The sequence below is a fragment of the Pan troglodytes genome, chromosome 14 (genome assembly GCF_028858775.2).
Source record: "Pan troglodytes isolate AG18354 chromosome 14, NHGRI_mPanTro3-v2.0_pri, whole genome shotgun sequence".
NCBI lineage: Eukaryota > Metazoa > Chordata > Mammalia > Primates > Hominidae > Pan > Pan troglodytes.
The window spans coordinates 91,788,609-91,860,697 of record NC_072412.2 but is presented as its reverse complement, the minus strand read 5'-3'; positions in this window follow the sequence as shown (position 1 = coordinate 91,860,697).

Genomic DNA, 72,089 nt, shown 5'->3' with positions numbered 1-72,089 from the left:
ATATAAAATACTTGCAAACCCACTAATTTTCATGATGTCTCCTAAAAATACTGGCAAATGTGGTGATGTTTATGAGAACTGCCTTTCCTGCTGATCAATCTTTACAAAAAACTTAAGAATTTTATTCATCTATATCTCTAATATAATGTATAATTTATCATCAGTGGTAAATAAAAAAGTTTTAAAACAGAAAAAAATATAATTCAATTAAAAAAATAAAATCTGAGATACAAAAAGAGAACTTCAGAAATTATGAACCTCCAAAATTTTTCAGAGTAATTTTGCATGATCAAACACAAAAGTCACTTCTGCAAAGGAAAAGTTAAAAAATGTATTACTAAACATTTTTTAAAAGATATTTTATACTTAAAAATTGCTGAAGAACAGAAATAATATAAATAAAAGATAAATTGATTTTTATACTTGATAAAAAATATAAAGTACAAAAATGTGAGAAACTGTATGTCCTACATTAATTTTATTGATTTCCAGAAAAACAAAAACATAAATTAAGAATGAGGTGAGAGTAGGAATAAACAAGAAAGAAAATGTTAAAATGATGAAATTGTCAAATAGAGATAATTTTCTATCTTTCTTTTCTATTTGAATTCCTTGTATTACTTTTTCTTGTCTGATTTTTCTTGCTGATACTTCTAGTACAATAGAAGTGGGAAGAGTGTGTGTCCTTGCCTTAAACCACATTTTAGAGGAAAAGTTTTCAGTTTCCTTCCATTGATTATGATGTAGTGATGCGTGAGTTTTTAATAAATGACTTTCATTATGATGAGATATTTTTCTTCTACATCTAAATTGTTGAGCGTTTTTATCAAAAAAGGATGAACTTTGTAGAATACTTTTCAGTGTCAATTTAGATGATCACATTATTTTTTTTTGTCCTTCAGTCTGTCAATGTATGCATCATATTGCTTAACTGACATATGTTAAAGCAGCCTTGAATTCCACAGATAAATTCCACTTGATCTTGATGTATAATCATTTTGTTGTGTTTTAAATTTTATTTACTAATATCTGGCTAACACGGTGAAACCCCATCTCTACTAAAAATACAAAAAAAAAATTAGCCGGGCGTGGTAGCGGGCGCCTGTAGTCCCAGCTACTTGGGAGGCTGAGGCAGGAGAATGGCGTGAACCCGGGAGGCGGAGCTTGCAGTGAGCCGAGATCGCGCCACTGCACTCCAGCCTGGGCGACAGAGCGAGACTCCGTCTCAAAAAAAAAAAAAAAAAAAAAAAAAAAAAAAAAAAAAAAATTTTTGTATCAAGTTTTACTAGAGATACTAGCCTGTAGTTTTCTTTTCTTGTGATATGTTTTTCTGGCTTAGGTAGAAAGCTGAGGCTAGCCTCATAAAATATGTCACAAGGTAATCCCTCCCCCTTTGTTTTTTGAAGAGTTTAAGAAGTATTGACATTTGTCTTTCAAAGTTTGCTAGAATTTAGCCATGAAGCCATCCGGTCTTGGACTTCTCTTTGTTGGAAAGTTTCTTTGTTCTTAGCTTGTTTGTTTTTCCTTTTTACTTTTTTGTGTGGGTGCATGGTAAGTGTATATATTTACATATGAGATATTTTGAAACAAACATACAATGTGTAATAATCACATCAAGGTAAATGGGGTATCTATGACCTCAATAATTTAACCTTTGTGTTATAAACAATTCAATTATACCTTTTTAGTTCTTTTGAGATGTACAATTAAATTATTATTGACTACAGTCACCCTGTTGTGTGATCAAATGCTAGATCTTATTCATCCTAGTTTTTGTACACATTAAACATTCCCATTTCCCCCAACCTCCACTACCTTTCCCAGCCTCTGATAACCATCCTTCTGCTCTCTATCTTCATGAGTTCAATTGTTTCCATCTTTGTCTCCCACAAATAAGTGAAACATGTGAAGTTTGCCTTTCTGTGACTGGTTTATTTTACTTAACATAATGACCTCCAGTTTCATTCATGTTGTTGCAAATGACAGAATTTCATTGTTTATACTGGCTGACTAGTACTCCATTAGGTATACATAACAAATGTTTTCTATCCATTTGTCTGTTGATGGACATTCAAATTATTTCCAAATTTTGGCTTTTGTGAATGTTGCTGCAAAAAACATGAGTGCAGATATCTCTTCAATATACTGATTTCCTTTATTTGGGATATATGCCTAGCAGTAGGATTGCTGGGTCATATGGTAGCTCTGTTCTTAGCTTTTTGGGGAATGGCCAAATTGTTCTCCATAGTGGTTTTGCTAATTTACATTCCCACCAACAGTGTACCAGGGTTTGCTTTTCTTCACATCCTTGTCAGCACTTGTTATTGCCTGTCTTTTGGATAAAAGCCATTTTAACTAGGCTGAGATAATACTGAATTGTAGTTTTGATTTGCATTTCTCTGATGAGCAATGATGTTGAGCACCTTTTCATACGCCTGTTTGCCATTTGTATGTCTTGTTTTGAGAAATGTCTGTTCAGCTGTTTGCCCATTTATAAATAAGATTAGTAGATTCTTTCCTATATAGTTGTTTGAGCTCTTTAAATATTCTGGTTATTGATCTCTGGTTAGATAGGCAGTTTGCAAATATTTCTCCCATTCTGTGGGTTGTCTCTTCACTTTGTTAATTGTTGCCTTTGCTGTGCAGAAGCTTTTCACCTTGATATGATTCCATTTGTTTATTTTTGCTTTGGTTGCTTGTTCTTGTAGGGTATCACTCAAGGGAGAGATAGAGGTAGAAAGTTTATTCAAAGGAATAATAACAAATAACTTTCTAAACTTACAGAAAAATATCAGTATTCAAGTACAAGGTTATAGAACACCAAGCAGATCTAACTCAAATGAGACTACCTCGAGACATTTAAAAATAATTAACATACAATAAAGCTCCAATATTTCTGGCCACAGGCTTTTCAGTGGAAATCGTACAGGGTAGGAGAGACTGGCATGACATATTTAAAGTGCTTAAATTATTTTTTTTACCCTGGAATAGTATGTCCGGTGAAAAGATCCTTCAAACATGAAAGAGAAATAAAAACCTTCCCAGACAAACAAAAGCTGAAGGAGTTCATCGGCGTCAGACCTCTCCTACAGAAAAGCTAAAGGGAGTTTTTCAAGCAGAAAGAAAAGGATGTTAATGAGTAATTGTAAATACACAGACAAACACAAAATATTATAATACTGTTAGTCACATGTAAACTACTGACTTTTATTTATTTATTTATTTTTAATATATGGATCCAGGCAGGAGTGCAGTGGCTCAGTCTCTGCTCACTACAGCTTCCGCCTCCCAGGTTCAAGCAATTCTCCTGCCTCAGCCTCCTGAGTAGCTGGGACTACAGGCAGCCACCACTATGCTCAGCTAATTTTTGTGTGTGTGTGTGTGTGTTTTAGTAGAGACTACCATGTTGCCCAGGCTGTTCTTGACCTCCTGAGCTCAGGCAATCTGCACGCCTCAGCATCTCAAAGTGCTAGGATTACAGGGATGAGCCACTGCACCCAGCCAACTACTCACATCTTAAGTAGAAAGACAAAAAGACGAACTGATAAAAAATAATAGCTACAAAACTTTTCAAAAAATAGTACAATAAGATACAATAGAAACAACAAAAAGTTAAAAAGCAGGCCAGGCGCGGTGGCTCATGCCTGTAATCCCAGCATTTTGGGAGACTGAGGCAGGCTGATCACCTGAGGTCAGGAGTTCATGACCAGCCTGCGCAATATAGAGAAATCCCATCTCTACTAAAAATACAAAAAATAGCTGTCATTTTGTTCTTTGTTTTGTTGTTGTTTCATGGTTTTGTCTTCTTCATTCCTTGCTGGGGGGCTCTGACCTGCCCCTAACCTCCGGCAGTGTCTAGGGGTGAGTGTTTACAGCTGAAGCCCCAGTGGGCGTGTATTACAGGGTGTTTTTTTAGTTTGCTGTCTATAGGTGGTTTGTGTTAACCAGCTCAATAGCTCAGTTAGACCCCTTTCCTTTTCAGAAGGAGAAATTTCTGTATCCTGGGGTTTCTTGTCTTGGTGTACCAGAAGAATTGGATCACACATGGGCTTGGAGAATGAGTGCAAGGTTTTATTGAGTGGAAGTAGCTCTCAGCCGATGGGGGAGCCAGAAGGGAGATGGTTTTCCTCTGGAGTTGGGCTGCTCAGCGGCCCAACACTTTTTCGACCACTCTAGACAAACTCCGCATCCTTCTGCAATTGATGGACTGCTAGACTGCCTGTGCCTTTCGACATGCTCTTCCAGCAGTGTGTTCTTGATGACCAGCTCCTTGTGTCTTCTTCCGCCGATGTGTTTCTCATGATGTCCAGTAGATAGTGTGTGTACCCGCTAGGGTCTCAGGTTTTTATAGGCCCAGGATGGGGACATGGCATGCCAGGGTGGTCTTGGAAAATGCAACATTTGGGCTCGGAAGCAGGAGTGTCTGTCCTCACCTAGGTCTGTGGGGGTGGGGCCCTAGCCAGGGACCATGCCCTCCATGCACTTCCCTTCCCCCTTTTCCATATCACTTAAAGGGACCATTGTCTTCCCTTCCCAGCACTCCCGTATCATTTCCCCCCTCTGAAGAGGTGCATCAAACTGACATTAGAATATGTAGAATGACAAGTCTTAGCTGCTTCCTGCTGACAAGGGCATTGTTTTGGGGAAAATAGCAGCCAGATTCCTTCCAGAGTCTGTCTAAGGGTTCCTAGCAAAGGAGAACCATTGTCCAACGGTCTGGTCGCCTGATCATTTGGAGTTCGACGGCTTCTAGGTGCGAGAGAAAAAAGCAAGTTTTATAAGGTTAAGTATGCATGGGTTAAACATATGTATTATACAAGGAAATAATTTAATGCCAAAGATTACATTGACATGAAGTACAATATACTAACAACAGCATTGTACCCTTAGCTGTTTCACCCTGGTGAAAGAAATTAAACTTTGTATGGGAGCGGTTAAACTTTAGAAGAGAGATAACTATTCTTGCCCTATCTTTTAGCAGTTAATAGGCGCACCATGGGAATTCCTGGGTTCGTGGGCTTGCCTGGTGGCCATTAAAACTTCCATCTCTTTCCTGTGTTTGCTCTCTTTCCTGGGTCTCTCTGTCTCTATTATAAAAGATTGACATAGCCACTTTCAGGAGGTCCTCTAATGTACTATTTGGTCCCAGGGCCCATCTTTGTAACTTCCTCCTGATATCAGGGGGTGCCTGAGTAATAAATGTATCCTCTAGGATTAGTTGTCCCTCGACTGGATCAGGAGATAGAGAGGTGCTTTAACAAGGCCCCTCTCAGCCTTTCCAGGAAGGCAGTGGGATTTTCATCAACTTCCTGGTCAATCATGGGCAGCTTAGTATAATTGAGATGCTTGGTCCTAGTTCTATGTAGGCCTTCCATTATGCATGCCTGAAAGTGACTCCTCTTCTAATCTTCCACCTCATCATTGGGATCCCATTTAGGGTCATTCACTGGTACTGCTTCTCTTCCAGTTGGATAATATTTGCACCCTTCCCTGACACTATATGTGATGCAACGGTCATCCCCAATTCTCTCTGCTGCTTGTGGAGCAGCCTGTTTCTCAGTGTCCATCAGGGTCTGACTCAAAAGTAACATAATGTCTCTCCAGGAGAGTTCAAATATTTGGGTCAAATTATTGAAAGCCTCTCTATATATATCAGGGTCATCTGAAAACTTTCGAAGATCTCCCTTAATTTGCTTTAAGTACTGTAGGGAGAAGGGGACCTGGACCTTACTGGGCCAAAATTCACTGGGCATCTGCTGGAGGGGCAGCAGTGAGACTGGGGCTTGTTTAGAGCAAGGATTTCTAGGAGGGGGCAAGTGAGAGGCTCAAGCTGGATAGGGAGGTCTGGGTGTACCTGGAGGAGCAGGGCTGGAGGGAGCTGGCTCCTCTCCTGGGGGTGCCTTTGGGACTCTTATCTTTACTTCCCTGTGCTTGCCCCTTGCAGCCTTCCCTGAGACAGCAACAGGAGGGCTGAATCAATCCTACATTGTCAGTAAAGGTCTGTATTGCCTTGCAAGGTATAGAAAGCCTGTACATACGCCGCCTCAGACCATCTGTCCTCAGGTCTACAGAAAACTTCCAACTGCCAGATTGTATCAAAATGGTTGATACAATCTGGTATCAGATTGGTTCCTTCCTGAGGCCAAGCTAGTACTTCCTGTAAATTATAATTTGGCCAAACCTTGGTGCAGTGGGCTATGAAGCACTTTTCTTCCAGATTCTGAGTGTCAAAGAAGTCCCAGTGGTTCAGGATACACTCCAGAGGAGTATAAGCTGGCAGTGGTGAGGAGAACTGGTTGCCCATTCTGAAAGACAGGGAATAAAGGCGTCCCTCATTCCCTTCCTTCATTCATTCAGCAAAAACTCACGGTGTGATGGAGAGAGAAAGTGAACGTCCTCATTTCACTCTCCACCCCTTATGACTGAGCCCTGGTGACCTTGGCAGGTGTCAGTCATAGGTACAAATATGGTATGTACCCATGAAGCAGGGAAAACCTGGAAGGTAGGAATTAACCGCCCTCACCTACACCTCCGTTTCTCCCTGCTGTTAGCAAACTTTGAGTTCCCTGGGCCTGTTTATGCCATGAGGCGTGGCCTCCTTCCGTGGGGTGGGGGGTTCAGTTAGCGAGAATTGGTCCAGCCCATTTACATTGTGCCTGTTGCCTGGCTTTGGATCCCTCAGACTTGTTTTTGTTGTGTTTTGTTTTGTTTTGTTTTTCTAGGGCCCCAGCCTGAAGCTTGGAATCAAGTTTGGGACTGAAAAGGTATTTTCAAGACTGTTTGTATCCGTAGAGAGTATCTCAAATGCACCCTGCTGAATTTGCAGTTCTCAGCCAACAGGGGCCATTCCTCTGTTAACTTCCCTATCAGAAACAGAGCAGCGGGGAGGCCTCTCACAGAGCAAAGGAAAAAGGAGAAAACACTTTAAGGGGCCCCCTAATCCTTACATCTTTCCCCAGTTCAGACCGGGTTGAATTCCTTGACCAGAGGAGGAAAGGTTCCACTGGACTGGCAGGCAAGAAGTGCTTATCTGTTGGCCCTGTGGGGTCGTGACTACCACCACAGCTTTCTCCCACCCCCTCCTCATGGCTGTTGGGCTCTGCCTTTGTCCTGAGGGCCCACCCAGGCACCCAAGCTAGGAGGGGAAGGGGTAGCAGGAGATGTCCTGAGCCCTGCATGCCTGCGGCTGTCAAGATGGAGGCATACATGGCACCTCTATGAACAATTGGTCTGATTTGCACCTTTGGTGGCTGAGCCTAATGCTCTCTTTGCTTAGTAACATTGCCTCAGCCTGTAGCAAAACTTAACATTATAAAGAAAGAGATAAGAGCCATTTTAAACCATGCGAGAGAGAAAAAGAGACAAAGTCTAGGGGTTTTGACTGGCAGGTTAGGGCGGTTGAAAACTCTGTGAAGGGAAACAGAGCCTCTTGCTCTCAGAAAAGAGAGAGAGATGGCAGGGTTTTGGAAGAGAGGCAGACCCAACAGTTTCAAATTCACTCACACTCATCTTCTGCAATCCCAGATGAGCCCCCAGTTGAAACAGGACAGGTTCCCTTGTCCCCCTCACAGGAGTGTGGCTGGCTTCTTCAGTGCTCTGCTGCTCACACCTCTAAGGGAGCACACAGATAGGCAGGCTGTGGGGCTCGGACCCCATGGCAGTGTCTAGGGGTGTTTCAGCTGAAGCCCCAGTGGGCATGTGTTACAGGGTCTATAGGCAGCTTGTGTCAACCAACTCAATTATACCTGCCTCCTTATCATAGGGATAGGATCCTAAATCAAAGGATGTACCCTGGAGTCTCTTGCCTTGGTGTACTGGGAGAATCGGATCACACGTGGGCTTGGAGAATCAGTGCAAGGTTTTCTTGAGTAGGAGTAGGTGTCAGCAGATGGGGGAGCCACAAGGGAGATGGTTTTCCCCTGGAGTTGAGCCTCTCAGTTAAACTCTGCATTGTTTTGCCAGTTGATGGCCTGCCAGCCTGCCGGTGCTTATCAGCCTTGCTCTTCCACTGGTGTGTTGATGACCAGCTCCTTGTGTCTTCTTCTGCCAATGTATTCCTCATGATGTCCAGCTGCTTCTGTATGTCTGCCTGCTAGAGTCTCGGGTTTTATAGGCCCAGGTTGGGAGCATGGCGAGCCAAGGTGGTCTTGGAAAATGCAACATTTCGGTGTGAAGGCAGGAGGGCCTGTCTTCACCCAGGGCTGTAGGGGTGGAGCCCTAGCAAGAGACCACGCCGTCCTCTCCCCAGCATTTCTCTTCTCCCCTTCTGTATCATTTAAAGGGACCAAACTCTTCCCTTTCCAGAACTCCCGTATCAGTGGTATGTTTTAGTCTCTTCTTTTTTATTTTTTGTGTGTGTTCATTGTATGTTTTTAGACTTGAGGTTACCATGAGGCATGCAAATATTTAATACTATCTTATAATTCATTATTTTAGACTGATGACAACTTCCCAATGATTGCATAAACAAACAAACTCAGAAACAAGTAAAAGAAAACTAATAAAAACTCATTTTAATGTCATGCCTCTGCCTTGTAACTTTTTGTTGTTTCTGACGTTGATGAACACCATCAGCTTTTGTTTGTCTGGAAAAGATTTCATTTATCTTTCATGTTTGAAGGATCTTTTCACTGAATATATTATTCTAAGTCTTTTTTTTTTCCTACAGCACTTTAAGTATGTTACGTCAGTCTCTCCTGGCTGTAAGGTTTCCACTGAAAATTTTTTAGCCAGACAGTGTAGCTTCATTGTATGTTATTTGTTTCTTTTCTCTTGCTGCTTGTAGAATCATTTATTTATCCTTGACTTTTGGAAGTTTATTAAATGTTTTGAGGTAGTCTTATTTGAGTTAAACTAAATTTTATAGACATGCTTTATTCTTACATATTTTGTCTTTGTGTCTATGTATTTTCAAATAATCTGTCTTCAAGCTCCCAAATCCTTTCTTCTGTTTGATCAGTTCTGCTATTAAGAGACTCTCAGGCACTCTCCAGCACGTCAATTGCACTTTCCATCTTTAGAATTTATTTTTAATTATTTAAATCTCTTTATTAAATTTATCTGATAGAACTCTGAATTCTCTCTCTTTGTTATCTTAAATTTCTTTGAGTTTCCTCAAGTCAGCTATTTTGAATTATCTGTCAGAAAGTTCGCATAACTCTGTCTCTCTGTGATTGGTCCTTGGTGCCTTTACTTCATTTGGTAAGGTCAAGTTTTCCTGGATGACCTTGATCCTTGTGGATGTTCTCAGTGTTTGGGCATTGAAGCACGAGGTATTTATTGGAATCTTCACAGTCTAGGCTTGTTTGTACCTATCTTCTTAGGAAGGCTTTCCAAGTATTCAAAGAGACTTGGGTGTTGTAATATAAATTTGTGGGCATTGCAGCTTTATCTGCATTAATGGACACCCCAAGTCCAATGATGCTGTGGTTCTTGGAGACTCATAGAGCTACCATTTTGATTGTCTTGGATAAACTCTGCAAGAATTCTATGGATTAACAGGCAGAAACTTGTCCTTTTCCCTTACTATCTCTCAAACATACAGTCTCTCTCTCTGTGCTGAGCTGCCTGCAGCTGGCTGTGATGTGGCAAAAGCACCCCTGTGGCCACCACCACCGAGATCGTGCTTGGTCAGATCCGAAGCCAATACAACACTGGGTCTCACCCTAGACCCGTTGTAAACCACTACTGTGCTACCACCTATGTTTACTCAAGGACCTTTGGCTCTATAATCAACCAGTGGCAAAACCAACCAGACTTGTGTCCTGCCTTTACTGTGACAAGTGCCCCTGGCCCCTGAGTGAGTCCAGAGATGCTGTCTGGGAGCCAGGGCCTAGAGTCAGAAAACTTAAAATCTATCTGGTGCTCTATTCTACTGCAGCTGAGCTGGCACCCAAACCATAAGACAAAGTCCTTCCCACTCTTCCCTCCTCTTACCCCAGGCAGACGAGTCTCTCCCCACTTCCACAGGCCCACAGATAATACTGTCAGGCTATAATTGATGTTCACCTAAGGCCTGAGGGCTCTTCAGTCAGATTCTGGTGAATGCTGCCAGGCCTGGGACTCACCCTGCAGGGCAGTGGACTCCCCTCTGGCTCCAGTAAGGTCCAGACATGTTGTCCAAGGGCCAAGACCTGGAAATGGGGACCCCAAGAGCCTTCTTGGTGCTCTACCCCACTGTGGCCAAGGTGGTAGCTAAGCTGTAATTCAAAGTCCCCTTCACTTCCTCTACTTTTTTCAAGCAGAAAGAGTCTCTCCTTATAGCCATCCATTGTGAATGTGCTAAGTCACACTTGAAGCCAGCATATCTCAGAGTCTCACTCAAGGCCCATGGCGTTTACTACCTGGTTACCACTGCTGATTATTGAGGGTCAAAAGGCCCTTTAGTCAGCAAGTGATGATCCCTACCAGGGGTGGGTCCTTTCCTTCTAGGCAGCAGGTTGCCTTCTGGCCTAGGATGTGTCAGAAGTATCATCCAGAAGCTAGAGCCTGGAATGGGGGCCTCGTAATTATCACTCATGCCCTGTCTTACTGAGTGTCTGAGCTGGTATCTAAGTTGCAAGACAAAGTCCTTTTTGCTCTTCCCTCTCTTCTTATTAAGCAGAAGGAAGGAGTCTCTTTTGGAGCTGCAAGCTGTGCTGCCTACGGTTAGAGGAGGGGTAGAACAAACACTCCCTTAGCTGCCCTGGCTGCTGTTTCACTCAATTGCATATTCCCAAAGTCCACTAGCTCTGAGCCCAGCATAGCATTAGGACTTGCCAAAAAGTTGCAGTTCTTGTGTCCTAGACTGTTTTTTAAGTTTATTTAGGACCCCAGAGCACTTTAGCTCACAGTACTGAGGCTTGCAGAAACTCAAATTCTGACCACTGGGATGGGCGATTCCCCTCTGGCTAGGGTCACATAAATGCTCATTTTGTGAGCCTTAGCTGAGTTCTGCCCAGTGTTTTCAGCACTAAGTTCAATGCAAAGTCTCACAATTGCTGTAGTCTTTCTCCCCCAATACACAGACTCTCCATGTCATTCGGAAGGTTCAAGGGAGAGAAGTGACATAGGCAATTGAAGTCTGTTTTTTTTCTACCCTATTCAGTGCCTTTTTCAGCAATATAAAGTTACAACCAGATACTGTTGTCATCTACCTGATTTTTGGTTTTTATAAAGTGCTTTTGATGTGTAAATAGTTGTTAAGTTTGGTGTTCCTGTGGGGAAGGATGGTCTGTGGAGGCTTCTATTTAGCCATCTTGCTCTGCCTTCTCCTGGAAGGTTTCCAATTATTACTTCAATATCTCTGTTAGGTTTTGGTCTGTTCAGACTTTTTATTTCTTTTTTATTCAACCTTGGTAGCTTGTAGTAGTCTAGGAATTTATCCATTCCCTCTAAGTTAATCCAATTATTGGCATATAATTGTTTATAATAGTCCATTACAATCCCCTGTTTTAATTACTGAAGCATCTGTTGTAATGTCTCCATTCTCATTTTTGATTTTATATATTTAGGTCTTCTCTCTTTTTTTCTTAGTCTAGCTGAGGGTTTGTAAGTTCTTTGTAATTTCTTTATTCTTTTAAAAAAACTACCTTAGTTCCATTGATTTTCTTTCTGTGTTTTCTATTCTCTATTTGATTTATTTCTGCTCTGGTTTTTATTCTTCTTTTCCTGCTAAATTTAGATTGAGTTTTTTTTTAACTCCTTGAAGTGTAATGTCAGGCTATTTGTTTGAGATCTTTCTTCTTTTTAAAGAAAAGGTACTGAAAGTTGCTTATGTTCAGATAAAGAAATACTATCAAAATGTCAAAAAATGCAAAATATTTATGGCACCTATAATAATCCATACTGGAGAAAACTCAAATTTTAAAAAGAAAAAAACAATATTCTAAAATGTTCACAGAAAACAAAACAAAACAAATACACAAACTAGGTAAATACTTTTAAAAAAAGTATATTGAACCTACAACTCTATATGCAACCAAACCATGGATTAATTCTAAGTAAATAACGAAATAAGTTTCAAAATGTGCAAGGACTCAGGACTTCCATGTAATACACATGGAAGTTATATTTGTATATTTTTTGAGTATCACCAACCTATCACAAGTAAAGAGGTCTCTGATTAAAAAAAAAAAGGCAATGATGAATGCTGTAAATAATAACAGCTCTATAACAAATCTAGAAACATTTGACCCTATTAACGTTACTGTGTCTAAGGTTAGTTCCATTTGTAAAGTTTTCACATGGTAATGTAGCATGAATTTGTGATACACAGAAATTTAAACTTGTACTGGCTACGAGAAGCATGTAAGTTAATTTGGATCTTCAGGAGGGAAGAGGAAAAAAAAAGCCTCCACAATGAAGACATTTTCCCAATATGAAAAAAGACAAAGGACACATTGCGTTTTGTACCACAAAAAATTATGGTATTTTATGGTATATGATTATATATAAAATATATAGGTATTCCCTAGAACTCCCTAGAATTTATATATATGTTTTAGGACATATAATATATGTATATGTATACACACACACACACACATATATACACACTCATATATACACACTCATATATTCTAGGGCACATAAGTATACATTTCCCTAGAATGTAGTGATATGGTAAACTTGCCTATTTATAAGAAGGAAAAAGGTAATTATACAGACACACACACACACACACACACACACACACATACACACATACACATACACACACACACAGAGCCCTGCACTGCTCAATGTTGGGAATACATTCTGAGAAATGCATCACTAAGCGATTTTGTTATTCAAATGTGTACTATTCTATATTTTTAGTTTTTAACTTTTTAAACCTTTTTCTGTGGTGGGGAGGGGGGAGGGGGGAGGGATAGCATTGGGAGATATACCTAATGCTAGATGACGAGTTAGTGGGTGCAGCGCACCAGCATGGCACATGTATACATATGTAACTAACCTGCACAATGTGCACATGTACCCTAAAACTTAAAGTATAATAAAAAATAAAAAAATAAATAAATAAATAAATAAATAAAAATGAAAAAAAATAAATAAAAAATAAAAACTTCAGACATGAGCACACATGTTAACTTAGTCCTACACGGTGTCAGGATCATCAATATCACTGTCTTCCCCCTCCACATCTTACCCTACTGGGAGATATTCAAGAGCCATAACACACATGAGGGTGACATCTCCTATGGTAACAATAGCTACTTCTGAAATACAGTTTGAAACACCTGCCCAGGGAAGTTTTACAGTAATTTTTTTACATATAAAGAGGAATACATTCTGAAATAACAATGAAATATATACCATAAAAAGTACATAGACCAGTAATATAGTCATTTATTAACATTACCAAGTATTATGTACTGTACATCATTGTAAGTGCTCTACTTTTATGTGACTGGCATTGCAGGATAACATATTGTGAAGATGTTACCATTCTTCAAAGTATATTCTTCAGTTTATAAATGCCTTTAGCTGCAAGATCCCTGGGTGACCACTGGTCTGATTTCTCTCACTTTAGTAGAAATTAACTTATCTTTATTTAGTTTCAATATTTAATAAGAATTGAATTTAAAACTATGCACTAGTGTTGCCAGTCTCTTTTTACTCAGTGCAATTATTTTGAAACTTATTTATGTTGTGAAATGTAACAACATTTTTTTCTTTTGGGTAATGAGTAGTACTCCATGGCAGTACAGAATCACCTATGGATGAATGCTTCAGTTGTTTCCGGTTTATGGCTATAAAAATATAGCTCCATGAACATTTATGTTTATGTCTTTGTGTAGCAATGTGTTTTGACTATTCTATTACACAACTAGTACTGCAGTGAATGGGTTACATGGCAGGTATATTTTTAACCTTTCAAGAAACTGCCAGATTTTATACAAAACGTTTGTGCCTATTTAAATTTCCAGCAGCAGTGCATAAGAGTCCTAGTTAACTCACTTCCTTACTGACACTAGGTACGTTCAATCTTTGAGTTACCCACAGTAATATTCTATTGTTAATTTTCATTTCTCTGATACTAACAATGAGCATATATCTCTTTGGTTGAGCTATTTAAATTATTTGCTTTAATTTTAATTGTGTAGTTTTTCTCCATATTTGTGTGCTGTAAGTGTTCTTTATATATTTTCCGTGCAATTTCTTGGCCAGGTAGCCACTTTAAAATTTTGTCTATGAACTCATGATGCCCCTTTTCATTTTCTTAGCAAAGAATATTGAATATCAAACATTTTTATATTTTATAAAGTCCAAGGCTTTTTTTCTTAAATTGTTTATGTCTATCATTCTTTTAGGATACCATTGCCTAACACAGGGTAGCCAAGATTTTGTCTTATAATCTTATTTCCTAGAAGTGTAATAGTTGCTTTTCCTTCATCTAGGTCAGAGGTTCTCAATCTCAGCACAATTGATATTTTGCTGGATAATTCTTTGTAATGGAAATCTTTCCTATTCATTGTATGTTTCATAGCTCTAACTTTAACCACTAAATGCTAGTAGCAACCAGTCTGATATAGTTTGGATGTGTGTCCCCATCTAAATATCATGTTGGAATGTAATCCTCAATGTTGGAGGTGGGGCCTGGTGGGAGGTGATTGGATTATGGGGGCAGATTTCTCATGAAGGGTTTAATACAATCTCTTTGGTGCTGTCCTTGCCTTAGTGAGTTGCCTTAGTGAGTTCTCCTGAGATCTGGTCCTTTAAAAGTATGTGGTACCTCTTGCTCCTGCTCTGGCCATGTGACGTGCCTGCTCCCATTTACCTTCACAGTGATTGTAAGTTTTTTGCGGCCTCCCCAGGAGCTGAGCAGGTGCCAGCATCATGCTTCCTGTGCAGCCTGTAGAACCATGAGCCAATTAAACCTCTTTATAAATTACTCAGTCTCAGGTATTTGTTTATGACAATGCAAAAATGGACTAATACACTCTCCCAATTTTGACAACGAAAATATGTTTCCAGACATGGTCAAATGTTCCCTGGGAATAGGGAGAGGAGTGGAAAAATCTACCTCAAGTGAGAATAGTAACTAGGGATGAAATCCTCTGATTCATTGTATGCTAATTTTAATGTGTGGAGTGAAGAGGCAAAGGTACCTGTTTTCGCACATGGTTATGCCATTGGCCCAATACCATTTCTTGAAAAGAGTATCCTTTTTCCATTGAATTACCTTGTAATCTTCATTTAATAATAGTTAATTATATATGGAGCCTATTTATGAAATCTATTTTGTGTTGGTGCTTACAGCAACTTTATAATAAGCCTTAATATCAGATAATAAAATCAATGGAATATTTTTTCTTTATTTTCAAGCTTGTGTTGGCTATTCTAGGTGATAGAAATTTCTATATTCATTTTGCAATCACCTTGAAAAGTTTTATAGAACTGCCTGCTGAAAATTTGATTCCAAGTGCTTTTCAATTAGGGGGAATTAATATTTTACCAATTTTTAGTCTTCCCACTAAATGCACATAATTTATATCTTATTTATTCAGGTCTTCTTTAATTTTTCTCACTGATATTTTTAGTCTTCAAAGTACAATTCTTGAGCATATTTCATTGTTTATTTCATATATTCTACTGTTACTTTCACTGTTTTCTAAATTTTAATTTATGATAGTTTTTGTGGCAAGAACAAAGAAATCCAGTGGCCCTCCATATCCACAGCTTCCACATATGCAGCTACAACCAACCACAGATAAAAAATACATTCAAAAAATCCAATAAAGGTAACAGCAGTGAAAATAATACAAATAAAATATTGTAAAACATATAGTAACTATTTCCATAGCATTTACATTTTTTAGGCGGTATAAGTAATCTAGAGATAATTTAGAGTATATAGGAAGAGAGGTGTAGGTTATATGCAAATATTACACCATTTTAGGTGAGGGACTTAAGCATTCATAAATTTTGGTGTCTGTGGGGGATCCTGAAAAAAATTCTTCACAGATACTGATGGAAGACGGTATGAGGATTTATTTACCTTTTATTCTCTAATCTTGCCAACCTTACATATTTGGCTGAATTTTTATTTATATTTACACCTATATTTTTCTATATAGATGATGATGCAATTTGCAAATAATGTATCTTTTACTTTTCTGGTTCTAACTTGAATCTTTTTATTTAACTTTTGTCATATCATATGGTTGTAGGACCTCAAGTACAGTATTGAAAAGCCATGTCTACAATGCTTGTTCTCTAAGCTAGGGAAAAACATTCAATTTTTCACAAGTAACTATATTATATAACTATATAAATAAGTTATTATGTGAAGGAACTTCATAGAATCTCTTTATTGGGGTGAGAAAGTTCTTTTCTGTTCTTTTCTTGCTTAGAATTTTTATCAGAAATGAATGTTGAAGTTTTGAAATGTTATCCCTACATTAGATATATGTCATTGTAACTGTTATTCTTAGTTTATATGATAAGATTCATTAAATTTCTTTCTTAAGCTAAAATTTATACAGCATAAAAATAATTGTTTTAAAGCTAATTCAGTGTTGGTTAATTTTGAATATTAAGCTAACTTTGCATTAGTGGGATAAAGCACACTTTTTAAAATATATTATTTGTTTAATATAATGTAAGACTTAATGTGCTAAAATGTTGCTTTGCAAGAATAGTAAAGAGAGGTATTTGTCTATATTTTTTCTTTTCTTTTTTAATTTGTTTTCCAACGACCTGCAGCCCATTGATATTTTATTTTCTTGTGTCATGTCATTGTTAAGTTTTACTCTCAGTAACATCTGTCCTCAGGAAATGCATTGAAAAGAATTTATTTTAATTCAATTTTCTGGGATAATATTTATAGACTTTATTTATTTATATATTTATTTATTTATTGAGATAGAGTCTCGCTCTGTCACCCAGGCTGGAGTGCAGTAGTGTGATCTCTGCTCACTGCAGCCTCCGCCTTCTGGGTTCAAGTGATTCTCCTGCCTCAGCTTCCTGAGTAGCTGGGACTACAGATGTGCACCACCACGCCCTGCTAATGTTTATACTTTTAGTAGAGATGGGTTTTCACCATCTTGGCCAGGATGGTCTCGATCTCCTGACCTCATAAGCCACCCACCTCGGCCTCCCAAAATGCTGGGATTACAGGTGTGAGCCACCGCACCCAGCCTAGACTTGATTTTTTAATCCAGAGTGTTTTATAAAATTTATTATTGAAACCATCTGTGCCTGTAGTTTTCTTCTTGAAAGGTTTTTAATTACAAGTCAATCTTTTGGTGAGATATAAGGCTATTTAGATTGCTTAATTTTCCCCTTCTTAGTAATTTATACCTTTTTAGTAATTTATTACATTTAATTTCATTGAATTTATTTACTCATTTATTTCTTTATTTGGACATTATTATATCATAAACGTTATTATTTATGTTGCCCAGGTTGGCTTGAACTCTTGGGCTCAAGCAATACTCCCATCTCAGCATTCCAAATGGCTGAAATTACAGGCATGTGCCACTACACTTGGCTTTATTTTATTGAATTCGAATTCATTGATATAAAGTTTCATGATGTTTTCTTATAATTCAGTAATGTCTATAGTATTAGTAGTAATGTCATATTTCTCATTTTTGACATTGGCTATGTCTTACTATAATCTGGCTCCTATAACAAAATGCCTTAATTCATTGGCCTGTCATTTTACCGCACCTGTTCTTTCAAGACATTGGGCACATATGAAACCACTACAAGCCCCACAGCTTGGCTAACCCTATAATTTGTCTTCCAAATTGAGACACTTGCAAGAGTTAAAGTGGGCACAATTAGAAATTGTTTTGTAATATGATATTGAAATAGAGAACATCCTAGTTAATGTAGTAAATTAGGGTCATTCCACCAAAAGCCTTTCTAACTCCAGAAGAGGCAGAATCAAAGCCCATTTCAGTGATATCCAAAGAGAACCTGAAATCCATGACCTATAGGATCCATTATTTTGCCCTAAGTAAAATTCTTGACGTGTTACTTGGCACTACATCCCTAGACACTGGTGCTGCCTCTTTTTCATTTGGCTGTGGCATTTACCAAAAAGCACTGTAAGGACAGGTAGTATTCATGGAATGAAGTTTTTATTCATTTTCTCTGCCACTTTCCTCTTTTTTCAATTTGTTTTATATTTTCCACTTCAAATTTCCTTTGTATTGTAGTGAAGTGAAAAATGTACAGCCCTTGACACTTTAATCATTATCAAAATATGCAGAAGGATTAAGTGCCTTATTCTATGTTATCCTCCAATTCACTGTTTATTCGATGATCCTCAGCAGCCCAGTAAGGAGCTCCATAGTCTGCCTAGAGAATTATCTTCTTGATTCATTTTGATTTAAGAAAAGTGACTTCTTGGTGTTTGCTGCCTCACTCAGGAGCAAAACAGCATCTCTCACCACTGGTTATCCTATGGTCAGTTTCATGAATGGCAAGATGTTCACACATTAAGAGGTTTGTATTCTCCTTCTTGTAGAATCTTCCACCACATTTTAGCCTCTGGGTGTTTGTACATTTTAGCATTTCCTCGTGCTATGTTAGTTGCCTATCAATAACATTTTCTGTGGCTTTCCCCTTGATGTAGCTGCAAGAAGCTTTCTTAATCTTCACACCTATTTCTTATTGCTAATTTGAGTTAGCCATATATATCTGTTAATGTACACACCATGTCATACACCAGTATGTCCTGAAATGAGAATCAGAGTGTGTAACTTTGTGGTGATTTCTCTCTCAACTGGAGATTATTATGAATGTCAGATTACTTAAAAACCTGCTAACGTGATGTGAATGGACATTAATCTTTATTAAAGCAATATTTTTATAATAATTTCTCAAATTATTGAGTCATTGAGTGTTATGCATGCCAAGATATTTTTTCCCATATAGGTAAAATAGATTTTAGATTGTATCTTAACCAACATTTATCTCTTCCAGTATAAAACAATTCTTATGTTACAGATTAGATTCACACTATGCAATTTTATAAAATTGTAGGGTTTTTTCACTTTTATATTATTATATGTCTTGTTCCAAATTGTCTTCCATTAGCAATGTAACAGATTTTAAGGAATCTTGATTTTATTTTAAATAACATCATCACTACATGACAGCTAGACAAAGATACACAAAAATACCTGGAATCACTTTTTAAAAAATTTTACAGTGTATACATGTCTTTTATAAGGTAGTTATTGAATGCATACTATGTGTTTAACAGTGTGCTGTGCTTTATCTGGCATATATACTTGAAAATAGTCAATATTTATAACTGTGATAAGTAGATAACTAATCTTCACTCTTATAGTTTTATTCTTTCATAATTATGAATGCAATCTGCTATGTCATATTTATGTTACTTCTGACTGCTAATGTTTAAACTGTGCTAAAGCTAGTTTCTATTTTTGTTTGACATAAATATATAAAGTAAAAAGTCTGTCCAATGATTTTGATAAATGATAATGGTTCCACGGATATGCAGATGTCCTAGTATCCTTCAATTTCGTGGTGTATTGCACATGTAGCAAGGGTTAGAGTTAGAGTTAGGGTAGATTGTGTATGTATATGTGAATAATGAAAACAAATGAAGGACAACTATTTTAATGGTGTATCAGTCCTTGCTTATATTAATATCAGCAAGGATTGTGCAAGGGGGGTGATAAGAACTCCCATGTGGAATTATTTAAGAACAGATATTACTGCTGCATGCTAAAAAAAATCTTGATTTGTTTTTTCTTCACTGTCTTTTACAACATTTTTTCCTGGTCCAGCATACCTGCTGGAGCTTAACAGGCAGAATTATAAACTATTCTGCCTTTGTATATACTCATTTAGCATCCCGCCATTTTCATAGATTTTCAAATTACTTAAACACAAAGCCTACATGCTTTTCGAGAATAGATCTATAATATATATGAGATAATGGACATATTTAAAATGCAATCTCAAATTACATGAAAGTTCTGGCACCATGTGGCTTCTGGTATGAACTTAATCATTTGACATATTGTCCATTTCCAGGAAATATGCTGGAATTTAGGCCGAGATGACAGGGGATTATACAAAAGCAGTTGGGCAAGAGCTGAAGCTTGTGTTCAAGGCAACAACATTTGGCGTGAGTTGAATTAAATATTTCGTTTGTTTTGTTTTTGTAGTTTTGATAATTTATGGACTAATTTCCAAAGTCCCTCAACTTCTCCCACTCAAAAGCACCGTATTATCTCTTTTCTGAAATAGGTTGTAAAAACAAGAGCAAATCACCAACTAAACATACTGTATTAATTTAGCTGTGCACTTTATGTGATATTAAATTTTCCCCTGGAAATTTTATAGCAACTACAAATAGTTTTCAATAATTTGATTTTTAAAATTCTGAAACCATAATGAGAGAGAGAAAAAAACACATCTTAGCTCATTAATGGAGGCACTATCATGATAATAAGACTGATTCAGTGAAAAAGTGAGAGTATGAAGCATTTATAGTGATTGAAAGAAAGAATGCTTGAATACAATGACTTAGATACAAAATTAATGTTCAGTAGGACAGGAAAACTTTAAATTTGGGGATTTTCTTAGAGACAAAGCTTAACTGCAATTCTAGCTTACATAGTTCATGTGCATCTCCATCATACTTTTACTAGTTAACAGGCTTAATTACCAAAATGTAAAATACCCTAATCAATAATAAGGTATAAAAATACAAAACAGTACACTGAAACCCCTGGACCAGAAAATGCTGAGTAGGGATGGAGAGTGTGTGTTGCCACATAAGGCTTACCATGACACTGAAAAGGCATACAGTAATTCCTCTGGTCTCCTTCACAATCATTGGATATATTTTTAAACATATATGAAACCCTTATACTGACTATTCACTATTATGTTTTACAAAATTAAGGGAAGTTCTGTCATTTTGTTTTAGATCATTTAGTGTTTTTGTCATGTTTTTCAGACTGCTTCCTTTCATATCTTCTCAAATACTGATTTAATTTTATACTGGTGGAATGCAGGGTGGGAGAGGGCTTCGGTTTTATCCTGGAAAAAAAAAGGCAAACCCTCTGCTTCTTGTCATCTATCTACTTTAAAGGTCTTCTGCAGAACCAAACTTTATCCACGTCCTTCTTTGTACCTTCTCGCTCATGTGTGCTTTTTTGGTGTTTCCTGCAGGTTTACATTTCAGAATAAGTTGACTCTATATCTCTGTGTGTAAACACAGCAGGCATGTCACCTGTTCTAACCTCCTACTACACATTCTACATTCTCTATGTGTATAAGTCACCCCATTTGCTCTGGACCTCTGTATATAAATGCAGCATGCTACCCTTTCTACTCAAAGGCTGAACACCATGCTGTTAACTGAAAGATTCCTCAGTGAGGCTTGTCACCTCTGAGCTTCACCCACAAACCAAAGTGCACACTGATCTGTCCTGGAGTTTCCACATGTTATCATAATTTTATTATCCCACTTTAATACTTAGCTGAGACTTAAGCCAGAGTAATATACCTCTCTTTAGGTTTCATTTATGCTTCTAAATTTTTTCCTTCACCAGAAAAATGTATATCATTGTAAAGGTGCTATATTTATCTTCCCAGTCTATTTATGGAATAACCTTGCTTATTCTTATGGAAAATAGCATTTTACATTTTTAAAATAGTTCTAGCTTTTCCGAAGTGTTGGCTTTCAAAAACCTATTTTAGAATACAGAGTTAAAAATTTTATTTCATTTTTTGTTATTTCTGACTTAAAAAGTATTGTTCCATCGTGAATAAAAGCCTTTGAAAAAATGAAAAACAATGAAAATTTGGGGTGAGAGCCAATTGATATATTTTAATCACATTTCCTTATTTATTCTCCATAATTATCTTAATTTTATGAGTTGTTAATATACAGTACAATAAATCACTCTTACATGTTGGACTGTTTAATATTATTGACCGAAGAAATCATATAGAGTCAATAAAACATTAAGAGGGAAATGTAACCCTACTTTACAAACCTTCTGTTGCTCAAAGTGAATGTAAAATATTAAGAAGTGTGGTAATCATCCATTTCTACAGGTAAGTTTTTGGTATTTGATATTTTATGGTATAAGTTTTTATATCATAAAATATATAAACATATATGAATATACATATTTGACAGATTAATGTAAAATACAAACATTTAAAATGATAGTTCAAAGAAATGAAATCGAGTATTTTCTCCTGAAAATGTGGCTTCAACTTAATACAGAATATTTTAATGATGCCTTTTAAAATCAAATTTATTTTATATTATAAGCAATGAGCTAAAAAAGGATTTCTACTTACCAATGTAATTTGGAAGCAGGATGGACACAAAGACATAACTTGAAAGCTAAAAAATGAAAGTACAGAGACATAATTAGATAAAAGACTTTCAGAATGTATGAAACATACAGATGGAAGTGATAGATGCAGGAAATCTATTACACTGCCTTCTCTATCAGCTATTCAATATCAGTTTAGTCTGAGAAAGGCCAATATTTGTATGATACTTTGAAAATATAAAGTGTATACAAATACGAGAAAATTATTATCCTTCTCTCTTAAATCCTCATTCTTCCCTTTAATGAGACTTGGATGTAACAGCTCAAAGGCTTGAAGTTAAATTTTTCCTCTAAGAAAGAGCAAACTGTTGTAGAGGAGAACTGCTGTACAGCAGTAGCTAATGATTATAATATTACCATATGCAAAAGTGCAAACCCTGCTCTGTCTTCTAAAAGTTTTATGACATAGTGCTATTGAAATAAAATGTTTTTGGAGAAACTCAGCCTCTTATGGCTCCCCATTTGCAGCCCTGGTGAATTAGAATTCTGAGGTAATTTCTGGCTCTCTGTATTCCAGTGGATGTTTAGATTCTCTTACTTGCCATATTCTGGTGAGGTAGTACTATGTGACTAGCTCTGGCCTAACAGTTGTTAGCAGAAAGGATGTGTACAGTCTCCTGATTACTAGAGTATTTAATTGAGGTGACAGAAGGAAAAACTGAGTGAGGGGTATATAGAAACTCTTTGTACTCTGCAACTTTTCTGTAAATCTAAAATTATTCTTTAACAAGATCTTGTTGGGGCCTTGTATGGTGGCTCACATCTGTAATCTCAGCACTTTTGGAGGCCGAGGCGGGCAGATCACCTGATGTCAGGAGTTTGAGACCAGCCTGGCCAACATGATGAAATACTATCTCTACTAAAAATGCAAAAATTAGCCAAGCATGGTGGCAGATGCCTGTAATCCCAGCTACTTGGAAGGCTGAGGCAGGAGAATCACTTGAACCCAGGAGGTGGAGGTTGCAGTGAGCCAAGGTTGTGCCACTGCACACCAGCCTGGGCAACAAAGCGAGACTCTATTAAAAAAAAAAAAAAAGACGTTGTTAACTTTTAAAAGGTGCAAATCAAATCCAACAATATATTTTAAAAATAATTTATTGGCCAGGCGTGGTGGCTGACTCCTGTAATCCCAGCACTTTGCGGGGTGTAGGGGGGCAGATTGCCTCAGGTCAGGAGTTCAGGACCAGCTTTCCCAACATGGTGAAACCTCATCTCTACTAAAAATACAAAAAAAAAAAAAAAAATAGCTGGGCATGGTGGCAGTCACCAGTAATTCCAGCTACTCGAGAGGCTGAGGTAGGGATATTGCTTGAACCAGGGAGGCAGAGGTTGCAGTGAACTGAGATCACGCCACTGCACTCCAGCGTGGGCAACAGAGCGAGGCTCCATCTCAAAAAATAATAATCATTTATCACAAAGTTTAACATTTCAATATTGATATCAGTAATTCATAATAATATAAATAAAAGGTGATCATAATGCAGAAAAAGCATTTGACAATATTGAAATGACCAAGTGGGCTTCATCCCTGGGATGCAAGGCTGGTTCAACATATGCAAATCAATAAACATAATCCAGCACATAAACAGAACCAATGACAAAAACCACATGATGATCTCAATAGATGCAGAAAAGGTCTAACCACATGATTATCTCAATAGGTGCAGAAAAGGCCTTTGACAAAATTCAACAACTCTTCATGCTAAAAACTCTCAATAAATTAGGTATTGATGGGACATATCTCAAAATAATAAGAGCTATCTATGACAAACCCACAGCCAATATCATACTGAATGGCCAAAAACTGGAAGCATTCCCTTTGAAAACTGGCACAAGACAGGGATGCCCTCTCTCACCACTCCTATTCAACATAGTGTTGGAAGTTCTGGCCAGGGCAATCAGGCAGGAGAAAGAAATAAAGGGTATTCAATTAGGAAAAGAGGAAGTCAAATTGTCCCTGTTTGCGGATGATATGATTGTATATCTAGAAAACCCCATCGTCTCAGCCCAAAATCTCCTTAAGCTGATAAGCAACTTCAGCAAAGTCTCAGGATACAAAATCAATGTGCAAAAATCACAAGCATTCTTATACACCAATAACAGACAAACAGAGAGCCAAATCATGAGTGAACTCCCATTCACAATTGCTTCAAAGAGAATAAAATACCTAGGAATCCAACTTACAAGGGATGTGAAGGACCTCTTCAAGGAAAACTACAAACCACTGCTCAATGAAATAAAAGAGGATACAAACAAATGGAAGAACATTCCATGCTCATGAGTAGGAAGAATCAATATCATGAAAATGGCCATACTGCCCAAGGTAATTTATAGATTCAATGCCATCCCCATCAAGCTACCAATGACTTTCTTCACAGAATTGGAAAAAACTACTTTAAATTTCATATGGAACCAAAAAAGAGCCCGCATTGCCAAGTCAATCCTAAGCCAAAAGAACAAAGCTGGAGGCATCACGCTACCTGACTTCAAACTATACTACAAGTCTACAGTAACCAAAACAGCATGGTACTGGTACCAAACCAGAGATATAGAGCAATGGAACAGAACAGAGCCCTCAGAAATAATGCCGCATATATACAGCTATCCGATCTTTGAAAAACCTGACAAAAACAAGAAATGGGGAAAGGATTCCCTATTTAATAAATGGTGCTGGGAAAACTGGCTAGCCATATGTAGAAAGCTGAAACTGGATCCTTTCCTTACACCTTATACAAAAATTAATTCTAGATGGATTAAAGACTTAAATGTTAGACCTAAAACCATAAAAACCCTAGAAGAAAATCTAGGTAATACCATTCAGGACATAGGCATGGGCAAGGACTTCATGTCTAAAACACCAAAAGCAATGGCAACAAAAGCCAAAATGGACAAATGGGATCTGATTAAACTAAAGAGCTTCTGCACAGCAAAAGAAACTACCATGAGAGTGAACAGGGAACCTACAGAATGGGAGAAAATTTTTGCAATCTACTCATCTGACAAAGGGCTAGTATCCAGAATCTACAATGAACACAAACAAATTTACAAGAAAAAAACAAACAACCCCATCAACAAATGGGTGAAGGATAGGAACAGACACTTCTCAAAAGAAGACATTTATGCAGCCAAAAGACACATGAAAAAATGCTCATCATCACTGGCCATCAGAGAAATGCAAATCAAAACCACAATGAGATACCATCTCACACCAGTTAGAATGGCAATCATTAAAAAGTCAGGAAACAACAGGTGCTGGAGAGGTTGTGGAGAAATAGGAACACTTTTACACTGTTGGTGGGACTGTAAACTAGTTCAACCATTGTGGAAGTCAGTGTGGTGATTCCTCAGGGATCTAGAACTAGAAATACCATTTGACCCAGCCATCCCATTACTGGGTATATACCCAAAGGATTATAAATCATGCTGCTATAAAGACACATGCACACTTATGTTTATTGTGGCACTATTCACAATAGCAAAGACTTAGAACCAACCCAGATGTCCAACAATGATAGACTGGATTAAGAAAATGTGGCACATATACACCATGGAATACTATGCAGCCATAAAAAGTGATGAGTTCATGTCCTTTGTAGGGACATGGATGAAGCTGGAAACCATCATTCTCAGCAAACTATCGCAAGGACAAAAAACCAAACACCGCATGTTCTCACTCATGGTGGGAATTGAAAAATGAAAACACATGGACACAGGAAGGGGAACATCACACACCAAGGCCTGTTGTGGGGTGGGGGGAGGGGGGAGGGATAGCATTAGGAGATATACCTAATGTTAAATGACAAGTTACTGGGTGCAGCACACCAACATGGCACATGTATACATATGTAACAAGCCTGCACGTTGTGCACATGTACCCTAAAACTTAAAGTATAATAAAAAAAATGCAAAACCAGGTTTACAAAAAGAAAATAAAATAACTGACATTCATTAAGAAAAAATGATTATACGTAAATAAATAATACATTATATGCCTTTGTATACATCTATCAGAAAAAAGAAAATTTGTTTTTGATAAAAGCTCTTAGCAACTTATGAATAAAGGATGAATTTCTCAATCTCATAAAAAGAAATCTTGATCTTGAGGCTACCATTATATTCAGTGGTGAAGGACGACTTTTCCTCTAGGATAGGTAACATGCCAAGGGTGTTGATTCTCATTATTTTTATGGTTGTTCTAGCCAGTGTGATAAGGCAAAAAAAGAAGAAGAAGGAGAGGGAGAGGGAGAGGAAGATAAGCCATCCAGAAAAAATTAAAAGTGTTTTTATTTTCTGTGAACAAAAGTGTACTGCATCTACAGAAAAACTGCTAGCACTTGTAAGTTTAACAAATGTGATAGAAATACTTTTGCATTGTTTGTTATTCCAGCCATACCTCAGTGCTATGTATGGTTTGCATATGGTTTGTTTGGCCCCTCCAAGTCTCATGATGAAATTTAGTCTCCAGTGCTGGAGGTTGGGCCTAGTGGGAGGTGTATGGATCATGGAGGCAGATCCCTCATAAATGGTTTGGTGCCAGTCTTCTGGATATGAGTGAGTCCTCACTGTTAGTTCCCCAAAAACACCGGCTGTTGAAATGCACCTGGCACCTCCTCTGCTCTCTCACTCCCTCTCTCCTAATGTGAGTTTAACACACTGGCTCCCCTTCACCATCTGCCTTGAGTGGAAGTAGCCTGAAGCTCTCGCCAAACACAGATGCTGGCAACATGCTTCTTGTACAGCCTGCAGAACGATGAGCCAAATAAACCTCATTTCTTTATAACTTACTCAGCCTCAGATATTTACAGCAACACAAAAAGACTAAGATACCTAGTTTACATTTTAAATTATACAATGTTTTCTTATTTAGAAACTAGATCACTATTGCTATGCTAGTGTTTACCCTCATCTGATTTATTTTTCTCTATCTCTGTGTCTTCTCCCTCCCAGTCACCCTCTCTTCTCTCCTTCTTTCTCCACCTCTCTGATTTTTCTGTTTTATCTGTTCTTCCTATTATCAATCTTATTTTGTGACTTTTAAAATAAAAGAGATCTCAGTTAAGATCAAGTTCAAATGAATGAACGAGTGAATTTTTTGAACCTTTATTACAAAAGATTTTAAAAGTTTTAACTCTGAGGGAGTTTTCTAACCTTTTCTTATATAGTTCAAATGACTTCTAAATTAAAAAGTTATATTTATTGTTTTACTTTTTAATTTGTTTGCATCTACTTTTCACATCAACCTTTAATATGTATGTATACCTTTATTATATATATGCACTTTATTTTATATATATACAAATACCTTATATATATATGTATATATATACACACATATGCACACACATATACCCATACATATGTATGTATATAACAGTTCAAGAATTTTAATTACAGGGATTTACTATGGATACATTTTGTGTAAGCTTTGCAATACTGTATTTGCATAGATTTGCTCATGTGGAAAAACTGCCCTAGGATGTTCAAGTTCAAGAATTGTTATTAGACAATACTTTTATATTACTTGTTTAAAATGACAGGTGATAAATTTGATCCTTATGAGACAATAGAGCTTTTGTTTAATTTGGGACTTGCTTTGTTATTTTACAGTGGGTATATACTAAGAGTGTTAATATAAGTTCATTGTGGAGATAGCACTTAGTAGAACCTTTACAGGTTCTCCGGAATGTAGTCTCTAAGAGTATGTGGACAGCACATTAATGGATTTTGTGATGCATTTATTACAAAAAATGTATAGGAGAAGTCACAAATGTTAAAGTCTAATTGTAATATAAAAAATAAACATAAGAAAGTTCATACTTTCAGCAAGTTTATGTGATTTATGAAGTTTTTCACCTATAATGCTCTGATATAATATGTTCTATATAAATTGATTTTCACTTAATAAAAATTGGAACATTCTATGATTTCATATTACATAAAAAGAATTAAAAGAATGCATAAATATTACCAAGGTCAATAAAAATAATACTATGGCTATTTTACATAATGCTAGGGAGTTTATGTTCAAATTTGATTCAAATAATGTCTATTTTCTCAAAGAGAAATCGTATAAAGCACAATTAATTATTTCTGCTTCTCAACATCTTGTTGTCATGCTTTAATTAGCGAATACTCTTTAATCATATAAAGCAGTCTTTGTATTGATTCCTTGAACAGATTACAAATGGGTTGTCAGCATTCTAGAAGTCATTATTTCCAAATTGCGAAGAATCAAGCAGTGATTACCAAGGTACAAGAGTGCTTGATAACACAATCAAGCATTTACATAATTCGTTCTGATCTCTTTATTCAGAAAGACATAATGATAGCTTGCATTTAGGAAGATAAATTATAGAAAATTGTCTGCTTACAGCTTCATACATATTTTTTAAAAATATTCTTTTTTTCTATTAAGATAGGCTGTGCACACTGAAGGCCATTCTTCTGTCATAGACCTTTAATGCTTATCTTGATCTCCTCAGTGCCTGTATATAAAAGTATCTTCATGAATAGACTTATTTGTAATACATATGTATGTGTATATACACACAAACATGTAAGTTTTTTAATATTGAAGTTAATCATTGATTACTTTTGAAAATTAAAATGAATGCAGTTTTTAAAAATAATTTTGTTTCTGTATTATTTAATTACTACTAAAACTTTACAATCCTTCATGGAAACCACAATAATGATTTTAATCAGATGTTGAAGTTCACATAATGCTATAAAGGGGTGATCATTTTTATTTTAATTTCAACTATGACATTAGAAGTCTTTGCTATTTTAAGTTGGCTGTTTCTTTTTTATCTCAATATAAAATATGAAATAAATCTACAGCTGCAAATTTGATCAATACAATCTCACATTTATTAATAGAAGTAATGTTTTACTTATGAAATCTGTGAGATTGTATTGATCAAATTTGCAGCTGTAGATTTATTTCAAATATCAGAAGTGACAATAATTTTAATTAATTATAAAAAGGCTTGGTTATTGAATAGTTTCTTATACATATATATATTTACTATTTAATCTACTCTTTTACATTCCTGGCATTTTATAAAATAACAAATATAAAAACTTGGTTACAAATCAGGCTGGGATAAATAACTAACACAACAGCAATGACATTTTTTCTAATTTATTTTCTTCTTGAATCAAGTTTAAAAAAAGAGATTGTCCTCAATATAGTGACTTTGAGAAGGTCCAAACCACCCTTAAACTTATTTCTGGTGACATCAGATCCTTTTTTGTAAAATATACAGAATATCTTGACAATTTTTTATCAACTAGAAGACTTTGATAGCCTTATTTCATCCCATTCCCCTTATCCTCTCCTATGAACAATCACTTGACTTAATCTATTCTGTTTACTTTGTATCTTTTACTTTGTCTGTTAAATTCACCAAATTTTATTACTTATCTTAGTTCACTGTGCCACTGGTATCCTGAAATCCTAGGGCATTCTACTAGAGATACATTTCCAAAGAAGCATTTTTATAAGACTCCCATGCGTGAACATTTCAATAATGTTTCCTTGTTCTTGAAGTAAATTTTAATGTACTTATTGTGGCATACAACAACTTTATGGCCAAAATGTTTTGTTTTTTAAATTTTATATTTCACACTATTTTCTGGTTCATCCTAATGTACCATGATATCAACTGTGTCTACTCCACACCCTGGCTCTTCTACCACAACATTTGTAACTCATTTTGTTTTACATAAATACAGGAAAGTTTCCCTTAGTTAACAGCTTTGACTTCAGATTCTCTGATAAATTTCAACTCCTAACATTTAAAAACAATGGTCAAAATCTTCAAGAACTTTGAGTTCCCTATATATAATTTTATTGAGAAATTATGTCATATGTTTGCAATACTTGTTTCTAATTTTTTTCGTAAATAGATTCTTATGTCCTCTACACAATTATGAACCCATAAACTGGCTTAAATAGCAGTTGATTAAATGTTCAGGCAAGGAGTGAATGAGTCAAAGATAAAGAATTAATAAAACTGATACAATAGCCCCATAGACTGTTTTGTTGTTGTTGTTGTTCCCTTCTGGACGTAAAGGTTGAAACTTCCATTTGTTTTATCTGAGTTCTTTCCTCAGGAAAGAACCCCTCGGCTTCTCGAAAAGTATCAGATAACTAAAACTCACCAGATCCAGCCAGTGAGACACAAGGCCTCTAAGAACTGAAACTTAACTATATAATCACATCCAGACAATGAGACACCAGGCATCTCATTCATCATAAATGCTTCCTTACCCATCCTCAGTTCCTGTTTTCCCATACATAGTTATAATTTTTTCCCTGATATGTAAGCTTCTAATTTTAGTTGGTCAATGAGATGGATTTGAGACTCATCTTCCAACTCTTCAGTGGCAGCACCTGATTAAAGCCTTTTCTCTTGGCAATACTTGTTGTCTCAGTGATTGGCTTTCTGTGTGGGGAGCAGCAGGATCTAGATAGAACCCCTGGTGCTTTGGTAACATTAACTGATTCATGTGTCTTTTTTCTTTCCCAAGTAATTAAATCTTAATGATAAAAGCCCTTAAAGTCTAGCATTGAAATTCAAGTTTACAAAATGAGAAGAATATTCATTTTCTTCTCTGATCTATATTTCAACAGTGTTTATTTTGTCAGACTAACTAATCAACATATTGAATAGCTCATAGTATAAGGCCAAGGAAACAAAACAGTCGTTTTTATTCACATGTGAAAACAATGGAAGAAAAGGAGTGAAATACAGGAGCAAAGAATGGAATTGTGAGGCAGGAAGAAAAAAATGTATGCTTATACTTGATGAATGTTGTTATTCCTTCTGACGCTGGCTCATTTCCAGAATAGAGATAATTTAGGTAAGGTCAGTATTTTAAACCTGTTCTACACCTCTCAGTCTTTGTCATCATTTTTGTAAACTAAAGAATATATATTTAATGGGAAGATTTTATTATATATATAGAGAGAGAATGTATATATTATATGAATAAAGTATCTCATAGGCTTGTAAGTCACCTGTCTCAAATGAAATATATTTAAAGGGAAAATATTTTTCAATGAAAGAAACTAATAATTATGAGACGGAATATATTACAAGCAATCTTATTACAAAAATAGCTACTAAACTTTTTTTTTTGCTTATTTCCCTTTCCATGCCTTATATAGTTTTTAAAATTAAGTACTTTGAGTTTTTTCATTCCATCCCATTATATGAAAAAAAAATTAAAGAAGTGGGAAGCCATAAAGATAGAAACAGAGGTGTGTACCAGAGGGCGGGGGGAGGGGGGAAAGGACAAGACACAGGAGATCAAAACAAGTTTTTTTAAAAAACTCAGAAAAAATGGATAGAAATTAAAGACTATATGAAAGTGGTTACTGCTAAATCATCATATTCTATTGGATTTTAACACATAAAATAATATTTTTAAAAAATATCTTTAAGTGAGGGATTGAGGAAAGGCTTAAAATAATACAACATTATCAAAAATATTTGCACAACTACCCATTTTTATTAACTAAGAAAGCATTGTCATTCACTTTCAGAAAGTAGAAAGTAAAAAACAGGGAAAATATATATTGAACATAGCTGCTGCCTTCTCAGAGTTAACAATGCTATCATGAGGGCTGAGGCTTATGAACACATATTAATTGGGATAAAACTAAGGATGCTCTAGCTAGCTTTAGGTCCACTTCTCTATCAGCTTGTTGAACATCCACAGATATAGTTTATCTTAGTTACTTGGTGTCTAAGAGTAGAATTAGACCAGAAAAACCCATTCAGCTCTAAACTTCCATAATCTTATGTTTTCTTTAATTAGGATTTTTCCTTCTTCTTTTTCTTCTTCATCTTTTTATTCAAAAAGGCAAGCCACTACTATAAGTAAGAGAATGTAAAATAAAAACTTTTATACTTAAAATTTACTTATTTTCAAAAATTATTTAAAGTTATTACTGTACTTTTTGTTTTTACTTTACAATAATGTAGCATAGATTCATTTTTCTAATGCTATAAACTGTTTTGAAACCAAGAAATCCTATCAAATAATTATAGGTATTCTCTTTATTTTGGTATCTTGTTTATTTCATTTTAATTGGAAAATAATAATTGTATATATTGTATAAAATTATGGTGTACAATGTGGTTTTTAAAAATTGTTTTAAGTTGACACATAGTAATTGTACATGTTTATGGACTACAATGTGATATTATGATAAATGTGTATAATGTATAATTATCCATTTAGGGTAATTACCATGTCAGTTTTTTTCAAACACTTATTATTTCTTCATGCTGAAAACATTTAAAAATCTGGCTATTTGAAAATATTTAATAAAGTGTTGTTAACTCTAGTCACCCTACAGACCCCATAGTATATAGAACACCAGTCTATATACTATATAGACAGATTTCTCCTGTCTAGCTGTAATTTTGTATTCATTAACCAACCTTTCCATATCTCTCCTGTTTCCTATATTCCCTAGCCTCTAATAACCACTATTTTTACTCTTTGCTTCTATTAAATCAACTTTTTTCTTTCTTTCTTTTTTTTTTTTTTTGCTTTCACATGTGAGTGAAAACATGTAGCATTTATTTTTCTGTTTCTGGCTTCTTTCACTTAACATACTGTTTTCTAGGCTCATCCATGTTTCTACAGTGACAACATTTTATTACTTTTTATAGCCGAAGAGTATTCTAATATGTATATATACCACATTTTAAAAATTCATTCATGTGTTGATGAAAGCTTAGATTTATTTCATATCTTGGCTATTGTGACTTAAAAGCTTCTGCACAGCAAATCTATGAAACAATCAATAGAAAGAAGAGACAAATTGTAAAATGGAAGAAAATATTTGCAACCTATTCATTGTGCAAGCGATTAATATCTAGAATCTACAAGAAACTCAAACAATTCAACTGCAAAAATAAATCCCATCAATAGAAACAATCTAATGAATAAATGGGCAAATGACCTGAATAGAAATTTATCAAAAGCAGACATACAAATGACTACCAAAAAATGAAAAAATGTTCAGTTTCACAATCATCAGGGAAATACAAGTCAAAACAATAATGAGATATAATTTCACCCCAGTTAAAGTGGCTAATATAAAAAAGACAAAAATTTTAAAACTCTGGCAAGGATATGGAGAACGGGGCATTCTTACACCCTCTTGGTGGGAAAGTAAAGTGTCATTACCCCTGGAAAACAGTATGGAGGTTCCTCATAGAACTGAAAATAGAACTACTCCATGATCCAGCAATCCTGCTACTGGATTTATCCAAAGAAGGGAAATCAGAATGTTGAAGAGATACTTTTCCTCTTATATTTTTAGGTTTATCACCTTCATATTGTCAAAGCATGATGCCAATAACCTATTTAATTTATGAAGGGCAGATAATACAGGCAGAGATTATTTTAACAAACTATTTTAATGATGATAATAAATATCTTAATATTGCCTAATGTAGAATGTCCCAAAACATATGTATCATGTAAACATAATTTTCTAAAAAAATGTGACTTTTTTTTCAGATATCACACATTTCAGGAATGAAAATTTTGTATGCTTAAAAATATTTTCATTAATGGAATTTAGGACAACACCTAAACCCAAATGTTCAAATTAATCTTTGACCATTTATATGTATAAGTACTTACCTATGTACACATATAAATGTATAAGTTTATATATATATAAATTTGCATATGATAAATCTTCATATATTTATAAGATACTTATAGATCTATACCTACAAATATCTATATATGCTTTATATACTCATATAAGTATATTATATTTATATTTATACTTCATAAATACTTATTTTATACATACTTAAATATTTATAAGTTAAATATTAAATATATAAAATATATATTATAAATATATTAAAATATAAATATATAAAATTTAATATTTAAAATGTTAAATTTGTTATTCAATTAAACTCTGTTAAATTTAATTTTTCTGACATGTTTTGCTTTTCTTGTGAAAGAGTTTAATTGAACAACAAATCAGGCAGCCCTCAGAGACAGAAGAAATTCAGAGAACTTTGCTGTGCAACATGGACAGGCAGCATTTATGAACAGAAAATGGAAATGAAGTACAGAAACAGCTTGAGTGGTCACAGTTTTGCATTTGCCTTATTTGAACATGGTCGGATGAGTTGGTCACTTGTGATTGAAGCTTAGGTGCTGTGAATGACTGAGACTCAGATATTTGTAACAAAAGTATACTCTTAACTTTCAGTGAGCTTGGATATTTAGTTAGGTTATAATTCATGAAGTTATGATTCAAAGTACACCAGCATACTAAGGCCAAACTTAGTTTAATTTAACAATGTATGTTTTAGAAATCTTTATTAAAAATACACAGATAGACACCCTTAATGGGAATATTGCTATATGTTCCACATTATTTAAAAACCATTCTGTGTAATAGAAAAAACTCCAAAAAATTTAATATTTTCCATGGTTAGTATGATAGTGGAAGATTGCTTTGTTAAATGACTGATTGGCTACTAAATATATTTCATAAAAATCGAAAGTATGCTAGTAGCAGTATAATGTAGTAACTATTTAGTTAATCAGTATAGCAGTATTTAAGAGTGATGTTATCTTGCATTCTACCATTTAACTAGATCCTCAAAAAAGAAAACAGATATTGGGACTGAAAACCAACTTTTAAGATATTTTTATGTTAAATTAGGTTGTATTTTGGGGAGTAATTATTCTAATTAAATATAAACTTCCAGTTAAGTGTGAACATTTTTTCCTATTTATTATGTTTCGAATACACTGTTAAAAGAATAAAAGATTGAAATAAATATAAAGTTATTTTAGTTCCAAAATATACAAGCTTTCAAATGGCTGTTCATATAATTAAGTACATTTCTTTAAAAGCAATTAGTTGCTTAAAATAAAATCTAATAAATTAATTAGACATTTGGATACTTTGTTTTACAGCTGTTTCAAAATGAGCTATTAACATAAAAATATTACAAAAACAGAGATAATAGAACAGTTCCATAGATTACCAGATAAAAAAATAGAATGAAGAGAATGTTAAATGTAATATTGATTGTTCTACTTAATAATATTTTAATTGTTGTTCATTCAATAAAATCTATGGGAGAAAATCTCAATGTGACTGACATAACATTATCTTCAATTAATGCTAATAAAGTGTTGTATTAGTAAATAAACATGTGCAGACTTGCCTTGAATGTGAAGAATAGCCAAAGCACTTTAGTTTAAAATTATTTCTATGAAAATAAAAATATTTCTGCATTAATATTAACTATAGTAATAGCTGATAATATTTATCTTCAACATGAGTCAACATTACAGATGAAATATAAAAGTGACATCTGTGGTACTTTGGGGAACATATGAAGAATTCAAATCTGTTTTCTTTCTTCTTTCTTCTTCATGTAAGACCTCTATTGATTTGTAATATCAAGATAACAAACATGACCATTACACCTAAAAGGTGTCTCATGCCCCTTTGTGATTACTTTCTGCAGACGATCCTCACATTCCTCTCTGTCCCAAAACTCAACAACCACTGATCTATTACTTACATTATGAACAATTTGCACGTTTTAAATTGTATATAGATTATATCAGTTTGTTTTAGTTTTACATGGCTTCTTTGTTCTGCAGAACCATTTTGCAAAACATCAGTCATATAAATCAATTGTTTACATATTTATATTACTGAATAGTGTTTCTTTGTATGGATATACCTAAATTTCCCTATGTGTTTCCCTTGTTGAGAAACATTTGGGTAGTTTCCGCATTTGGTTATTACAAATGAACACTTGTGTTCGAGTCTCATTGTGGTCATATGCTTTCATTTCTCTTAGATACACATTTAGAAGCAAATATATTAAGTTTATTTTTCATATTTGTGAAACTGTCAAAATACTTTAAAAAGTAGTTGTACTATTTTATAATGATGCCTGTGGTATAAAAGAGGTCTAGTTGCTTCACATCCTTGCTAACACTTTATATAGTCTTTTCAACTTTGCCATTCTGTTTTGTGGGTAGTTGTTTTAAAATTAAAAGCATTATTCTGGTTTCTATGAAAGGATGGGTGATCTAAATGTATGTGGCTTGGATAGGGGTATAGCGGTGGTCTGTAGTTGTCCAGCACCTGGCTCTGGCCTCTGGGTGCTTTAAGGAAGGAGGATAGTATTCCAGATGGCAGATGGCAGAAGCTTGATAAAGGGAGGCAGATGTGATTATAGATTTGGGATTGGTTGGCTCGTATATCAAAGGTATGATCACAGGCAAGCTGTTTGCTATTTCTAGGAATCAGGTAACCTTGGCAGGGGAATGTTCTCCTCTGCTCCACAAGACTACAGTATCAAAGTATTATAAAATACAGAAAATATATGATTAATAGACTAGTAGTATGGCAATCTAGTTCAGTTCTTCATTTCTCAAATCACTAATGATTTTGAGCAATATTTTATGTAGTTCTTTGCCATTTGTATATGGTATTTTGGGAAGATTCTGTTTAAATATTTTGCACACTATGTATGAGGTTATTTTATTATTCATTGGAAGAGGTTTTTGTGTATTTTAGGTAGAAGTCCTTTGTGAGATACATGTTTTACAAATAAACGTGATGTTTAATTTGTTTTTTTTTTAACTTTGAAAAGCAAAAGTTTATTTTTAATTTTTACTGTTTTGATAAAATACAATTTACATTTCTTTCTATTATTTATTTATTTATTGAGACAGTCTTGATCTGTCTCCCAAGCTGGAGTGTACTGGCGTCATCTCAGCTCACTGCAACCTCCACCTCCCAGGTTCAAATGATTCTTGTGCCTCAGCTTCCTGCATAGCTGGGACAATAGGTGCAGGCCACCATGCTGAGCTAATTTTGTGTTTTTAGTAGAGACTGGGTGGTCTCAAACTCCTTGCCTAAAGTGCTTAAAGGTACTGCCTTGACCTCCCAAAGTGCTGGGATTACAGGCATGAGCAACCACACCTGGCGTATTATTTATACTATTTGCATTGTGTTTAAGAAATCATTGCCAAACCCATGGTCACTGAGAATTTTTCCTATGTCATATTCTAAAAGTTTTCTTTTTCTTTTTGAGATGGAGTCTCGCTCTGCCGCCCAGGCTGGAGTGCAGTGGCGCAATCTCGGCTCACTGCAAGCTCCGCCTCCCGGGTTCACGCCATTCTCCTGCCTCAGCCTCCCGAGTAGCTGGGACTACAGGCGCCCGCCATGACGCCCGGCTAATTTTTTTTTTTTTTTTTTTTTTTTTTTTTTTTTAGTAGAGACGAAGTTTCACCGTGTTAGCCAGGATGATCTGGATCTCCTGACCTCGTGATCCGCCCGCCTTGGCCACCCAAAGTGCTGGGATTACAGGCGTGAGAATTTTGACATTCTATTTTTATATAGTGCATAATTTGAGTCAATATTATTTTGCATGTTTTAATGTCATTTGTTAACAAGACCGTCTTTTCCCCAATAAATTGCTTTGACACTTTTGTCAGAAATCAATTGACCATATATACATGTGTATCTATTTCTGAACTCTTCTTTGACATTGTGTTCATTTGCTTATCTTCCTGTCAATACTGAACTGTTTGATTCGTGTAAATGTATAGTATGTCGGCCGGGCGCGGTGGCTCACGCCTGTAATCCCAGCCCTTTAGGAGGCTGAGGCGGGCGGATGACGATGTCAGGGGATCGAGACCATCTTGGCTAACACGGTGAAACCCCGTCTCTACTAAAAATACAAAAATTAGCCGGGTGCAGTGGCAGGCGCCTGTAGTCCCAGCTACTCAGGAGGCTGAGGCAGGAGAATGGTGTGAACCCGGAAGGCAGAGCTTGCAGTGAGCAGAGAGAGCGCCACTGCAGTCCGGCCTGGGCCAAAGAGTGAGACTCAGTCTCAAAAAAAAAAGGTATAGTATGTCGGGCAGTATAAGTCCTTGTTCTTTGTTCTTATTTTTCATTTTTTTCTAGATTCTTTGCATTTGCATGTAAATTTTATAATTTATATAATTATAAATGTTGTAATTTATTTAATTATAAATTTTATAATTCTTGAAAACTTTTTCATGGAAGCCTTGAGAACTATGATACGAATTCAGTATAGTGAACAATCAGTGGAGTATTGGTATCTTAACCATAAAACACATTTTAATTCATAAATATGTTATATCTACCAATTGAGTTTATTTTCTGAGTGATATTTTATAATTTTTATTTTCCAATTACCCATATCTTTTATAAATATATTTCTGCATATTAAATACTTTACATTTTTATTAAAAGGCTTTTTTATTTCAGTGCATGGAGATTTTATTTCTACTTAGTAGTAATACAATCATTTTATTTATATTGATCGTACATATGTCATGCAACATTATTATAGTCACTTATTAGATTTTATAACAAATTTTTATAGGATGTTTAAGATTTTCTACAGAGATAATTTTTTTTGTGAATAAACATAGGCTTACTTTTTCCTTCTAAACAAAATTTTTTTAAAAGGTATTTTTCTTGACTTACTGCTTTGACTAATACCTAAAGTTAGATTTTGAATACAAGTAGTAAGAGCAGATGTTCCTGTTTTGTTCCTGATCCTAAGGTAAAACATTTCATTTTCATATAAAATACTTTATTAGTTTTACATTCTCTTGAGGTGCTCTCTCTGGTTCAAAAGTTTTCTTCTATTTGGTATGTTAAGAGTTTTCAATATAATTTTATGTAAGATTTTGTCACATAAATTGCATTTATTGAGATTATTATTGTTTTTTTCTGTTAACATTGTGAATCACTTTATTTGATTTTCAAATGTTAAACCAGCTTTTCACTCCAGGTTAATTCTTACTTGTCTTGATGCACTATTTGGATACATTATTTTACTATTTTGTATGACTTTACAGAGGTTGTAATATCATGGTAATGCTGGTTTCAAATAATAATTTGGGAAGTATCCAAACTTCTTCAATTTTCTGAAAATGTTTGCATACAATTTGCAGATTTTCTTTTCTAAGTGTTTCTCAGATTTCACCCGTGAAACTATCTCAGTTTGAGATTTTCCTGCTAGAAAGTTTTAACTACATACTTTCTTTAGCAGATCTAGTAGTACAGTCTTGCACAGCAAAATGACAGTTTGGTAAATGATAGATTGCATATACATGGTGGCCCCATAAGATTATAATGGAGCTGAAAAATTTCTATTGCCTACATACACTGTGGCCATGATAATGTGGCAGTGCAATGCATTACTCACATGTTTGTGGTGATGCTGGTTTAACAAACCTACTGTGCTGCCAATCCTATAAAAGCATAGCACATAGAATTATATACAATGCATCATACTTATTTTTGTTACTGGTTTATGTATTTACCATACTATAATTTTTATCAATATTTTCTAATGTACTACTTTATTTAAAAAAAAACCAGTTAACTGTTAAAACAGCCTCAGGCAAGTCCTTCAAACCATATTTCAGAAGTAGGCATTGTCATCATAGGATATGACAGTCTCATGTGTGCTCTTGCCCCTGACGACCTACCAGTGGGACAAGATGTGCTGCTGGAAAATAGTAATATTGATATTCCTGACCCTGTGTAGGCCTAAACTAATGGGTATGTGTGTTAGTTTTTAACCAAAAGATTTAAATAGTATAAAAATGTAAAACAAATTTTAAAATAGAAAAACCTTACATAATAAAGATACGGAGAGAAAATACTTTTGTACAGCTGTATAATGTATACGTGTTTTAAGCTGAGTGTTATTACAAAAAAGTAAAAAATGTTTTAAAAAGTAAAGGTTGGCTGGGCATGGTGGCTCACACCTGTAATCCCAGCACTTTGGGAGGCTGAGGCGGGTGGATTGCTTGAGGTCAGGAGTTTGAGAACAACTTGGCCAACATGGTGAAACCACCTATCTATTAAAAATAAAAATATTAGCCAGGGATGGTGGCAGGTGCCTGTAATCCGAGCTACTTAGGAAGCTGAGACAGTAAAATCACTTGAACCCAGGAGGTGGAGGTTGCAGTGAACCGAGATCACACCACTACACTGCAGTCTGGGCAACAGAGTGAGACCCTGTCTCAAAAAAAGGTAAAATAAAATATAAAGTAAAAGTTTATAAAGCAAAAGAGGTGTATTAAGCTAAAGCTAATTTCTCGAAGAAAAAAAATTTAAGTAAATTTAGTACAGTCTAAGTTTACAGTGTTTATAAAGTGTATAGTAGTCTACGGAAATGTCCTAGGCCTTCACATTCACTCACCCCTCACTCACTGACTCACTCAGAGCAACTTCCAGTCTCACAAGTTCCATTCACCATAAGTGCCCTATACAGGTGTACCATTTTTAATCTTTTGTACCATTTTGTACTGTACCTTTTCTGTGTTAACATACACGAATACTCACCATTGTGTTCTGATTGCCTACGTTGTTCAGTAGAGTAGGATTCTGTACAGGATTGTAATCTTGGAGCAATAGGCTGTACCATATAGCCTAGGTGTGTAATAGGCTTTAACACATAGCTTTATGTAAGTACAGTCTGTGATGTTTGCGCAACAGATAAATTGTTTAACAACACATTTCTCAGACCATATCCTTATTGTGAAGCAAAGCATGAGTACATTCTGGTTATCTATTTTTTTTTTTTCTTGAAAAAGCTATGAGAGTCTTGTTGTGCTAAAAAAAATTACTCATTTCATGTTAGTTGTCAAATTTTTGGAAAGAAGTATACATAATATCAACTTACTTTCTTTTTAATGTCTGTATGATAGCTAGTGTTCTTTCTCTCATTTGTGATAATAGTAATTTGTATCTGGCTTTTTTTCTAATCAGTGTACTAGAAATTAAACAATTATGTTTATCTCAAAGATACAGATTTTGGTGTTTTTTAATGTCTTCTATTTTAGTTGTTTCTGCTTTTATCTGTATTTTTCCTTAAATTTGGGTTTACTTAAAAAATAATGTGAAAATTTAAGACATTCAATTTAGATTTTTTTTCTTTTCTAATACTGGTGTTAAGTCTCATAAATTTCTTTTCAGCACAACTTCAGCTGAATCCCACAGATTTTGAGATTTTTGTACTGTTCCAAATATTTTCTTATGACCCCTTTTTTTGACAAATAGTTTCTATAAGTGTTTTTTTTTTTCTTTTAAGTGTTAAATACGTTAAAAGTTTGTGAGGAAGTTTCTACTATTAATTTGTTATTTAATTTCATTGTGGTCAAATAGCATACCTTGTATTCTTTAATTACTTTTATTTTATTGGCTTTTTTATGTTCAAGGACATGACCTGTTTTAATAAATGCTATAAATATACTCGAATAGCATGTATATTGTGCTGTTATGTGGTGCAGGGTACTATAAATTCTATTTAGGACACATTTTTCAATAGTGTTATTTGTCTTCTATATCCTTTTTGTCTTTCTGTTTATTAAATTGATTATTGAGAAATGTAGAAATATTTTACTTTAATTGCTGACTTATCTATTTTTGCCTTTTTAAAAACCAATTTATGTTTTAAAAACTGTAAAACTAAGTTATTAAATGCAAAAAAACTATAAAACTAAGTTATTAGAGGCAAAAATGTTTAGAATTGTTATGCCCTTGATAAATTTACCACTTTATCATTATTAAATTATCTTCTATTTCTAATAATATATTTTTTGGGATGTATTGGTCTAATATTAATATAGTTGCTCTAGTTATTTGGTATTAACCTAGTTTGTCTTCTTTTCCATTTTTAATTTCTAATTTATCTCTACTTTAATGATCAATTAATTTCCTTAGGCAGCATATATGACTTATTTTTACTTGAAATTTTACCATCTCAACTTCATAATTGAATTGTTTACATAATTTACATCCAATATAAATGTCAACATAGCTGGTGTTAAATCCAATACTTTGTTATTTATTTTCTTTTTGTTCTGTTACTTTTACTCATTTTTGGCTTATTTTGAATTAATTGAGGATTTTCCAAAATTTTGTTATTTGTTGGTTTATTTGATATGTTGTTTGTTTATTTGGTCTTAGTGGTTCTAGGAGAGAAGGCAGTTAGAGGCCAGCTTGGCAGATAGAGAGGGACCACACCTGTAACACCCTGTAGCTAGGGGGAAGAAATACGGTTAAGGACATCCTCTTATGTCAGGATGTTTACTCAGAAGGGACCGTCCCAACTTATACCCAAGTACAATAAATTAACCTTGATCCAGAGCTAATTGTAATATTATTAGTATTGTGGTTTTGGCCTCCCTGGTGGGATTTGCTTAGTCACTCATGAGTAATAGGTAAGTAGTAGTATAATAGGATGTAGTAGCTATGGCCAATCCCAGGCATGCACAGATGCAACACCCCCAGCAGGGAATTTTACCCCTCCCACTTGGGTGGAACCCACAGAAGGCTTCCTTGCCTCTGCCACATAAAAGACCCAGAACTCAGCCCCATTTCTGGCAATCCTCTTTGGGTCCCCTCTCACTACAGAGAGCTTTTCTGTCACTAAATAAATCCTACTCTGCCTTACTCACTCTCCGATGTTTGCATGCCTTATTCTTCTTGGTCATGGGACAAGAACTCAGACCTAGATGAACTAAGGAGTAAGAAAATGATAACAGTTCCTTTAGAGTTTATGTTGTATATCTTTCATTTATTACATTATCCTTCAAGTAAAATCATATTATACTTTCATTTCTCCTCTCTCAGTCTTAATGGTATTTTGTTATATTTTACTTCTTTATTAGTTAAAAACCTCACACTATATTTTATTATTTTTGCATTAAATATTAAATTACATTTAATTATGTTATTTTTAAAAGGAATTTTATACATACTGATAGATTTACCATCTGTCATGGTCTTTATGTCTTTGTGTAGATCCAGATTTCTTTGGTGCCTGTATAATATTTTTAAACACTTCTTGCACTTCAGTTTTGTCTGTGATAAATTTATTCAGCTTTTTAATGTCTGCAAATGTCCTTATTTCATCTTTGTACCTGAAGTAGAAGTAATTGCAAATGGCCTTGCAAAATAGTTGCTCCTGATTGTTTTCCCAATACCATTGTTTAAGATTTCCTTTTGCTTAAAATGTTCCTCAACATTTGATTTCAATTTGTATTAGGCATTTAAATTAAAATTTTGATAACTAAAGGGTTTGGCCACACATTTACATACTTATCCCCTTTTGTGACTTGCCTAATCAATTATTTTACATTTTAAATTGGTATGCTTATATATGTCATTTATGCTACTGTCTTATTGACTTAACTATACATACCAGAATTCACTAGATGCTTTCGATACAAGACCTTTATCTGTCGTATATGAGACAAATATAAATTCTCTCATTGTGGACTTTTTTTACTCTCTCTATAAACTGTTTTGAAATTATCAGTGTTAATGTATGCAAAATAATTTATTAAATGTTTCAGTTTGAGGTTAGGTATGTTTTGGTAAAAATTTATGTTTTTCTATTTTATGAATATTTAGTTGATTACAAATCATTTATTAAAACTGTTGATTTTTCCGTAGTCTGGAGTATAACCTCTGTGTTATGTGAAATGCCTTTATCTTCGTAGGTGTAATTCTAGACCTTATGTCCTAATCTATTGCCCAGTCTGTTTTTCTGTCCAGTATCTTGCTATCATCTTACTTTTGTTGTTTTATAAGAAATTGTGATATTTGACAGAGTAGTTCCTTTCATTATGATCTTAAACATCAAATATCATGCCAATGTTTGTTACCTATTGTTTGACATGTAATTTTATTAAGAACCAGGTTGATAATTTACACACACACACACTTACCCCATACTACATGATAGAGTATTGTTAAAATTACTTTGAATCTATACGCCAAAGAATTAAAATCTTTATGGTACCAAGGTATTCAATTTGTGTATACAATCTTTTCCTCCATTTCTTATCATCTTTCTCTTTAAAATTTTTTTAAATTGACAAACAATAATTGTACGTATTCATGGAGAACGTAGTGGTGTTTCAATACATACAACATATAGTGATCAGATCAGGTTAATTGGCATATCCCTTATCTCAAATATTTATCATTTATTATCTGTGTTAGCAATGCTCAACATCCTCTTTCTAGCTACTTGAAGTTGTATATTACTGTTAACTTAGTCATCTTACAGTGATTAGAGCACTAGAACTTATTCCTCCTATCTAGCTGTAATTTTGTTTCCCAAAACAAATCTCTCCCTCTCCTTTCCTTCCCTCTATTCTTCCCAGCCTCTGGTATCCTCTGTTTTACTGTTTACTTCTCTTAGATAAATACTTTTAGCTTCTACCTAGGTGTGAGAAAATGTGATGTTTAATTTTCTGTTTCTTATTTTGCTTAACATAATGTCCTCCAGTTCCATCCATGTTTGCCACAAATGACAGATATTTACTATTTTTAAGGCTAAATAGTACTCCATTGTGTATATGTACCACATTTTTAATCAATTCATCTAGGTTGATTCCATATCTTTACAATTGTAAATAGTGCTGCAGTAAACATGGGAGTGCAGATGTGTCTTTGATATAATAATTTCCATTTCTTTGGATAAATTCCCAGTAGTGACATTGCTGGATCACATGGATAGCTCTGTTTGTAGTTTTTTGAGAAACCTCCATACTGTTCTCCATAGTGGTTCTACTAGTTTACATTCCCACAAACAGTAGAGTTTTCTTTGCATTTTCACTAGCAGTGTGTGTGTGGGGGTGTGTGTGTGGGGGTATTTGAGGATAACCATTCTAACTGTGGTAAGATGATATCTCATTGTGGTTTTGATTTATATTTTCCTGATAATTAATGGTGATGAACATTTTTTAAGAAAAAAATATTTCTTTTGAGAAATGTCTTTTCAGATCATTTGCTTTTTATCATCATGATTTTTTCTGTTGATATGTTTGAATTTCTTATATATTCTGGACGTTGATCCACTGTTGGTTGAGTAGTTTGCAAATATAGCCTTCCATTCTGTAGGCTGTCTTTTCACTCTGTTGTTGAGTTTTCTTTGCTGTGCAGAAGATTTTCATTTTAGTATAATCACCTTTTTTTATTTTTGTTCATGTTGCCTGTGCTTTTGAGGTTTTATTTATAAAATCTTTTCCCAGGTCAATATCCTGAAGCATTTCTTCTATCTTTTCTTCTAGCAGTTTTATTACTTTATATCGTACATTTTTAGGTCTTTGATTCACTTTGTGTGTTTTTTTTTTTTTTTAACAGAATGAGAGGTGGGGTCCTACTTCCCTTATTCTGCTCATGGATATCCAGTTTCCTAGCCCCATTTACTAAAGAGATTGTCCTTTTCCTAATGAGTGTTTATGACACTTTTGTGAAAAATTATCTGTAGATATGTGGATTAATTTCTAGGTTCTCTATTTTGTTCCATTGGTCTATTTGTCTGCTCTTATTGCCAGTATCATGCTGTATTGGTTACTGCAGATTTGTAGTATATTATGAGGTCTGGCAGTGTGATATCTCCAGTTCTGTTCTTATTTCTCAGAATTGCTTTCCTGAACAATAAAGCTATTTGAGGTCTTTTACAGTTCCATATAAATTTTAGAATTTGTTTTCGATTGATGTGAAGAATGGCATTGGTATTTTGATAGTGATTGTGTTGAATGTGTAGATTGTTTTGTACAGTACTGTAGTATTATGACAATATTACTTCTTATCCATGAGTATGAGCTGTCTTTTCATTTGTTTGTATCCTCTTGTTTCTATCATCAGCATTTCCTTCTTTTACTTGTACAGGTCTTTAACCTCCTTGGTTAAATTTATTCCTAATCCTAGGTAATTTTTTGTGGCTATTATAAATAGAATTCCGTTCATAATTTATTTTTCACCTAATTTGTTGTTAGTATATAGAAATGCTATTGATTTTTGTATGTTAATTTTGTATCCTGAAACTCTCAAGAACATTTTATGATTTTCTATGTTAGGATCTCACAGGTGAATTTACCAATTAATTTAAGGTATTTTTGATTATCTGATTATAACGTAAGTGGTCATTTTTCAAAATTTAATCTTTGTTTTGTGAGGGAGATATAAAATATAATTGAAAATAAATAATTTGTTCCAGCCAATTTACAAATTTTAGTTAGCAATTCCAATAAATTTTCTGTATATTCTTTTCTACATATATTATCAGATTGCCTGTAAATGTGGGTAGAATTTCTTCTTTATTTACATATTTTCCTTGCTCTTGGCATTTGACAGTATTCTGCTAGAATTTTGAATAGAAATTGTTAACCATAATGCTTCCCTCAGCTCAGAAAAGACATTCACCATTAGGTATGATGTTTGCTGTAGATGTGTGTGTGTGTAATTTATATATATATATATATATATAATATATATAATTTTTTTGAAGATTATCTTTATCAGAAGAAAAAACTTTCTTCTTTTTATAATTTACTAAAATTTTATATTGAATTTTATCAAATAATTTTCTTCACTTACTAAAATAATCATGTAATTTTATCCATTTTTTAAAAATATGGTAGATTACACTGAATTTTATGTGATAAATCAAATTTTTCATTTCTAGAATGACTCAACTTGGCTGTGCTTCAATTTCCTTGTAATTGTTTTTGCTAATTTAAAAAATAAACTTTGCATTTAGTTCATTAGTAAGATTAACTGGTAGCAGCTTTCATTCTCATAATATTTGTGCCCAGTGATAGATTATGTTAGACTTCTTTTTGAAACAGGTGGAACATTTTCTTCCTTATTCTATTATTTACAATATTTGTATAAAAATTTTTTTAAAGGTTAGGGAATTGTAAGGGTTAGGGAAAATTCACCATCATAGCCATCTGGTCTCAGCTTTTTGTTTGTTTATTTGTAGTGGTCCTCTCTCTGTGCTGTGGGAATGTTTCTATCTATAGATACAGTTTCTTCAGTATTTCTAAGATTCTATTTTATTCTGTGTCAGTTTTAGCATGTTGTATCTTAATAGGAGCTATCTATTGTGTTTAAAAATTGTTTAATTTTTTATTATGCTTTAAGTTCTGAAATACACGTGTGGAACATGCAGTTTTGTTACATATGTATACACGTGCCATGGTGGCTTGCTGCACCCATGAACCCATCGTCTACATTAAGTATTTCTCCTAATGCTATCCCTTGCCTAATCTCCCATCCCCCAAGAGGCCCCAGTGTATGATGTTCCCCTCCCTGTTTCCACGTGTTCTCATTGTTCAACTCCCACTTATGAATGAGAACACGAGGTGTTTGCTTTTCTGTTCCTGTGTTAGTTTGCTGAGAGTGATGGTTTCCAGCTTCATCCACTTCCCTGCAAAGCACATGAACTCATCATTTTTATGGCTGCATCGTATTCCATTGTGCACATGTGCCACATTTTTCTTTATCCAGTCTATCACTGATGGGCATTTGGGTTGGTTCCAATTCTTTGCTATTGTGAACAGTGCCGCAATAAACATATGTGTGCATGTGTCTTTATAGTAGAATGATTTCTAATCCTTTGGGTATATAACCAGTAATGGGATTGCTGGGTCAAATGGTATTTCTGGTTCTAGATCCCTGAGGAATCCCCACACTGTTTTCTACAATGGTTCAATAATTTACACTCCCACTAACAATGTAAAAGCGTTCCTATTTCTCCACATCCTCTCCAGCATCTGTTGTTTCCTGACTTTTTAATGATCGCCATTCTAACTGGTGTGAGATGGTACCTCACTGTGGTTTTGATTTGCATTTCTCTAATTACCAGTGATGATGAGCTTTTCTTCATATGTTTGTTGGCTGCATAAATGTCTTCTTTTGAGAAGTGTCTGTTCATACCCTTTGCCCCCTTTTTGATGGGGTTGTTTGTTTTTATCTTTTAAATTTGTTTAAGTTATTTGTAGATTCTGGTTATTAGCCCATTGACAAATGGATAGATTGCAAAAATTTTCTCCCACTCTGTAGGTTGCCTGTTCACTCTGATGATAGTTTCTTTTGCTATGTAGAAGGCTCTTTAGTTTAATTAGATCTCATTTGTCAATTTTGGCTTTGTTGCCATTGCTTTTGGTGTTTTAGTCATGAAGTCTTTGGCCATGTGTGTGTCCTGAATGGTATTGCCTGTTTTTTCTTCTAGAGTTTTTATGGTTTTTGGTCTTATGTTTAAGTCTTTAATCCATCTTGAGTTAATTTTTGTATAAGGTGTAAGGAAGTGGTCCTGTTTCAGTTTTCTGCATATGGCTAGCCAGTTTTCTCTACACCATTTATTAAATAGGGAATCATTTCCCCATTGCTCGTTTTTGTCAGATTTGTAAATGATATGATGGTTGTAGATGTGTGGTGTTATTTCTGAGGCCTCTGTTCTGTTCCATTGGCCTATATATTTGTTTTGGTACCAATACCATGCTGTTTTGGTTACTGTAGCCTTGTAGTAGTGTTTGAAGTCAGGTAGCATGATGCCTCCAGCTTTGTTCTTTTTGCTTAGGATTGTCTTGGCTATGTGGGCTCCTTTTTGGTTCCATATGAAATTTAAAATAGTTTTTTCTCATCATGTTAATGAAGTCAATTGCAGCTTGATAGGGATAGCATTGAATCTATAAATTAATTTGGGCAGTATGGCCATTTTCACAATATTGATTCTTCCTATTCAGGAGCATGGAATATTTTTCCATTTGTTTGTGTCCTCTCTTATTTCCTCGAGCAGTGGTTTGTAGTTCTCCTTGAAGAGGTCCTTCACATCCCTTGTAAGTTTTATTCCTACATATTTTATTCCCTTTGTAACCATTTGGAATGGGAGTTCACTCATGATTCGTCCCTCTGTCTATTATTGGTGTATAGGAATGCTTGTGATTTTTGCACATTGATTTTGAATCATGAGACTTTGCTGAAGTTGCTTATCAGCTTATGTAGATTTTGGGCTGAGATGATGGGGTCTTCTAAATATATAATCATGTCATCTGCAAACAGAGACAATTTGACTTCCTCTCTTCCTATTTGAATACCCCTTATTTCTTTCTTTTGCCTGATTACCCTGGCCAGGTTGGTCAACCCATATATGTTCCTAAAGTCTTTTTATTAGAGTAGCCCTCTTTATTCATGAGATATATGTTCCAAGACCTCCAGTAGATGCCTAAAACCTCAGATAATAGCAAACCCTATATACACTATGTTTTTTTCCTATACATGCATACCTATGTTAATGTTTCATTTATAGGGGGACTGGACACAGGAAGAGATTAACAACTCATAATCAAATAAAACAATTATAAAACATATAGTAATAAAGTTATGTGAATGTACCTTCTCTCTCCCAAAATATTTTGTTGTATGTAACATTTTTGGATGACAATTGACCCTTGGTAACTGAAACCAGGGAAAGCAAAACCCTAGATAAAAAGGGACTTCTGTATGTTTTATGTCTGCATCCTTTACATAGTCATAGCACATTTTCTGTTCCTAATATTAATTACTTTAGGTCTTCTGCAGTGACTTCTAAAATATGTTTTTAAAGATTTTACATATAATTATCTGTATCTTCACATTTTCTTGATCAATGTCTACATATATGTATTATTAATATGCATTATTTTATTGTCATAAAGTTCAATATGTCATTGCAAGTCATTTTCTAATTCCTAATGTCATTTATTCATTTAGCAGTAAGGTTTTGTGAAACAAATCTAATATTATTAATTTTAAATTGACTTTATTGTGGTCAAAGAGCATACTCTACATACTTCCAATTTTTTGAATTTTTTTAGATTTGCCATATGTCCTATTATATGAACAAATTTTAAAAAATTTAAGAATAAACTAAAATAGAATAAATATTTGGTATTTGTTCGTACCTTCTATATAACTCAATTGCATCCATTGCGTCAGTATTGTTGTTTGAATCTTCTATACACTTAAAAATAAATATTTTTTCTTCTATCTGCTGATAAGTATGTCTTAAAATCCTGCATTATGTTTATAGATTTTTTTTATTTTCCCTTTTATTTTTTCCTAATTTTATGTTTGGACCTATGATATCAGCTGCAAACAAGTTTGAGATTACTTTTTCCTGAATAATGAAAACATTTTATAATTATATACATAATTTATACTTTATAATTATAAAATGTCCACCTTTATTTCTCATACTTCGTCTTATAGTCTAGTTTTTTCTGATATTATTATAGTATTAAAGCTATTACAGTAGCTTTATTGTATTGTATTGTATTCATGCTTAATCAGATCTAAGGCTGAAATAGTCAATTATCTCCAATCTTTTAATTTCTTCAGTTAATAACAGCACTGTCCTTGGGGTTTTATCTCACTTAAACCACAAAATAGGCCTTTTCTTTTGCATGTATTCTTCTCATAAAAATGCAGTCACTACGCTACAAGGGCTGGACAAAGTCATATAGCGAATATATCAGCTTTCGTGTTCTCTTGCCTTACATAATACAGAGTTGCTATTTTTCTCTGTCCTTTCACAATTTCCTTAACACTACACACGTTAAAATACATGTACTTCAAATTAATCTAATATAACGCAACATATTCCTGAAAATGAAAGTCAGCATTTTTTTGACAAAAATCTGAAATATCAACAAAGGAAACCAACCAACTAAAGCTAAAGAGAAGGGAAATACATACTAATCAAAATAAATTGTAAGAGCACATGTACATCAAAAGCAAGAAAGTAAAATAATTCAAAATTTTCAAATGACCAAACTTTAGAAGGTATAAATTGATAACTGATATTAACTAATAATACAATTTTAAAATATATGAAATAAAAATGGATATACAGAAGGTCATTCTGCAATTATAGAAAAAAGAAATAGATATTCCTACATTTCTTGTTCTAGCAGAATTATTAACAATATATTGACAAATTATTAGTAAACTCAATCTACTTACAAAACTTTTCAGGCAAAATTGGAAGAATGTAACTTCTATTTTGAACAAACATAGATGTCATACTAAACTCTATCATGTACTGGACTAAAAAGAAGTATCATTAAAGCTAAACAAGGGACATGAAGAGTTTATAACTCTAATGTACTATATTGATAATTATGATAATTATGTAACCAGCTTAAAATTTTTAAATTGGGAAAAATTAAAATATAATTAATACCTTGCTATCATTTAAGTATTTGTGTCCTATAAATATTAATTTAATAATAAAACATTAAAAATACCAAGAATAAAAACAGAAAATAGGAGGGAATGATACGATGAACTGAATAATTTGGATAATCAAAATGTGGTACAATGCAAAGACAGAAGTATACAGATTTAAATAAGTTCATCAGAAAAATTAATAAACTGTAGTCATTAAAGAAAAAGACAAGAATAAAACCATATAAATACAACAAAATAAATAACAAAGTGGACTTAATGGACTCTAAATCAAATACTGTAGGGTGTATTAATAAACTCAGTGTGCTTTATGTAAACACTATCAGTTTCAAAATTCTGCCTAAATTTATTAAGAATAAAAGAGAAGATATATGAGTAACTATGTCATCTGAAAAATAAGCCAACTGCTATAGATTTATACATGAAATATGTGGATTAAACATTAATTTTCAGATAAAATTATTTATTTCATCTATTTATTTAAATAGATTTTAACTAACTCTTCCCACAAAATAGAGGTTCAATTCACCTCTATAGAGTAAAGTATGGGGTCTGATGCAAGGAATACCTGGTTCTGTCCGTGCACCTGTTTCCTATTTATCCTGGGGCTTCCCTTATGTCATGGGTGTGGCAGCCCTACAAGAACACAATACATGGCTTGCATATTTGTTGCAAGCAATATTCTCCACTGGTCTGCCTTTTCCTCCTGTTAACAGCTCATTCTAAGCTAGAGCTGTAGATACCATGTTTCTCACAGGGAAACGTGAGGATAAGTTAGGCAAGTGGCTACATCTTTAGTGGGCCAAATTGGAACAGACTCTGCTGTCATGAGCAGAAAACACTCTGGCCAGAGAGTAAGAGAAAATGGGAGATGTTCCATAGCTGGCTGGTTTCACCTGGAGGGCTGGGGATGCCAGGTGTTCCTTTACATGCTCACATACTGCAACTCATGTTACCTAAATTTGAGAAGGGAGGCTGACAGGTATGAACCTGCCTTTCTTCAAGTAAATGGTAGTTCAATGGTAGTACCCAGTGAATTTTAAAAGGCATTCTTGATGTGGGTCAGAATGAAGGGATTCTTCTAGTGTTGAGGCAGCAGTTATGTATGAATAGGTACAGGGGTATTTTAATATTTTAACAACTGACAATCCTCACAATATTACAAATCATTCTTATTTACAAATACATCTTTTTTTTTTTTAATTATACTTTAAGTTTTAGGGTACATGTGCACATTGTGCAGGTTAGTTACATATGTATACATGTGCCATGCTGGTGCGCTGCACCCACTAACTCGTCATCTAGCATTAGGTATATCTCCCAATGCTATCCCTCCCCCCTCCCCCCTCCCCACCACAGTCCCCAGAGTATGATATTCCCCTTCCTGTGTCCATGTGATCTCATTGTTCAATTCCCACCTATGAGTGAGAATATGCGGTGTTTGGTTTTTTGTTCTTGCGATAGTTTACTGAGAATGATGGTTTCCAATTTCATCCATGTCCCTACAAAGGATATGAACTCATCATTTTTTATGGCTGCATAGTATTCCATGGTGTATATGTGCCACATTTTCTTAATCCAGTCTATCATTGTTGGACATGCACAAATTTATGTCAATTATTTTGAAAATTCTGATGCAGTGGATCACTATCAAGAAAGCACATGTAAAATGTAAATACAGATCAAGAAGAAATAGGAAACTTGAGTATCAATAGTCAGCAAAGAAATTAAAATGACATCAATAACCCACCAATGCATCTCCTCCAAAAACATTAACATGTGTTCCATTTGTATGTTTTTACTGTTTAAAACATGTTAAATGTTCATTTTGTTCCAGAAAAATTTAAATTTGGATAATGTTCCCTTCATTTAATGCACACTTGGTACCAAACTGAATAATGACTATTGAAGAATTTAATAATGTAAATCAATGTTACTTATGGAAGTTGATAAAAATAAATATTTAAGATAAATATTCACTAATTATAAATAATTATTTGCTCACAATATAAAGCAATTATCATTAAATAAGAATTATGCTAGGAACAGAAAAAGAGTGTGACACCAGAAAATCTGCCGATGCAATTAAACACATCAATGCTGCCACATCAGTATTGCCTGTAATTCAAAAGCACAGTTAGCAGAGACAGTCCAAGCAGATCCCCATGATCTATGCCACTTATCCATATTGTTATTGTTCTGTATTGATTTTTTGTTTTGATACATGGAATACATTTTTATACTCTAAAATTATATTATTATTTCATAAGAATTCTTCAGCAAAGAGACTCATTTGGTAAATGTGGAGATCATGTTATGAGCTGGTATTTGTTTGAATGCTGATTTTAGAGATTAAGATCCAACTGGTATTTTGGGGGGACACAGGACACTTTTATATTTTTGGAGATGGAAGTTTCTTACCTTTGAAATTGCCTGCCTCTGTTATAAAACAGGGAAGAGCTAAGGCTAAAAAGCCCATCAGTCTCTGAGAAAAACCCGCACTGTTCACTGGAATGATTACAGTATGCGTAGTGTATCTTAATAAAAAAAATAGACATATTCAGCCTTTCTCATGGAAACTAGTAATGGCTAATTTGTATTATGTAGTATGACCTGCAAAGTAAAAGAGTAAGCACATATTTTTAGTGCATAAATTGATCAATCTGGTCAATTAGACCTCTAGCAATAGAAGGTAATTTCTACTATCGATTAACAGGAAATTAACACTGGCAAATACATGACAAAACACAATGAAGATGTCCCAAATACCCAATTTCTTGTTTCCTACTCCATTTGTTTTTAATACATTTCAATAAAAGCATCAAATAACTTTATGTATATTTGATATTATTCTGGGATATTATGCAGTTTTATGTACATAAATTACATTTTTGATCATCAATGCTTCCATCTGCTCAGTGAGTCCTAGCTAAGTCTCCCTGTTATTTTTAAAAATGAGATATAATTTCTTATGCTCAAAATACACTAATTTTTATTTAATCATATCTACATTCCTTATCAGATTACTAAAAAAAATCCACAACAACCAAATAAGCCTTAATGCCTCTAGCTACTTTGAAAAATTTTTTCATGTGTTAGGCAAGTTTTGGCAAAGAAAACAATCTTCTATGCTTGCAGGAGCAGGAAAATGTGTCAAAAAGATGAAATAAAATTTCTGCATGATTTAACATCTAATAGAAAGAAAACAATGACAATTTAGGTATTAAATGAGATCCAGCATGTTGAAACCTGAAGAAAATATTTGCTGAGAACATTCAGTTCGATAATTTTCCTCAATTCAGTGGTTTAGGCTGAAGTCTCTCTCTTGGGCCAACAGAACATTCTTGGACTAAACAGTTATAGTTAGTTCAGTGTGAAAATTGCATATTCAATAACTTGAATTTTGTTTTTGCCTTCTTTAAGATACTTATAAGAGTATAAACATTAATTTGTATTTGTCATGAGTATCTTAATCATATCTATTTCATAGATAAACTGGGTAAATTCAGAGTGATTATTGATTACTCTTCTATATTCATTACTTAATAATATAATTAGATTATATTATTTCCTTTAGCAATCACATCTGTTCTGGAAGAGAGGCTGAAATTTCATAAAACAACTTTCGAATTATTCTTTTTCTAATGTAACTGCTCCTGTAAACATAATGCTCTGCTAGTTTATTGATCACAACTATAATGCGCTTTTCATACTCCTGTAATGTTGACTACCCTTCACTGGTACATTAATTCACACCATTTAAAACTCATTTTGTTTTCCCTTAATTCTATACTAATAAAATCTGACAAAGTTAATAGTTTTCCTTTAATATTCTTTCCTACCAAACATGATTACTGATATTGCATAGTAATTAAATGCATGGGCTTTGGGATTAGACAAATGTATATTTGCATTTAAATGCTGCCATTTTTAAATTGGGGAAGTTGAGTGATTTAAATTTAGTGAAATTTCACAGCATGAGATCATCTCATTTCTAACATGGTAATTACAATATAACCTTCTTTGTTTTAAGTATCATATGTGTAATGTGTGAAAGTCGTTTAGCATAGTTCTGGCCATAATGAGTCTAACTGCCTTCTAGCTGATGTGGTAAGCCATTCGTGTTTATACATTTAGTCCTCTGAGTAATATCATATTTCTTAGATAATTTAATAAAAAGAGACTAAAGCTATCTATGTGTGATCTCTTTTTTATTACTTTCCATTTCTACCATTCACATTTAAAATATATACTTATCAATGAAGCTGTTTGCTCCTGAAGATATAACAAGAGAAAACAAAGTTTATCAAGTGGCTTACTAAATGGCAAACACAATATAAAACACTACTAATTTAAACTTTATTTTCAAATTATTATTTAGTAAAGGGCATGCAAAAATGTAAGCATTTTTAATTCCTATTTCCATGAAACACAAAAAGTTGATTTGAATGCTTCTTAGTTTACTCATGGAGATAGGTATTTGGGAATTCTTACAAAGTATTTGCATTAAGAATGGGCAGACTTATCCGTGTTGATAGTGACCTCCTATGAACTGGAAAAAATCTGACAAATACTTTTTCAACAACAGTTTTGACATTAATTATTGAGCATAAAAATAATAAATGTTACTCGACTATTAATAATTAATTTGTATAAAATACAAAACCCAGTCATTCTCTCTCATGCTCTGAAAATTAGAGCATGTGCCATGGTTTAAAATATTCCGTGTTGCTTTTGCTGAAAGAAACTGTCATCACTTACCTAAACATAAAAATGCAATCAGGAAATTGTTTAAATTATAAATGGAAATTACCATTTTCATCACTTTTAGTTGCTGTTCCTTTTTTATTTTGCCAACAGTATGTTGTACCTTTTGTTTAATTTCTAGGAATAAGGACTTTAGCCATGGGTCATTAAAACTATTCAAAGTAACTACATGTGTGATGTCCTTGCAAGCTGAGTAGCCAAAACTTGCTTTGAGTTGACTTCAATATGTATATTACATCTGAATATCCTAAATGTCCTTTAGTCATGTATTTCTTTACAGTCAGAAGTATCTCTGACTATTGTTAATTTCTTTTTGTTCACTACAGCTTTTAGATAATTACAGGTTACTGTTAGGCACTTTTAATATGATTACACAGGACTAACTCAGCAGTTGATTCAATAGGCACTAATGAGAGGCTATTAGAGAGAGTACTCTATTATCTAATCCTTATTTCAAGATATTTTGATTCTAATAGAAGCAAAATTATTAGACATGGAAGAAATTACAGGTGCATATTTATATGGAAGAAGCAAAATTTTGAAAATTGTGAGTTCTCTCTAATATTCTTTCCTACAAAATATGATTAGTGATATTGCATAGTCGTTGAGTACATGGGCTATGAGATCAGAGAAATCTACGTTGGTAGATAAATAGCTATGCTGATAGTCTTCAAGGGAAATGCAAATAGTGAGCACGCAGTTATTTGTTAGTGAAGAGTATCAATTATTGAAACGTAAATACCAAAACATGGTTTTACATGCTCATTCTATTTGATACCCTTTATATATCTATACGTGTCTACTCCAATCCACAGTATTAACAGTTAAATTTGTCTTTATAATTTTCATGTATTATATTCAGTGATAAATATATGCTTAAGTCTTGCTTGTAATTTATAATGCTAATGCCAAAAAACAGCCTCTAGTTTAATTTAAAAAGCAAAAAGGAGTTGGCTCTCTAATAACATGTATAATATAAAGAAAGTTACTTCCTTTAAGTAATTTGTATAACCTATTTGGGTCAGCTTTTGTTGTGTACAAGCAACAACATTTCAGTGACATAAAACAATCATTATTTATTTTTAACTTACATTGCTGTGTTGGCTTGTGTTAAGTCCATCTAGGCTGCATTCAGCCAGACTTGGTTCCCAAGAGAAGGTGGATCCAAGTCTGCTCCAGAGGTCTAGCATTCTTCCTCCAGAAGCTATTTGAAGTAGATTTGTCTCATGACAGTGGAAGCAGAAATGAAGGAAAAGTCCAAACCTGTGAGTGCATTTCAAGTCTGTGCTTGCACCACATCCGTGGCCCTTCTTTGGTCAAAGCAAATTAATGACTGAATCCAGCTTCAGTGAAGGAAGAGAGCTCCTCCCACAGAGATGAAGATGGAGGAAAGGAATGTTACTTGCTGAACAATAATTGTGTCTACTATGATTTGTAAAGGACTGATAATAATAATTACACAGTGTTGTTTAGAAGACAAGAGTTGTAGAAATGCTTTAAAATTTAAGTACTAAGTCATTTGAAAATATATTTATGAATATTTAGCTACTAATAAAATACTAAGTAGGGGCCCAAGTGATCAATTAATTGGTTAAGAACAAGAGATGAAGTTTTTAGTCATTTTTCACAAAATGTATTAATTTAAACTGAACAATTGGGATCTGGATGTTTAAATTGATTACAAGTCTATGACAATAACATTAGCCAATGATAATAATTGGTACCAAATTGAAAAAAATCCTTATAGAAATAAAATAATTTAGGTAGGTAGATAAGTAGTTATTATTGCCAACAATCAATGTGATACTATAAAGTCGACTGAAGTACATGTTTGATAGTACTTTTGGTATTGTTAATCTATATCATATCAATTATAATAGTGCTCTTTACCAAAAGTTGGAGTAGCGAATGTTGTGTTTTGGATATTAAAAGATAGAAAGTGATATATATAAAAGTATTCATTTTTCTAAATATTTGCATTCACTTATAAAATGTCAACGGCTGTGCTGCTTTTATTTCATCATAAATTTTTTATCAGTTATATATGTTACACTGTGTTCCAATTTCCTCAACAACTAATACCAATATCTTGCAATTCTCTAAATAGACTTTCCTTTAAAGAATAAAGCCCTCGATCTATAGTATTTGTTTTAATTTTAATCAACTTTTATATTAAAACATTGGCACATATGGACATTTTATATTCATGTTTTGTAATCTCTTCTCTGAGTCACCAAGTTTTAAATTCATTGCATCCTAAATACCTACTACATTTAATTTTAGAGAAAATACAAATGTCAACATGTTTAAATAAATAGTAAAGACATTGACACTAACTATGATGCATTAAATAATATTTTTGACTTATTTCTCCTGTAAACTCAACAGCGAACTACTCTACAACTGCTTAAAATGTGTTTAGGTTTGTTTAGAGTTTTCTTTTTCTCAGTCATAATATCAAGATGGCATTACAAAAAATATGGTGCCGTAGTCCATAATGGGATTGATTTTTAATAATGCAACCTGTTCTCTTTCATTTGTATTCACCTCAAGTTAATAGAGAATGACCTAACAAAGGATTTCTGTAGAAAAATTGGATTCTTTTTGTTGTATGTTTTAGTTATGTAAGATTTACTTGAATTATTTTAAAGCAAAAATGATCAACTGACTTTAAAGTGTTACTTAAGATAAAAAGAAAACTAAGAATATATAAATTATACAAATTTAATAGCTTAGGATAAAATATGTACTGATTAAAAAATGATAAATTAATGCCAGTGATTCTTATATTTGTACAGTGATGAAGGCTATGTCTAAACACTGGAAGGGGAAGGGAAATCATGCAAGGAAACTATATGTGGCAAAATGACTTCAGTTTGAACTCTTCTATTTTTCAATGGCTTGAGAATTGAGCACATATTCTGTAAGAACATTATATATAATTTTTGTTGTTTACTAGTTATTTATATATTTAGGAGACACTGCCACTATGTTATACTTTCATCCAACCAGCAAGTATTTTCCTAAAAAAATCAATCCTGTTCTTTGAGAAAGACATTGAAGGAATTAGGATCAATTATTTATATGACTATCTGGCTTAATTGATGAGATATGGACTGTATTGTCAAATATTTTGAAGAATTAAGAGATGATACAATTATATAATTTATGAGATGCAGGAGCTCATTGGGAATCTCTGTGAAACCAGAAATATTACGTGCATTCAAGAGTCAGAGTCATAAACTTGAACACATGGCATGGGTTTGAATGTCATACTATCTAACTGTGCAGTACAGATGTTTTTACTTAACTTCATAAATCAATTTCTTCTCAAATCATTAAATTATATTATTGTGAGGGAGAATGTTTTTATTTTAGTGATTTTCTCTCCAATGTTAATATTGAATATAACGTTAATGTGATTATTTATTATGAAATTAAAATGGTACACTTAAGCTGAAGTCTCTTTTGACAGCTCTAATTACAGCCTTTCTCTTCTCCTCCAGGTAGGTATTACTGTTATCTGCTTATATGCATATACACATGTTTTAACCTTATGTGTGTATGTGCACATATTTAAGAGTAGAAATCCATGCTACTGGTGCAAGTGTGTGCTTTGTTTTGCAAAATTGGTGTTATATTTTAAATTTAGTCTATATTTTTTGGAATATATTCAATATTTCAAATATATATCTATACATTGCATATATATTATATATGTTATATATGTGTGAAGACCTTTCTGCATTGCATTTCACAATATGGTTATACCCTAAGTTTGTTTAATAATTTTCTAATAATGTACACTTATGCTTTCTTAGTTTTTTCACTATTAGAAAAAAAATGTTTCCTTGGGCATTAGTGTACATACTTTATCATGAACATTAGGAAGAATTATTAGAAAATAAATAAAAGAAAATAAGTGCTAAGGTATTTTAAAAATGCATATTTCGATGTATTAGTTTTTTTCAAAGTACTTTCTGTGGAGTGATCTCAATTTCCACTCTCCACAACATTTGGCATTATTAAAAGATGATGGCTAGAATATGCTAATAACGTTTTAATCTGCATTTCTTTCTATTAATGAGATGATACACCTTTTTATTGGCAATTTTTGTTCCTATTTAATTGGCTTCCATTCATAATTGTTTCCCAATTATGTAATTGGGTTGCTTTTTATTTTCCTAATTTGCATTGTTGGATATATTTATATCCAACATTTGCATTGTTGGATATATATATCCAGAGGATATCAATTCTCTGCATGTTAAACATGTGGCAAATGTTTTCTCTCAGTCTGTTGCCTGCCTTTTAACAATGTTTATAGTGAGTTAGAAAATTAAATTTGATGTAACTAAGTTTAGCAAAGTTTATTTCTTTTGCTTTTTATGTCTTGTTTAAATTTTCTCTTGCCTAGTCACAAATATCGCATGCTAATTTTATTTGAATTCTTTTTGACTTTATAATGTATATACTTCAGAGATAGACTGCCTTTGCTAACATAATATGTGATTTATATAGTTTTGTGAGACTGAAGAAAAAACAAAATCTCTCTGCTTCTGTTTTCTAATATACAAATTGAAAATACCATTCTGTACAAAGGACCTGGCAAAGATTTCATGACAAAGACTTTAAAAACAATTGCAACAAAAAAATAATTGAAAAGTTACACCTAATTAAACTAAAGAGCTTCCTCACAGCAAAATATATTATTAACAGAGTAAACAGACAACCTACAGAATGGGAGAAACCATTTGCAAACTAGGCATTCAATAAAGGTCTAATATCTGGAATCTATAAGGAACTTAAAAAAAAAACACGCAAAACACAAAAACAACCCTGTTTTTTTAAATAGGCAAAGAGGTCAGGCACAGTGGCTCACACCTGTAATCCCTTCACTTTGGGAGGCCAAAGTGGGTGGATCACCTGAGGTCAGGAGTTCGAGACCAGCCTGGCCAACATGGCAGAACACTGTCTCTACTAAAAAAAAAAAAAAAAAAAAAAAACCAAAAATTAGCCAGGTGTGGTGGTGCATAACTGTAGTCCTAGCTACTTGGGAGGCTGAGGCAGAAGAATAGTTCAAACCCAGGAGGCGGAGGCTGCAATGAGCAGAGATCACACCACTGCACTCCAGCCTGGGCAACAGAGCAAGACTCCGTCAAAAAAAGAAATGGGCAAAGAGCATGAACAGACACTTCTCAAAAGAAGACACATCCATGGCCAACAAGCATATGAAAAAATGTTCAAAATCTCTAATCATTAGAGAAATGCAAATTAAAACTACAATGAGATATTATCTCACACCAGTCAGAATGCCTATGGTTAGAAAGTAAAAAAAATAACAGATGTTGGAGAGGATGCAGAGAAAAAGGAACCCTTATACACTGCTGTTGGGAGTGCAAATTAGTATAATCTCTATGGAAAACAGGATAGAGATTTCTCAAAGAACTGAAAATAGAACTACCATGTGATCCAGTAATGCCATTACAGGGTATATACCCAAAGAAAAATAAATCATTTTGTTGGATAGATATCTGCACTTGTGTGTTTATCACAGCAATATTCACAATAGCAAAAACATGGAATCAACCTAGATGCCCATCAGTGGTGGACTGAATAAACAAAATGGGGTTCAAATGCACAACGGGATGCTATGAAACCATAAAAAATGAATAAAATAATATTCTTTGCAGCAACATGGTTGGAGCTGGAAGCCATCATCCTAAGCGGATTAACACAGAAACAGAAAGCCAAATACTGCAATTTCTCACTTACAAGTGGGAGCTAAACGTTGTATACACATGGACACAAAGAAGGGCAAAATAGACACCTGGGACTACTTGAGGGTGGAGGATGGGAGGAAGGTGAATGTTGAAAAACTACCTATCGGGTACTGTGCTCATTACCCACGTGATGAAATAATCTCTACACCAAACCCCTGAGACATGCAATTTACCCATGTAATGAACCTGCACATATACCCCTTAAACCTAAATAAAAGTTGGAAATAAAAAAATTTAAGAAAATTTAAAAATTTTTTGTAAAAAATTTGGAATCATAATAATTAATAACATGTTGCAGTGATTAAGTGATTTACTTGAGGAAAAATACTTAGAATAGTGTCTAGCACATGATGTGTAATATCTCATGGAATATCTTTTTTAATTTCCAATCTTTTAAATCTGGTTTGGAATATACTATGTAACTTAAATATGAATATATGTGTAGACCATTTTCAAAGGATCTATTCTATTCCATTATTATATAGCATTTCAGAATCACAAATAAACTTGAATAAAACTGAAAATAAAATGATATCTCTAGGCAAAAGAGAAGAATCAAGGCAGCCAAATCCTGAAGGAACAAGAGATCAGGGCCAATGTTTAGGCATTTGTGATTCCCAATGCAAAAACATAGCCGAACATATGATTTCTGTTGTATTCATTAAAAGATGACAAAAGCCATTATTACTCAGTACAATATGAGAATATAATTTATGCAAATAGTTAACATTGTCTTTAAAAGTTTTTTTAGGTAAATATACCTAAATGGACACATACCTGTATTTAACTGATGTCTTAATCATCTCAATAGGTATAACTATAAATATACTTTTATATTTTGACAACCTGAGTGTATTAGTTTGTTTTCATGCTACTAATAAAGACATACCCAAGACTGCATAATTTATAAAGGAAAGAGAATGAATTGACTCATAGTTCCACATGACTGGGGAGCCCTCACAATCATGGCGGAAAGCAAAGGAGGAGCAAAATTACATCTTAGATGGTGGCAGGCAAAAGGGAGCATGTGCAGGGAAGCTTTATAAAAGCATCAGATCTAGTGAGACTTACTACCACATAAACAGCAGGGGAAAAACCCAACCCCATGATTCAATTACTGACAACTGGCTCCCTCCCAGGACACATGGGAATTATGGGAGCTACAATTCAAGATGATATTTGGGTGGGAGCACAGCCAACCCATGTCACTGAGCAAAGTGATAAAATTATTAATAATTAATTTTAGCTGAAGAGCAATGACATATGCTGAATATATGCAGCAAATAGCTTAGCAAGCACAAAAAGCATAACATTTTTATAAACCATGAATAGATTTTGAGATAACTAAAATTGTTATTCCATATATGCAAAAAATGTTTTTGCCTTGTAACAAAATCTACATTTTTAATGTTTTTTCAGAAGAGTTATTTTCTTGTTCCTTTTTAAAGAGATGACAAACTGTTGTTGGAAAGCAACTCACTGGTACATGTGAGCTTGTCATTTTTATAGGTCTGTATCTATCAAATTACTGGCCGCAAAAATGTAAAATTTTGGCTATATGTAAAAGAAAAGATGGGTTAAACTATTCACAACATTCTCCTCAAAATCATCCTGGGCAATCTTCTCTAATTTGTGTTGTTGATTTGCAGATCTTCAATTCGTATGTTAATGCATATACTGTGTCCCATAAAGGTACACAATGCAATCACTACTATTCAAATAGAAATAGTTACATTCATAGGTAGATAAAATCTTTATTTTGCAAGACCAAATGTAAAAGATTCTGCCTCAATTTTTGATTTGAAGTAAAAGTAACATAGTTTTTTTGTTGTTTGGTCTTTGTTTTTTTCAAAGTGAATTACTGAAATTGGGTAAAGTAATTATCTAAATATGTGTTCCTAGAATGATGCATTATTATGAAAATGTCCTGCCACTTAGACTGCTTTACCTTTGTAAACTGTAGAGTGGATCAGTTACCTCCAACATCAATATCACTGCCCTATCCTGTTTTCAAGATCTTATTTTGCACATAATTTTATTTAAAAAGTAATTCTGCTTTGTGAATAGAATAATAGCAAGGCTTATTAAAATATTCACTAATCCAAAACATACATTTCACAATGCTATGAGAGCCATATGTATTTTTTAAATAAAACTGACATACTACATATAACATGTGTATAAGTGGGATCTTCTATTCAGAAATCAGTTTAGAGAAAAAATGTGGAGCATATGCTTAAGAATAGAAAACTACATTGCTTTTCTCATTATTTATGCAAAAATATCAAACAATTAATATAGTTTCCTTAATTATGAACAGCAATAAAAATTATAGTCACCACATTGAATTCAGAAAAATGCTGTTCAACAAAAAGTAGTATTCTTTCTCAATTTTGGTTTTTACTTCTTATATAATTATTTGGCAGTTTTATCTATATCTAGTTAAATATACTATTAATAAGTGTCTGCAGACCTATAAGCAAATAACGAAGGCAGCTAACATTACTTATGGACAACAAAAAATTGGGTATTATATTTATAATTTCTATAGAAATGAAAAAATATTCAGCAAGTGATAGTTTGTTTCTCATCCCTGCTTTTGACTAAATATATATTCATTTTTGATATATTCTCATTAAATACACATAAATATATTTTATAAAATACTAAACATTTTTAAAGTATTTGTTATGTCTAGTATGAGTTTAACTTTGAAAAATAAATGTATCTACTCTTAATTTCTAATTATTAAGCAAGCCCCACAAAAGGAAAATAAAAAGAAAAAAAGCCCGATGAGTATTTCAGAAAGGCATACATAATGTTTATAAATGAGAAAAACTTGGATAATTAAATAATTAAGTAATTCACATTATGTATTTAATCTTAAAATTATTTATAAAAATAATGAATTTTAATTGATACCTAGATTAATTTTAAACATATTAATGAGTTGCAAGGGTAGAGAGGACCTGAATATTAGCATACATTTTAAGAATATAGGGCCAGGTGGGGTGGCTCACGCCTGTAATCCCAGCACTTGCCTGAGGTCAGGATTTTTGGGCCAGCCTAGGCCAGCAGGGTGAAACCCCGTGTCTACAAAAAATAGAAAAAAATAAAAATAAAAATAGCTGCGCATGGTAGCGGGTGCCTGTAATCCCAGCTACTTGGGAGTCTGAGGCAGGAGAATCGCTTGAAACTCGAAGGCGGAGGTTGCAGTGAGGCGAGATCAGGCCACTGCACTCCAACCTGGGCAAAAGAGCGAAACTTTGCCTCAAAAAAAAGAATATAGAACAAGCATGAGAAGATGAAGAGACTATTGTATAACTCCATCAAAATGTTGGATTTAAATGGATGAATCATCATAAATTATAAATTATTTTGGTTCTTAAATCTGAAATTTAGAAGGCATTTAGTAATAGACTTGTCTCATATTGTCTCCAACGATTATGTCTGATTATCAGAATACTGACCGTTGCATAATGCTATTGGTGTAGTATTTGAAAGAACAAGAGAAATAAGGTAACATTAATTATAATACAGAATTGCATCATAAAAATAGAATTACAGGGAATTTTAATTTTCTCATATATATCCATATATTTCAAAATTTCTGAATTAAATAATTGGATTTTTTTAATGTCTAAAGAGCTGGATTGTCAAATTAGACTTACATGGATCAGAGAATTTAGCAATATTAACCTTTCTTGACAGTTATTTAGGAGTACAAAAAACTGTAAGCCACAGGTGAGACAGAGAAATAGCGCAAATTATGCTCCCCAAATCTATTCTTGTTTTAGGATGCACCATGAACTAGATTAAGATTGGCTTTTCCAAGTTGGAATAAAAAGTCACATTTTTGTTGTTAAATATCTCAATTTTTTCTTAGATTATTTTATTGCGGCCATAAAATTCCCCAATAATTCTTGCCCCTTCAATTACCAGATTCTATGTTTGTTTAGCAGATGTAATTCTAGGCAAAGGTAATCCTAGGCACACTCCGCTGAAAACATTTACCCTATTGATTAGGAACTTCCTTTAGGAATTCTGAAAGGAATTGTATCAACTATTTGTATCAAGATTTATTAAGCTACCTGCTTTTTATTCAAGGCGAGGTCTCACCGTAAAGGGGGAGAGTCTAGATGGCTGTTCAACCATTTCTTTCCCATTGTATAATACTTCTGCAAAAGTTGAGACACTGTAAATGTATATCAGTGAGTTCTGCAGAGAAGCACAAGCAATCCAATCAGTTGAAAAGCCTCAGGGAATTTTACCTCAAGAATGTATAATTATTCCCGAGTTCCCGGACTGCTGGACTCCCTTAAGAATTTCCAGCTTGTTAGTCCCATGATTCCATGGGCTCATTCTTTAAAATAAATTTATTCTACAGAAACTTCATTTGTTTTTTTTTGCTTGTAAGACCTTACCTAATTGGATGAAGCTCATCTACATTATTGAAGATAATCTTAAAGTCAACTGCTTATAGAAGTTAACCACCTTGACAAAATACCTTGACGACAAAACCCTAGATTGGTGTAGTGATTGAATAAGTGTAGGTACTATAGCCTAGTTTAATTGACACATAATACCATAACAAGGTGTGGGCCCTCTGTTAATGCAAATGACTCAGGCCTTTGGGACTTACTCAGACCTTGATTCTAAATATATCAATTCTACTTAATAATGTTCTATTCACAAACTTGATTTTATGATTGATTGCTAAGAATCTATTTTGTTCACTAAATTCAAATTCAACCAATTGCCATCTGTCAACTTATGGCCAAGTTTTAATTTTCACTAGTTTCCAAGAGGTGTTTCTCAAGAAATAGTGCCTGTTAGTGTGGCTTTGTTCTGTGTGGCACGCTGTATTTTCCGAAGATGGCCACGCTAATATTGCCCAGCTCACATCATTTCTACAGTGTGACCATGACATTTCTCACAAAGGATAATTTGGAGGAAAAGTTTATTCTATAAGTATCAAAATACTGTTTTTGAAGTCAATGACAGATCTTGATCTTAAGATATTCTGGCATTTTAATAACACATTATATTATTGCAGGTTTTCTCTTTGTGCATTTTTTAGATTTATATTTTGTTATTAAAGTACTTAATCTAAAAATGGCAGCATATTTCTCTTATTTAATGAACTTCATTCTAAATGTGACCACCTCTGAGCTTTACTGTACTGGCTACTCTCTGGTAGCCCAACAACAATGGTTTCATAGCTTCACGTCACTATAAAAACCTCTGAGCTCTTGGACCCTGACACAGGAACCTTATGAAATTGCAGATGCCTCAGGAAAACAATTTCCAAAATGCTTTTTCTCAAATTTTTAAAAATTCTCTGCAGTAAATTTCATGAAAATTTTGTTTGTTTTCCATTTTGTTTGATTCTTTTATTGCCTTACATCAAACTGCTAAATCATAGGCATAAACAAAATTATTTTCTGTCTTTAATGTTGGATATTATTATCTCAAAGTTACTCATCTCTGATTCTCCATCTATATATACAATACAACAGAAACACTATAAAAATTAATAGTGCATTTATATGCTGTCAGAGGCATTGTTACACAGCATTTTAATTGCCCTCAAACCCATTTTGGCCAATATCTTTTTACATGAAGAATTCAGTTTTTCAAGAAGTGAATCCTAAATACTAGTCTAGTACGTAACACCTGGCTGCCAACTGGTGTCTTCTGTTTAATATTTCTCCAAATAAATTCCTTCCCCAAGTATACATAAATCTATGTAAAACAAGCCACTAAATTATGCTAGATTTATTTTCACTTGGATAAGTGGTTTAGAGGATAGTGATTAGAAATCTAACCAATCTTTTTTAAAACTTTTTTTAAACAATTTATTTAAAAAATGAAAATTTGCACAATTTGCTTTAGAATCTGAAACATGGGGAAAAAGATGTATGGTCAATAGGAAAACATAGATGAACTTGTTTCCTTTGCATTTTCATTCAATTTTTCAATCAAATGAAGAAAGGCAAAAATGAAAAAAGAAAACCTTATGATAATTTTCATATAAAAATCCCTATGAGAATATTAATTATAATTAAATTGAATTTGTAAATTGCTTCCAGATAGAATTAATATCACTTTGGTATTGTATTTAATGATGGCAATTTTGCTATAGTATTTATCCATGAACATGCAGTATTTTTATGTTAACTTCAATGTTCAAAAACTGTAACAACTTTCATTAAAGTATTTCATTAAAGTATTTTATCCCCAGATAGCCTTTTAAATTTATTTTCTATTAGGTGTATTTAAGCTGTACAACATGATGTTTTAATAATGAACCTTGTGAAAAAAAATTCTGTCTAGTTTCATTGCAACTCCAAAGGCAAAGCTTTATAAATAAGAACTTGATACTTGTTAGTTCAGAACACTCGAGGGTTTAACACTCTGTTTGTTGCTTAAAGTGCCTCACTTTCTAGGCTCTTTACTTCTTGCCAGCTTCGATCATATCTTTCTCTGGTATCAGATAACATTGCATATCCACTTTCTAGCTTCTAAAATTCTCATGACACCTCTTCAGCAATCTTCCACTTACTTGGGTTCTTGATCTTTTATTTCTATTTTTTATATTTCTATTGTTTCTATTGTTTATAGCGGTAAGTTTCTATGATAGAAGAGATAAATGTCTATATCTAGTCTTCCATAGCAGACTGTTAGTTGGCTTTGGACTTTCACTCAACTTTTAAAAACCAAGAAATGCAATAAAAACCATCTGTTTCCAGTTTTACAGGCAATACTTCTATCATGGAGCATTTGACAACTAGCCCCTTATGGAAAAATATGAATCAAAAGTAGTATAGATAAGAAGAAAAGTTAAATAAAAACAAAACAGTTATATAGAGACCATGATTATATTGCTGGTGAGCACAAAATTTATCTCAACAAAAACTAGTTTTGAAAAATGGGATTTTGTTATTGCAGAATTTGAATACACTTTTTCTAATCCATATCAAAGAAGAAAATAATATAAAAACATTCAACCTTGGAATTAAGTATTGCTCTCTAAAAGTAGAGTTTAGAACTATTTTAAATATTTAATATAGAAACATGGAAAAAATATATTAAAATTATAAAATCTATGCTTTTAATAATTTTTATTATGGTGGTGGAATATATTTTAAGAACCAGATAGACTATCTGGTGAAGCAATGTTTACATACATTTTGGGAATTCTTTCTGTTTATTTATCTACTCTGATAATCAAGAAAATTAATATGTAAACTTTTAAATACATATATTTTGTTCTCATTAATTATAACTTTTCTGCCATCTGCCAATTTCTCTCTCTTTCTCTCCATTTATCTATATGAGTGTCTTGAATCCTACTTGTCAAATGATTTTACCGATGACTTCTAGGGGGCTAGTTTGAATTAATTTGCTACTTCTTTTTTTTAAAACAGTTTACTTATAGCCTGATGCTTTTATAATCCTGTACTTCTTATTAAAAAATAAATTCATTGATTTAAAACAAAAATAAATATCTTGTTCTTAATGGTCACTGAATTTGGGAATAAAAAGTAATATAAATAAACATTTAATTTTGTAAATTTATAATACTTTTACTATAAATTTATTTTAACATATTTATAAATGTGTTAAATGTACAATTTAGTACATTTATAGGTGTGAAATGTACAATTTAGTACATTTATAATTTATAAGTATATAAATAATTACATGAAATCACATTAATCATTAAATGTAGAACATTTCTCAAGGGGTCATGGATATCAACAAAATTGATGATAATAAAGAAACAGATATATCTTTAACTTCATGCTAACTCCTGAATTCCTGTTAGGGCTGGAATTAAGATAAATCCAAGAAGGTAGCTACACACCCTGAATTAATCCCCAGTTATGTGGACATGACTTGTGTTTGACTCTTTTGCGGTCAACTGGTTACTCAGAAGATCTGCCCCATCAAGACCAGGTTCAATAATGAACACAGAATGGATTTGCCATTACTCTTCTTGATCTCACCACACTCTTTCTCTCCTTTCACAGTTTTAGACTCTATTATTTGAAAACATGACTGTCATCTCATATACAACTAAATCCTAACACAGTCAGACCTTGTCACCCCACTTCACTCTGATCAATGGCCAAGATGCCAAGAACAGTATGGTACAGCCAGGTATTTTCTAACAACAAAGCAGAGGCATATGTGTATGACCAATGGCCTATGTTTTTGTCAAATGAATGTTTTCTAAACAAAAAGAAATTCTGCCAAATCGAATAATTAAACTATTAAAATCTTGTACCTTGTCTTTAAAATTTTTTGCCTTTACCAACATGATAAAAAATCAGGTTCTGAAGTTTTTCATCATGGAAAATCATTACTTAATATTACTAATTATAAGATGTTAATTACTAATCGAGGACATGCAAGAATTTGTAGAACTTCCTGGTTATATGTAATTGTATTCACATTTATGAAAGCTTAAGCAGAAATTAGCTTTCATAACATAGCTGGTCTTTTAAAATACATTTAGTGTTCTCCTTTTAGAGAAGATGTATTTGCACATTAAAACAAAACTATATGAGTCTTTAGTAGTTACTAAAGAATTCAATCAATTATCAGATACTTTGACTACCTTGAAGTCTCCTATTTCAGACCCATTGGTCTAGCATTATATAAATGTCTTGGCTACCCAAAGGAAAGAGTATGATTTACTACATACACCAATTAATTCTAATTGGTATGTTGAACAGTGAACACATATGTGGAACTTTCCAATTGTTCATTTTTAAAGTCTCTGGTATGTATACCTAATTTATTCTAGCTCTCATTGCAAGTTTCGAAAAAACAGAGATGACTTTTTTTAAAAAAGTTGTTTTACTTTATTTTAAAAAAGGTACAGTTATTTAAGATATCACAGAGAAGAAATCTGAGAGAAAGGACATAATGATGGAGTCCCAGAAAGTTGGAGAAGGATGAAGTTCTCAGAAAGGAGGCTATGGTGGGAACAAATTTTTGAGAGCTTTTACCAACAAGTGGAAAGGGGTTAAAATATGGAAATTGTGAATCTGAGCAGGAGCACCTACCACGTTCTCTGTAAAATAAGAACATCAAGGAGAAAATTGGGCATAGGTGTCAGAACAGTGCCTAGTAGACTCCAAAGATGCTTGAGAGAGAGGGCTTAAGGCTTTGAAGACATTTCATGCAAGTAAAATAAGAGAGAGAGACACAGAGACAGAGAGAGAGAGAAATATGCAAAAAAGGCCACTCTAATTAAAAAAAAGAGAAATTGAAATACTTTTTAAAAAAATAAAAAGAAAAACAATGTTTCGGTGGACAGAGATCCAATGTGACTGCTGTATATGTCAAAAAATATGAGATACGTGTCACAGCCTCCTGTATTAATTCTCCTTGTCCTACATGTTTTTTTCTACATCCTTTTTTCTCCTCTTTCCTGAATTTCTAGCATGTGGTCAATATTATTTGGAAATAATTGCTACTGCTACTGAATTTTATTTAGAGAAAGTGACAACACACATCTGTGACTATGACATTTAACCCAGTAACAATGAAAGTAAAAGAGCATATTAACCAATGCCATCACCAACCTAAGAATCAAGAGATGACTGGCTTAGGTTATATTGAGAATATTTGAAAATATTAATGTATTATAACTCTATAAATATTGAGGCCCCGAGGAAATTATATTTTATTTTAATGGTAATTTAGTCACCTTTTAGTATATAGTATAAACACATGTATTTTACAAATGCATTATCTTGGTAATCAATTCTTTAAGCTTTCATTTCACTGTAACTTCTCTGATTCACCAAATTATGTTACATTCCATTAGAACCATGCATTACCAGGTAGAGACAATGAGTAATTTGCCTATAATGATTTATGTCAGAGACTAAGTGCTATACTTTTAATGTGTTTTGGTAAAATAAAGCACTGGGAATACTTTATTCTTAATTCTGTTTCTGTGGTCTTAAGTGTTCAACATATTAAAGATAAAATGTACTTCAAATATCTCCTCCTGAAAATGTAGAATGGAAATGAATCATTAGCATTGTCTTATCCAATGGGCTTCAGAAGCAC